Raw genomic sequence first — 69,825 nt, 5'->3', positions numbered from 1 at the left:
TAATATGGTACTGTTGAGCTGATCTGATGATGGAGTCGGAAGATATGAATTGGAACTACATGATGGAACATCGTATCATAGCCGTTTTTGGGTTTCTTAGAAAAGTCTTGTAATGAACTTTGACTACAATTAGGTTTCAAGGTCTGATGATGAAGCCGAAAGATATGAACTGGAACTACATGATGGAACATCGTATCATAGCTGTTTTTGGGTTTCTTAGAAAAGTCTTGTAATGAACTTTGACTACGATTAGGTTTCAAGGTCTGATGATGGAGCCGGAAGATATGAACTGGAACTACATGATGGAACATCGTATCATAGCTGTTTTTGGGCCTCTTAGAAAAGTCTTGTAATGAACTATGACTACGATTAGGTTTCAAGGCCTGATGATGGTGTCGGAAGATAAGAACAGAAAAAAGGGGGGGGGGGGGGCTCGAGGGGGGAAGCATGAAAGAAAGATCAACGTTGTATTTAAAATAAGTTGGGTTAAGGTTTTCTTGTGATCCTTAAGAGTAAAGAAAAGGGGGGCTCGGGGGGCGAAGCCCCCGCATAAAAGAAAGATAAACGTTGTATTTAAAATATTTTGGGTTAAGGTTTTCTTGTGATCCTTAAGAGTAAAGAAAAGGGGGCTCGGGGGGCGAAGCCCCCCGCATGAAAGAAAGATCAACGTAGTATTTAAGATAAGTTGGGTTAGCGTTTTCTTGTGACCTTTAAGAGCAAACAAAGAGGGGATCGGGGGCGAAGCCCCCCGCATAAAAGAAAGATTAACGTAGTATTTAAAATAAGTTGGGTTAGCGTTTTCTTGTCACCTTTAAGAGCAAACAAAGGGGGGCACGGGGGGCGAAGCCCCCCGCATAAAATAAAGATCAACGTTGTATTTAAAATAAGTTGGGTAATGGTTTTCCTGTGACCCTTAAGAGCAAATAAAGGGGGGCTCGGCAAAAAAGAAATACTTAAATTTTGTTTGAATTAGTTGAAATGTGACAATATTTTCTAATCGAGTTAAACAAAATCCCACTAGCTGAGAGCTTCAAAACAATGTATGGCAAAAGTATGTCTCTCTAATGTCTTCAAAAAGTCCGCGATGGCACATGTCTATATTGTCTATCTTTTACGGATAACTTACTAGGTATAAACATTTTTATGATAATACTGTAATAAGAAGGTAGCCGCTAGTTATTATTAAGTAGCAATTAGCAATAAGTACACGTTAAGCCACATATGGCATGTAAAATCCGCCTACTTGAAATAAATTTATGTATAAATGTTAAAAGTATTTCATTATTAATGACTAAAAAGTATAAAATAAATTAATAGTTTAAAAAACACTATAAAACACGCTTTTATAAATGCACGTAAAAGCCAAAAATAAATTATGGATCGTTCAAGTTGTCTCTATTTGTGAGCTGAAGTTTAAAAACTATGTGCTTTTAATTATAATATTTGATTGTAAAAGCGTGGGGCGCTGGAACAGGAAAGACTTTCTTGTAAATGTAAACAAATACTAATCCGAACTTCCTGGCGAATGAAGATGCATAAGAACATAACGTTTACATATGCCGCCTAAGGGTTACCAAAGAGAACCAAAGATATCTCGTCCACGAACAAGAACTCTGTATCCTGTCACTGTAGACACTTTCCCATTTTATACTTTGATTACCGGAAAAAGCGGCGTTCTAAGTGTCGGTGACTGTCGACTCTCCTCGCTACTAGCGCATATTTTGTCTGAGTTCGACAAACTAGTACCTACTTTGAACACTGACTTTTAATTGATTTGACTGTTTAATGTAGAACCTACTAGTCATGCTGCAACTCCAGTTAGCGCGTCAATCTGTGTAACCTCCTTCCCGTAACATAGCATAATTTGATTTATCAGCAAGTTATACAAAAAGTCTTTCCTGTTCCAGCGCCCCACGCTTTTACAACCAAATATTATAATTAAAAGCACATAGTTTTTAAACTTCAGCTCACAAATAGAGACAACTTGAACGATCCATAATTTATTTTTGGCTTTTACGTGCATTTATAAAAGCGTGTTTTATAGTGTTTTTTAAACTATTAATTTTTTATTTTGTGGGTATGATTACGGTACTTGATATTTAAAGATATTTGTCTAATTTGCAAGATTATATGAATCCTTCAACAAGCTGTCTGACTCCTTTGACAATAGTTGATACTTGATATGAATATTACTTGAGAATTCAAGGTAGGCATAGAATGGTATTGATAATTTATCCTGTGCTGGGTTGTATTACATTTGGAGGTACGGTAGTGGCGGTAGTGCCCCCGCCAACACGAGTCAAGCGAAGAGAAAAGCTGTTTTCTTGAAGCATTTTGTCGTTCTTCTGAATCCTCGAATTTTGGGTCTGGTTTAAACCAGATAAATATAATTGTCAGGATATGATATCAATAGCAACTTTATTAAATAGAGAAAGTTTCAATTGCATAGTTTTCATACTTTAGATTTTATTCATATCTTAATATAAATAGCACAGATTTCATCAGTGACTGGCTGAGTGACTTCATCATGTTTGAAGTTGTAGGTTCATAAACAACAAGAATAAAATTCGGAACTTTGGCATATATACAGCTTAAAGGCTTTCAATATGAAAAAGAAAAAGCGTTATTTATTCACGACTGACAAATTTTATGTGTCTTTTTAAACAACAGTGACATGACATAATATCTTTTTACATAAAGTCTACGGTTGGTGTGTTCTGTTAACAATAGGTTTATAAGAAAAAAATCTATTTAAAGTAGAAAACACGCCGAGATGTTAATCTTTCCCCTCCTCCCGCCTCCCCATTTTTATGTCCCCATTTTCAGTTTTTTTATATATTCAGGAAAACCGTAAAAGCTACGGTTATGATGTTTAGGAGAAGTAGGTATATTTCCATAAAATTCTCTACACAGTATTATCTTTGCAGGTAAATAATTGTAACTCGTAATTTTCAAATTATGCTCCTATTTATTATGGGACTAATGATGAAAACGCAAAAAAAAACTATTGTATACATTTCGACAGTTATGATACAGCTCATTTCTATGGAACATCCAATTTTTTTTTCGTGGTTTCAGCATTGGACCCTTAATAAAAGTTGTTCATAATGACATCAAAATTCACTATGCAAAGTTTGAATGGTCCTTTTCATTTCACCCTGTCGATCTGTAGCTAAGTGCGATTACTAAGAAGTTTCGACGATGGCAGTTAAAGAGACCAAATCAAAATCGGTTCATCCGTTCGGGAGCTACGATGCCACAGACAGACAGACACGTCAAACTTATAACACGCCGTCGTTTCTACGACGGGGATTAAATGGCTCACTACACAATCATATAACCTAACCACAAAATAGGAATTTTGAAAAAAAAACCCCCGACATAGTGGATCGATTTTCATGAACCATAGCTATATAGGAACACTCCCGACTAACTCAGCTTTCGAACAAAAAAAAAACTAAATCTAAATAGGTTCATCCGTTCGGGAGCTACGATGCCACAGACAGACAGACACACAGACAGACACGTCAAACTTATAGCACCCCGTTGTTTTTGCGTCGGCTGTTAAAAATGGTCGTTATCCATGCCCGCTGGTATAGCGACAACCCGCACAGGCATCGGAGCGAAGCACCTATCAGGCGGGTTCTCGGTTGCTAAGTGATTTATAATTAAGATTTATTCAAATTTGAATTTTGACATGCTGTTAATAGAGTAAAAATGCTAGATGCATATATATACATCACTATGCATTTAAGGGTTAATTAATATACTAGTGTATTTATGTAAACTAGGCGAAATAAGGGTATTTTATAAGTACAGTGACGAACAAGAATAATTTATATTTAATGTTGAATATTTGCAATATGTTTTGTCCAATTTGGGGAAGGATGGCTCATAAAATAGTACATTACGATACAAGTGCGTAAAAAGGAAGACACGAGTGGCGATGAATAAAACACGATGAAGGAAGTGTTTTAAATCGACACGAGTTACGAATTTCCTTTTAACACGTGTATCGTACAACGTTTTTTAGTACAGATGGCCATCGGAGGGCTCGTTTCAAACTTCCACTTTTTCGCACTTGTATCGTTATGTACTATTTTAATTCCAATGATGAAGTAGGTATCAATTAATTTTACTTTTATTGACAATGAAATTAGGTATAAATTAAGTATAATATTTTTGTTTTTATATTCATTTGCCCGTATGTACTCACTATGTTGTTAAAAATAAAAAGGACCATTCAAACTTTGCATAGTGACTTTTGATGTCATTATGAACAACTTTTATTAAGGGTCCAATGCTGAAACCACGAAAAAAAAATTGGATGTTCCATAGGAATGAGCTGTATCATAACAGTCGAAATGTATACAATAGATTTTTTTTGCGTTTTCATCATTAGTCCCATAATAAATAGGAGCATAATTTGAAAATTACGAGTTACAATTATTTACCTGCAAAGATAATACTGTGTAGAGAATTTTATGGAAATATACCTACTTCTCCTAAACATCATAACCGTAGCTTTTACGGTTTTCCTGAATATATAAAAACTTTTTAACAAAAAATAAAACCGCCTTCAAAAATAAGCGCGTTACAAAACACGGAGAAACTAAAAAGCCAAAAATAATAAACCTTTCAATTCAGATTTCTTATCGTATTGCAATAAGCTAAACATCCAAATTATAAACAAATCAATTATTTTTGTAGTCGGTACCAGACCTGTTCGTCGCCTTGCTATTGCCTGTTTGCCCCACCCAACCATACACAGGCTGGTACCGACTCCAAAAATAATTGATTTGTTTATAATTTGGATGTTTAGCTTATTGCAATATGATAAGAAATCTGAATTGAAAGGTTTATTATTTTTGGCTTTTTAGTTTCTCCGTGTTTTGTAACGCGCTTATTTTTGAAGGCGGTTTTATTTTTTGTTAAAAAGTTTATTTATTTGTTGATTTTTAGTGGTTCCTAGTGATATTATATGTATCAGTCCGAATACATGTACAGTAGTGAAAGAATTATCCTTTAACTCCTAACCATTGAGGAGTTGACCTTCCATCATCAGCTCAGTTGATTTTTAGTGGTTCCTAGTGATATTATATGTATCAGTCCGAATACATGTACAGTAGTGAAAGAATTATCCTTTAACTCCTAACCATTGAGGAGTTGACCTTCCATCATCAGCTCAGCCACATAAAATTATTACCATCAGACGTAAATACTGGTGTACCTTTGAAAAATAGACTAAAAACATTACATGTGCCTATAACATTTGAAGAGTTCCCTCAATTTCTCCAGGATCCCATCATCAGACCCTGACTTGGTGCCAATGGGACCATCTCGGGGTTATACCGGTTCGATCAAAAAAAAAATTTTGAAAATCGGTCCACGATTCTCGGAGATATCGAGTAACATACATACAAAAAAAAAATAAAAAAAAAAAACATTCAGTTGAATTGAGAACCTCCTCCTTTTTTGAAGTCGGTTAAAAAAACTGAAAATGGGAACATAAAAATGGGGAGGCGGGAGGAGGGGAAAGATTAACATCTCGGCGTGTTTTCTACTTTATGTAGAAGTTTTTTCTTATAAACCTATTGTTAACAGAACACAGTAACCATCAGTTTCTTTGACCATAGACTTTATGTAAAAAGATATTATGTCATGTCACTGTTGTTTAAAAAGACACATAATATTTGTCAGTCGTGAATAAATAACGCTTTTTCTTTTTCATATTGAAAGCCTTTAAGCTGTATATGGGTGATTCTAAGTTTTAAGAGGTAATACGTTGTATGGAGAGACGGCGCGAACTTTTTTGTTGTTTTTTACCTATTTGTTTATTTGTATTAGTTAAAACTGCCAATTTGAAGTGTTTACAAAGAGGACCAGTCAATTTATTTGTTTTATCGTGTTTTATCAGCGACCAGGGGAAATACTCAGTCCAGGGGAGATACTGTTGCACAGGGGAGGATACTTTGTGACCAGGGAAGAGACAGTTGTATGAAAAATTTAGTTTTATTTTTTAAGAATTAACTCTATTTATTGTTTTTATTATAATTATTGATTATTTATACTCAGACTTTACATTTCAAAACATTCTTACAGCAAGAAAAGTGATAATTCCTTAATGAGTTGTCTTATTTTTCACTTCTCCATATTATCCATTAAAACAAAAATAATTTTAATGTACAATCAATAGGCAACAAGTAAACAAAAACCTATCCTTTTAATATCAGTATTAAACCTTTTTTTATTAAACAGCTTCACGAAAATTTCATATGAAGTTGAATATGAATGTGTCCTCTTTTTTTCTTAATAGTTGCGTTTTTCTGGAAAGAAAACCTTCTATCGTAAAGCTAAAATAAAAATAGGTACAACGCTAAACAAAGGTTAAGAGAAAAAACATTCAGTCGAATTGAGAACCTCCTCCTTTTTTGAAGTCGGTTAAAAACGGAAATAAAAATAATCAAAACTAGTACAAAAGTATCTCCCCTGGCTTTTTTGATACGCCAGGGGAGATACATTTTCGATGAAAATCAAAAATAGCTGTAAAAGTGTTTCTCGTACGCAATTCATAAATAAACGTAACAATATATTCAACATTTACAGTGGATATTGATATATATATATTAGTATTTAAACAAATGATTGTACGCAAATTAAAAGAAATGCTTACGAACAAAAGTTTTTATTCTGTAAAAGAATACTTAGACGATAAGTTCTAAAATACTGTGAAACTATTTAAAAAAAAATGCCTATACATTATGTTAGAAATAAGTTAGATTAAGAAAAATTGCTATGCCCTTGCAGGGCTCATGTTTGAAACATTATTTGTTATAATTTTTATACCTATTTATACAACATGATTGCAAATAAAGAACTTGAACTTGAAATAAAAGTGACCAGAGGAAAGACTGCATTCACTCAACATTTCTGTACCCAGCGAGTGCCGTGGCCGAAATAATCAACAAAACGGATGCATAGTTGCCTTACGCGCCTCTTGACGGTAACTTCACATAACACCCTGTGTATTAGAGGACAGAACCTCCACAGATTAACAAATTAAACCGACTTTTGAACGAAAACTAAAAAGCCAGGGGACGAGACACGAAACACGTAGGACAAAGTTTGGAGTTCATAATTGTTGTTAAATACAGTAATATAAGAAATTCCACTTAGTTATTTATGTTTGTAAAATTAAGGCTATTAAAATAATAAGTGAATTTTAACAAAGTCATAATTACTTGTTGACAAATAAATTCGGTTGGGGGACAGGCCAGGGGAGAGACATTTTTCCTACATTAGAGCTGATTGTGACTAATTTACATGAATTTCTGTAATAATTTTGAGTGCCCAGGTAGAAAACATTTAGTTTTATAAAATAAATATGTTATTATGAAGTATTATCTTGAAAAAATATATTTTTTTGTCAGTGCCGTCGAAAGTACCTCTTAACTTAGAATCACCCATATATGCCAAAGTTTCGAATTTTATTCTTGTTGTTTATGAACCTACAACTTCAAACATGATGAAGTCACTCAGCCAGTCACTGATGAAATCTGTGCTATTTATATTAAGATATGAATAAAATCTAAAGTATGAAAACTATGCAATTGAAACTTTGTCTATTTAATAAAGTTGCTATTGATATAATATCCTGACAATTATATTTATCTGGTTTAAACCAGACCCAAAATTCGAGGATTCAGAAGAACGACAAAATGCTTCAAGAAAACAGCTTTTCTCTTCGCTTGACTCGTGTTGGCGGGGGCACTACCGCCACTACCGTACCTCCAAATGGAATACAACCCAGCATAGGATAAATTATCAATACCATTCTATGCCTACCTTGAATTCTCAAGTAATATTCATATCAAGTATCAACTATTGTCAAAGGAGTCAGACAGCTTGTTGAAGGATTCATATAATTTTGCAAATTAGACAAATATCTTTAAATATCAAGTACCGTAATCATACCCACAAAATAAAAATAAAAAAAAATTGTCCAGCTTTATCAATGTATGATTATGGACTTTCATCAAAATTTATTGAGAAGTTAAAATACTGAAATATTTTAACTATTGTGGAAAAATGGCGATAGTTGTCAAACAAAATTTCTGTCAGGCTGGCCACATGTTTGGCATAGACACAGAAAAAATATAGACGGAGGGTAGCACGATCTAATTAACCTTATACCAAATTTTGAAAGACAGAAATACCTACCGTACCTGATCTTCAATCAGTACGGTACCTACCGCCGCCTTTTCTTTCGAACAATTCAATATTTTTATGAAAATTTTGCGTAAGTTTGTTCACTAGCTGGACATCAGTCATATATTTTCTAAGTGGAAAAGTTGTGCTGTAATGACGTCACAGACCCGTCATCTAGGGGTTTCTAAAATCTATGATGTTTAGATATCGTAAATGTCACTTGATAACATCATATGAAAATGAAATACTTACGTGTATATATAAATTAACATTTTCTTACCTTTTCACGGGCTTTGATTAGAATTTTCTTTATTTATTTGTTTTCTAGCACGCAATTATTTATTCTGCCTCCTCAAAGCTTTGTTCCCCATTGTTTCAATGACACGTGACCACGCGGAGAAAACTGACACAGGTCCATCCTCTGAAAGCGCCGCCGCGCGACTGAAGAGGCCATAAGTGCCATCGAAAATGTTTTCAATTTCAAAACAATTTTCAAAAAAATTTTTTTTTTGCAAAAACGTTAAATATGTATTTATAAAGTTTATTTTTATATCGAAATATAGGTATTTTTTGAAATATAGGTACGTTTTGTTTTACAATTTGTCGTTTTAATAACCACATTTAAAAACTTTGCTAATGTTATGTGTAAAAATAACGGTTTAATATCCTTATGGAGTTAAAAAAAGAAAAACTTAATTCAACATATTTATTGCATAAGTACAAATAATATATTAGGTAGGTACCAAGTATCACAATCACAATGTTCTATCTAAAATTAACATTATACAAATAAATTCATCGATTATAATAACACTAGTATTGTACATTCTCTTAAAATATATGTAAAGTACCAAAAATAAAGGAATCGAAGAGACAATTTTACTTCTCTGTGTAACTTTAACTTAAAAAATATTTTGTTCTGTAACTAAAACGCTCACATTATAAAATTATAATTAAAATAGCTTCTAAGCTCTTACCATGGCTGAATTTACCCCATTAAACAGGGAACAGAAAAACGAGATAAAATAGTACATTTTAACCCTTAAGTTTTCCCACACTGACTATTTTGAATACACAGTGATGTAAAGTTGCCCCAATGTCGATACCACTAAGTACACTCGAGTATGAAATTAGCTAGAAAATGTAGAAAAACACTGAACTTTAAATGTAAGTACTATTAACAGTTCTAATTGCATTTCAGTCACCTCAAGCTCTGCACATATTTAAGCAAAAGGAAACACTTCCATTTTTTTCGTCATTGCAAAGTTAGTTTCTAACTCTCTCATACAAAAATATCCTGGTCACACGGCACCAAATTGTAACACCTCCATTTATTATTTATTAACATATGAGTAAAGTGGTGGACAATATTATCATGCCTGCTGCTAGTGGCAAAACAGATGACTCTTTACTTATGAGGTGACCGAAGCACAAAAATTATACATTTTCTATAATAAATAGTTTATAAAGCACCATTTGAAAGTTGACCGTCAAAACTTATTACTAGCACAGCCCGGAGATGCTTGTAGAACACAAAAAAAAAACCTGAATGGAAAAAAATAATTCAAAGGGCAAATATAAAAAAAGGGAAACGGTAAGTACAAAGAATCGATTTCAAACTATGTTCAGCTTCAAGGACAGTGTTTTCTCTAAAATATGGAGTAAGTATTTGAAGTCTTATGTTTATAAACTGAACAAAAAGAGTAGAAATTAAAAAGTGGCAACATCGTAGTGTCGTCCTGTTTTCTCACACATATTGGTTTGAAAGGTATGACACTACAATGTTGCCACTCTTTAATTTCTACCCTTTTAGTTAGACTGTATAATAGTTTTTGTCTACTTATGTTAAAGTATCTTGAGGTCCTCTGCTCTAACTAAAATATACGCAAAATGCGGAATCTCATTTCCAAAACTAATCTAACTAGGACTTCAGATATTACCCTACTCTCTTTACAAGAAATAATTACCAGACAAAAAAATCGCTCACTACGTCAGAAACCGGTCGTAATTGACCGCCTACTTATATGGCGGGAACCCGACCCGCGGGTATTCCGGCAACTGAGCAAAGTTTACGTGTGTCCAGTGCCCACCAGGCGAGTTCTTGGTTACAAAAGTGTGAAAATATGTGAGTTGGTTTGCTTTGGCATCGAGTTGAATAGAGAATATCTGAAAGCCAATCTTATTTTATAATTGATAATAAATATTGCTCGATAAACTTTGAACCTAAATTTATTAACAGCCGGACGGACCTGTTTATTTATAATTTAAAATACAAAACTACTTACATCTAAAATGTAGTATATTTCATATACTCATATATGTGCCAAATATTTTTTTCAGCTAACGGCAAATAATAAATACATATTGTCTATGAAATCTATTGAGTAATTCAGCATTATTGACTATATTTTATCTGTATTTTTATAGATTTTATACCAAAGTACTAATCCTATGTATAAAAATATATGTACTGGTATAAAAATATTTTAATAACAGATAAAGTGGCAAAAAGTAACACAATGAGAAATTGCCTTTACATTTTCATTCAAATAAATAAATAAAACGTGTCACGTTTTAAATCACATTTTTAACAAGTCTATTGTAGTTTTATTTTATTTGGCTTTTGACGTTTCGACATCAGGTAAATACGGGTAAGTGTGTCTGGCTACCACATTTGGACCTGCATAAAACGAATGATCAGTGTTTATTGAGAATTCATAGGTTTCTCACTAATTGTGAGTAGCAAGTAGAAAAGTATGAACTCGCAAAAACTCCTGCGACAATGAGTAAAAAGATCAAATGTGAAAATCAGACACATTTCCCCTTATGACACACTTAGCCGTTTGTATTGACCTTACATAAAACAAAATAAAACCAACAATCAAGGAAAACAAAATAAATTCGAGATAGGCTTCTCAAACTTCTGATTTAATATGTAATATTGATCAATTATACTACACGTACAGTGAACTGCAAAAATGCATGGCGAATTTATAAATGAATTTGTTTATAATTTATCCATGTTATTTGGCAGCTCACTGTACACTTTACTGTAATTACACTGTACATTGGAAAAATAATCATTTTCGTACGAGTCAATAATTTATTTAAATTCATAGCGCTCTCACACAAAGCAAATAGCTTACATATATTGAGGCACTTTTGAAGGTTATAATTTTTTTTATTCTAAAGAACAAACTAAAGAAATTTGTTCAGTCACTTGAGCGCATAGTACCACATACTACTTAAAATACACAGTAAAAAACATCGATACGAATGCCAACTTGATGGCTCAAAAGTATTGGATACATCATTTTGGTACTTCGCTCGTATCGTTATTTTCAGATGTGTAATAATGTAAATCACTGATCGTCACTTAGTGACTAGTGTAGTCCCGAGTTTGGTTATCACGCATTGATTGTTACAGGAGCGGTGTTTTTTAACACTACTCGCGTCAAGGTCACACATTGATAGTAACAGGAACGGTGTTCTTTAACACTACTGTTGAGTACTCGACATACGCACGGGAGGAGACGCGCGGGCGGCGGGCGATCGCGACGTCATCGCGGCAGGCCCGCGAGCAGCGCGCAGCACACACACTCACCTTTACCTACCTCACCGGCAACGGACGAATACCGAATTAATTTATAAACTGTTTGGCCGGGATTTTAAGCTGTAATTAAGGCGGAATAAACCAGCCTATTTTGATACAGTCCGCGTTATTATTTATATCCGGCTCGAAGGACCAATGTTAGGGTCCTACTGGGACTTATAAATAATAACGCGGACTGTATCAAAATAGGCTGGTTTATTCCGCCTTAATTACAGCTTAAAATCCCGGCCAAACAGTTTATAAATTAATTCGGTATTCGTCCGTTGCCGGTGAGGTAGGTAAAGGTGAGTGTGTGTGCCGCGCGCTGCTCGCGGGCCTGCCGCGATGACGTCGCGATCGCCCGCCGCCCGCGCGTCTCCTCCCGTGCGTATGTCGAGTACTCAACACTACTCGCGTCAAGGTCACACTTTGATAGTAACAGGAACGGTGTTATTTAACACTACTCGCGTCAAGGTCACACTTGATGATATTTTTAGTAACAGGAACGGTGTTATTTAACATTTCAATACAACTTTAGCATCGAGTTTTTTAGAAACAACAAATTATGCCAAATGAACGTTTACTAAAAAACAGCATTATTTTTAGACGTGACAGTACTGAGGAATTGAAAAACGAGCAAGTGAAAGGATTCTATAGTTGAACCACGAGCGAAGCGAGTGGTTCGAGAATAGAATCCTGAACTTGCGAGTTTTTTAACCCACGAGAAGTAAAATACATTTGCACCCGAGTGTAACACAAAACTTTTCCCCTCACTATAGCGAGGAAACTACAACGCAAAAAATGCGTTTATCACTGCTTCCAGTAGTTCCACAGGTGGTAAATCATCTTTATTACTAGATTCACCTACTTTTATCAATTTTAAAGCCGTTAATTTGACTTTATTCAAGGTCAAATTACTTTACCCACTAGTGGATAAAATGCGTTTTTACCCGCTGGTATTAAAGGACAAAACACGTGTTTCCGAGCTAGTGAGGGGAAAAAAAATTTACCATTCCTATGTTAAAAAAAAATAATTAACCAATTAATCTACACAAAATTGAGAAAGAACAAACTTCAAATGTCCAACACCATACAACACAAATGGCTCACAGCCTTCGTCGTGCTTGTTCCATTATCAGGGGCCCGTTTCTCGAAAGGTACAAGCCTTGTATTACAAGTGTGTTTCCATGACAACCCATACTATTTGACAGTTCGCGCACTTGTAATACAAGGCTTGTACCTTTCGAGAAACGGGCCCCAGATCTGATGTACTACTGGATCCCAAGGCGGTGGTAAAGTAAAGCCATCTTCTCTATTAAAGTTTGGATATTTCTTGATCTCAATGGTCTCTCACATTCTGGCTTGTTATTTAATAAAGTGACATTATAGTTAAATCTACAGTACAATTACACCATTAACACTGACTATAAAATGTAACACAGCATGAATGAGACACACCTTCCTAGTATCACAGCCATACTAAAGAAGAAGCGACTGAGGTGGCTCGTGCATGTGTATCGAATGAAGCGGACTCGTTTGCCACGTTAAAGCCTGCTGGGAGAGGTTGCAGATGCAAAGAGACCAGTCGGACGACCAATGCTGCGCTTTAAAGATTGCGTAAAGCGTGACATGGTCACATTTGATATTCCATGCAACCAGTGGCAACGATTGGCCGAAGACCGACCCACGTGGCGCCGTGTTGTCCATGACGGTCAATCCAAGCACGCCAATGCCTGGTTCTCCTCCTTGAATGATAAACGCATGAGGCGTCACGAGCACGCCTCTAACCCCCGCCCATCTGGGGGAGCATACACCTGCCGTGTGTGCGGACGAGGGATCCTCTCTCGAATTGGGCTATACAGCCACGAACGTAAGTGTCGCAAGGATGCTGCTTGAATCGTCTGTTATAGGTGCAAAGGCCTGTTATTATTAAAATTTAAAAGGTTCTATTCCGCACGAGCTTAAAGAGATTGATTTGGCAGAAAACATGGTTTGCTATGGCCGCGCCTTCTTACAAAATGTCCGATCTGGCGGCGATATCTAAATATCGATATAAGATCGAGATAAGCACCGCGCTCAGTTGATCTGTAAGTTAGCTTACAGATCACCTGAGTAGAGATCTGGTGCTCTTTCCCGCTTGCTTTTATACTGCGTCCTCAGTCCCACTCATAACAAAAATAAAGAGCACAGGGCGTAGCCCTTTGAACTATGTATGTATACTTAAAAACAATAAAAGTTGAACCGACTTGGCCACATAAGTTTGCGAACCGTTTTGGGTTGAATTCTAAACTTTTAAAGTTGGAAATGTAATCGATTTGACCCATTTGTAAGTCGTATTGGCAAGATTCCACTGTAGTATAACACGCATGAAAAGTAAGAAACGAAATTTTGAATAAAATTTGTTATTTTAAGCAAATTACTTGGTTTTCATATTTTCCCAATTTCGATACCGGGATCCCGGGATCCCGGTATTGAAATCGCCAATACCGGAATGAATACCGGTATTGGCTAAGGTCCGGTATTTGGAAGCCCTAGACAGTACTATGCATCGAGTTTGAAACTAACCCAACTTGTGTTAGTACAGGAAATCACTGATCGTCACTTAGTGACTAGTTTAGTCCACAGTTTAACACTACTAATTGCCTTAAGGAATGGGAACTGTGTTCTCCTCTTTTAGTTTCGAGCACTTTGTAGTAACTTGTGTTAGTAAAGGAAATCACTGATCGTCACTTAGTGACTAGTGTAGTACCGAGTTTGACACCTCTACTCGCGTCAATGTCACGATCACGCATTGATTGTAACAGGAACGGCGTTCTTTACCTCTACTACTCGCGCCAAGGTCAGACAATGATAGCAACAGGAACGGCGTTCTTTAGTACTACATCCGCTCGTCTCAAGGTCACGATCACGCATTAATAATAACAGGAACGGTGTTCTTCAACTTCTCGCGTCAAGATCACGCATTGATCGTAACAGGAACGGTGTTCTTTACTACTCGAGTCAAGGTCACGCATTGATGGTGAGAGGAACAGCGTTCTCAACCCTTCTGGCCTCGAGCACTTTATAATAGACGACGGCATCGTGTACGGTTGGGAAGACTTCTATTTGCAGCTGGTTGTTGGTCTCCAGTTTGTTGTAGCGGTGGATCATTTCTAACATGGGCCCTGGAAAATTAAGGTGAGAATTTAAAACCTCCGGGGCAACCTGCCGAATCCTACGCCGAGTCAGACGACGTCGTCGCCTAAATCTAATGTTTAATTTGTGTTATTTTTTGTATTATTTATCGTTTGTGTTTTGTTTTGTATTTTGTAGTTTCACAGTGCCTTAGTGTAAACTGTAATGCTGTGTTACTTTTTGATTAAATAAATAAATAAAATGAGCACGGTAAAAAGAAAATAGTGCTTGGTGTCCCCCCGGGCGGAAGAAGTGAAACTTCGTAACATAACCTCATATTTTATCATATTCTCATATTTTAGCTCTTCTCTATAATATTCTTTTCAACCCCTCTACTCCTTCCTATCTTAAAGAGCGTTTTAATTATCTGTCCTCCGTCAGACCTTCACGGAAATATCAACTTGCTCCTCCTCCTTCCTCTACAAAGTTTTACAATGACTCCTTCACGTTTCGAGCGGTTCGGCTGTGGAACGGCCTGCCGTTAGAGATTAGGTGTGCTAAATCACTTGAAAGCTTCAAAACTCTACTAAAGAATCATTACCTATCTCTGCCTTAATTTGCTGCTGTGTATGTTATGTTATGTATGTATGTATGTGTGTATGCATTTGTGTATGTATTAATACTTATACAACGTGTTTCCGGTATCACTCAAAACCTCAGACACCCCAACTGATTTTTATTTTTTTAAACTCATCTAGAGTATTTATCTTTTAATCTGATGGTTACTTTTTTTAAAATTGAATTTTTAGATTTCTGTACAGCTCTACTTGACTTTTAGCTCTACACTCAATAAAATAATTGCTAACTACCATCATAAACCATAAAACTATTTATTTGTGTACATTACGGCAACGACATAAGGTTTATCAATAGACAGCTAAGATGTCATTGTAAAACTTTAAAGTGCTTTGTCACAGTAAACTTCAAATTGGACAGGTAATCGCACTAAGCAAATTTAAACCTAATATTCAGAATGACAAGGTTGTAATTAGGTAAGAGTTCAATTTGTTATGACTTATGATAAACATTAAGATTAAACTGACAAACAACGTCAAACTCGTAGCGGAAAAAATAATCGCCCAAGTAACCAGCCAGTATTAATACCCCTAAATACTGAAAAAGGTAAACAACCTCTAGCAATGCGATATACACAATGTTGTATTACGAGTACAATTGAATAGGCACGTAAAAAATAACTAATCATACTAATTTAAATAAAAATATTACCCTCATCAAGATATAGCTCAATCGATTCCACTCTCGATTCTGAACAAACGGTTTTCAGGTTTTTAGTGTTAAGTGAAACACGGTGTATGTGTATGTTTGTGTACATGATATTTTATTTTTATTTATTTATTTTTATATTTTATTTTTAATATTGGTGTATATAATTATTTAACTTAGTGTATGTGTAATTTTCCTATTCCTTTAATTATTTCTTGCACTACCATTTTCAAAATGTCTCTTACTTATAACCTCAAAAATATTCTGTCAAGTGACTGTCATGTTTTTGATTCTAGTTACTTCCATCTTTTTACTGTTTTATAGTATTTTATGCAACTGGTGGTTAAAAGAGGTCAAAAAAGGTGAGTGGCGTGGGTAACAATTTGAGGCGAAGCCGAAAATTGTTAATAAAGACGCCACGAGCATTTTTTGACTCAGTTAAACACCGTTGCATACAATACGTTTTCTACGACCAAACACTTATTTTGAAAGAAAATTATAAATCAACAAATACCTACTTTCAGTCATCTTAGTTATCTAGTGGACCGCCTACCATTTTGAATATGCAGTTTGAGTGCAAACATGAAAATAAAACTGTCTATGGTATGGTTCTTTGAAGCCTGGCCACTAAGACGAATCGAGCCGAGTTGAGTGGAGTTCTCATACATTTGAATGCGATTCGACGCGTCGCCAATGAACGCAGTAGAAAACGAAGGAGTCTCGACTCTGCGAATTGGTTTGTTAAGTTGGTAGCAATGTATTTACTGAACTGTAACAGCTATATCCCGCTACTGCTACTAAATGTATTCAGGGTATAGACTAGATAGACTTGTCCTGATATCTTTTATCTAGGGTTTTAAAGTTCTATGCACGACCTTGTAACTCACGAATACAGTACGGGAGTAGAAAAAATATTTTACATTGCTAATTGAATAAATCAAATTATTCAAAAATAAACGTTTTTTTTATACCTATTTGTAATGTTTACCACGAAAAACGATTTCTATTCTAAACTCATGAAATACGGACAAGTTCAAGAATTTCACTGCAAAAAGTGGCATATTCCTGGCATCAGTCTAGCATGTATGAGAGAAATATGACAGGTCGACTGTTCGCGTTTTTGATAGGCGATAACTATGAGGTAACCGGGAGGGGGTGGGCGGTACTTTCAGCAGGGAGCGGGAGTGGCCATACGATAGTACTCTTTATTATACTGTGGTTTAACTGAAAAACAATATGGCCTCTTACCATTAGCTCCCGCGAGCAAAACATGAATGTTGTTAGTTTCCAACTCGTTCGTCACCACCACGAGCATCTTCACCCCCGGCGCGTCCACATACGAGAGTGCCGACGCGTCTATTATAACGCACTGGACCTGCGGACAAACCAGACTAGTAGAATATACTATCCTACTCATAGTGTTGTGTTCCTGCCGGTGAGTAAGGCTGCCAGAGCTCAACGAGGGTGCGGGGTGCTGACGACGGGAGGACTTACGGAACTAATTTGTTCCGTCTATTGTCCTTTGAGTCGTCGGCAACCCAAACCCTCCTTTGAACTTGTACACTCCTTTTTGCTGTGTATTTATACTTAACACAGCAAAGGGGAGTGTACAAGTTTCTAATGGGGTGGCAACGCGCATGTTACACTCTTTGAGTTGCAGGCGTCCATAGGTTACGGTGACCGTTTTCCATCAGGCGGACCGTATGCTTGTTTGCCACCGACGTAGTATAAAAAAAATGCAGTGAAAATTCTAATGAGACTTCCAATTGGCAGCATAACAACACATGTAATCTAAGGGAGATAGTTGATGGGATGGAGACATAGGCTACTTTTTGTATCTTTCTAACTCCACACTTTGACACTGACAAACATGAATTGTATTAATTTGACATGAATTGTATTAAAATAATAATGAGAATATGCAATGTGTAAATAATTTGTAATTTTTTAAATGTCTAATGTAATGAGTATTAATTATTAATTTATTATTTTGCAGCAGTTACTTAAATCCTTATAATTTTTGGTCTGTTAAATAACTTTTTCAGTACAGATGGTCGTTTTTTTACGCACTAGTTCGAGAAGTGGTTCATTATATGCCAGGTCGAAACTTCGGAGGCTCATCTGTACTGAAAAACGTCGTTCGATACACGTGCGAAAAGGAAATTCGTAACTCGTGTCGATTTAAAACACTCTCTTCGGTCGTGTTTTAATTTATCGCCACTCGCTTCGAACTTCCTCTTTTACGCACTTGTATCGAAATGTACTATTAGCATACGCTATTAGATTATCCTGGCAGGGTCGCCATGTGATGTGGAGCGTAAATGATAACTACTTCGTATGGAGTATACGTTTAATGTGTCTTAAATAACAAGTAATGCCAATATATACTAAGCTATGCACATGTGTGGGTATTCAACACTACAATAGCTTATAAGTAAAATTTGCATGCTTATTCAAGTAGAATGTACGCACTTTTTGTATACTTTTAAGAACTCACTGTAATACTACATTTTTGCAAATAAATATTGATTGATTGATTTCCTAAGCAAAGCCGCGGGCAAACAACCTATGCGTAATAAAACTTACTTTTTCCCGAAAGTAGGGTCCCACACATAGCTCTCGCTTTTGGTCATTGCCTCGTTGTTGCTGTACTGGTCATCAGGTAATATCTCGATGGGCTTCATGTATCCGACTTTGCGGAAGAGGGTCTCTCTAAACAGGTTCTTGGTGGCGAAGTTTAGGCCCCCGCAGTAGTGGAATATCTTGATGCCTGGCAGCTCTTCGGCCTGAAATGGAGGGTTAAATAAATAATAAAACAGCTCTAACGATTTCGCTCAAATTATGTGGAATTCGGGGGTGAAAAATCGAGCTAGCTTAGTCTCAGGTCCCGAGAAACGTGAATTTTAAGTTTTTATACGTTTATCTTTCGCATTATTAAAAGCAAAACACATTATATTATTACGGTATATCATCTTAAAAAGCGATATAATGAAATAAGGGCATTTTCAGAATTTGGGACACCTCAATAAGCGTAAGTTAACAAAAATTAACTCGCTGTCAGTTTTCTGACGACAATTAAGCATAAAATCTGCGTAAAAAAATTTTTTTTCCACATTCTGAATGTAAATCTACATTACATCGCTCAAAGTTTATGTAACTAACACAAAAACAATATTTTTACAGGAATTTCATTCTTCATTATCGTCACAATACTGACAGTGAGTTAATTTTTGTTAACAACTTACGCTATAAATTGGGGGGTCCCAAATTCTGAAAATGCCTATAAAACTCCGATCTTAAGATCGTTACTATCGTAATGAAACCTTCATTACTTATCAATGAATACTTTTTCAACGAATATAAATTGTCTATACAATCACTCAATCAAACTTGTCAACGTCAGAATATGTCAAAAAATATAAACAAACCAAAGTAAATTAAAAATTTCGCTATAAAAAAACACAAAATTCACCAACATAATCAACATGTCTATAGTTTAAAATCTGTGCAATAAATTAGTAATTCCTCAAGGCAGGATATTACAAGAAGAATGAAACACTAATATACGCATTGAAGTTCCTATCATTTTAAGTTATAGAAGAATAAAATTAATAAAACAAGAAACTAAAGAAAAATATATATAATACATCTAAAACTAATATAGAAGAAAAAAACTAAGAACAAATAAGTCATGCGTCTATTCCCATATAAAAAATACCCCTACTCTTTGGACTACGAAGTGAGCATATTAGACATGTTCAGATGGACGGTGTGTCTAGTTATATACTGGCTGGTCATGTATGTGGTCGGGTTCCTGATCGGCTGGGCGAGGAGGGAGGAGGGCTTGGACATGGCTAGCAGGGGCATGCTGAGTAATGAGAAATGATGTCCAAACAAACCACTTTGAAAACGTGTTGTATATAGATAGTATTGTGAAACAGCGTCGGAAAAATGGAGTACATACATACATACATACATACAATCACGCCTGTATCCCATAAAGGGGTAGGCAGAACACATGAAACTACTAAAGCTTCAGTGCCACTCTTGGCAAATAAGGGGTTGAAAGAAAACGAAACTGTGACATTGCAGTGACAGGTTGCCAGCCTCTCGCCTACGCCACAATTTAACCCATATCCCATAGTCGCTTTCTACGACACCCACGGGAAGAAAGGGGGTGGTGAAATTCTTAACCCGTCACCACACAGGCAAAATGGAGTAAATAGTAAGAAAATCAATATGTCTACACAATTACACATTCAGAAAAAAATTTCAATATAAGAAACATTTGAAATAGGTACAAGAATAAATATTCAACACATTTTTCATGAAACAGAATATTACACCAAAGTATAATAAAATGTAAGAATATAAAATAGAACCAATATTTCTTTCGCCATGTAAAAAGTAGGCATCCTTACTCCTAGTAGGAGCGTGTTGAGTATAAATGATTATAGTTGGTTTATTTATGTTTTATTTGATACTAGTTCGTTTTAAGAGGTAAGTCCTCCTTACAGAAGACCGCAGCCAAATAGCACTAGACCCTACTCATAGTGTTGTGTTCCTGTCGGTTAGCTAAGCGACGAGCTCAACGAGGGTGCGGTGAGCTGATAAGCGGGAGGACTACAACTAACTTGTTCCGTCTATTGTCCTTTGAGTCGTCAGGCAACTCGAATCCTCCTCATCAACAAATAAATGTACCCCTTTTTGGGTTCTTAACCCATCCATGGGGTGGCAACGGCAGGTGACACTGTTTGAGTTGCAGGCGTCTATAGGTTACGGTGACGTCTATAAACGATTATTGTTGGTTTATTTGTGTTTTATTTGATACTAGTTCGTTTTAAGAGGTACGTTTTCGTAAATTTGCGATATTTAAATGCCTACGATAACTGAAAAGAGAGAGCAAAACTTTACAGGCATTTATAGATGGATAAAGAACTCGCAAGCTATATGGAAGACAATATCTAACTACAAAGTGTTCAGTCGGTCGAAATAGCTTAGAAAGAAAGCATGTACTTGTTCCGTCTATTGTCCTTTGAGTCGTCGGCAACCCGAACCCTCCTTGGAACTTGTACACTCCTTTTTGCTGTGTACTTAACACAGCAAAAGGGAATGTACAAGTTTCTAATGGGGTGGCAACGCGCATGTGACACTGTTTGAGTTGCAGGCGTCCATAGGTTACGGTGACCGCTTTACATCAGGCGGGCCGTATGCTTGTTTGCCACCGACGTAGTATAAAAAAAAAGTACCATTATTAAACAGTTTTTATTAGGCTTTTGTTTATGGTGGTGAAAATTATAATAGAGACGACATATTTCGTGTGTTACTCTGCGGCGGTGTCACCATAATGAAATTCAACTAATTATATGGTAAAATGATGTATGTACTTATATAACATACAATATGGACGTATGATATTATGACTGTACCTATAGCGGGAAACGAAATAATGGGCTTTGATTGTGGCGCCGCTGGGGAGCATGCTCTGCAGCGGCGCCACTCAGTACTCATAGATAGAAATTACATTATCTACTTTATTCTTATGGAAATTGATGTACCAATGCCGTTTATTATGTACCTACGTATTGAAAAAATATTATAACTTAGTAAATTTATGTACTTTCAGTAATTCCGCCTGAACGGCATGTGCGTGTAATCGATTTGCGAAAGCAGAACAAAAATTATGAGTATCCAAATGGTATAAAAATATGAGTATCCAAATGGTACTTACGGCTCGGTATCGCTTGATGTCCAGATACAGGTCTGTTTCTAGAACTCGCCCCAGCAGACACGTGTAGGGTTTCTGCGAGCGGATGAACAGCGCCCCCACACTGGCTAGTAAGCCTGCCACTAACCTAAAATATATTCAGAATATTAGTCATTTATAATTAACATAAAGGTAGAGTTTGTAATAGTTCATGTCGCTCGCGGATAGGTTTTTATAGTCACGAGAGGAGTTGTCTCTCACATTCAGACGCTGTTTAAATCATCTGTCAAGATGTACGAGGCCTTATGATGATAATGAGAGTTTGTAGGAGGTAGGGCATAGCGAATGATATTCCACTTTGTGTGGTAGGGCACATCACAGCGGATATCATTTCGCTCAAATCTAGAGCAGAGCCCAACTGGGGAAGTACCTCCGCCTTACAGAAGATCGTAGCCAAATAGCACTAGACCCTACTCATAGTGTTGTGTTCCTGCCGGTGAGTAAGGCTGCCAGAGCTCAACGAGGGTGCGGTGTGCTGGTGACGGAAGGACTACGGAACTAATTTGTTCCGTCTATTGTCCTTTGAGTCGTCGCAAACAAACCCTCCTTAGAACTTGTACACTTTTTTAGCAGAAAGGAAAAAGGAACAAAAAGGAGTGTACAAGTTTCTAATTGGCAACACTGACACTCCTTGAGTTGCAGGCGTCCATAGGTGACAGTGACCGCTTTCCGTCAGGCGGACCGTATGCTTGTTTTATTTAAAAAAAAGGTTTTTACTGGTATACTATCAATAATTGAAAAGTTACCCGTAATCAATGTTGATGAGTGTGGTCATAAGGAAGGTGATGAGCCAGACTGCCGCGTCCAACTTACTCAGGTAACAGAACCTGAAAAACAACATTTCTCCTGCATCTTTATTCGTGGAGTATCCAAGTACCAGAGTGCTTATAGCACAGCCTTTATAGTACATACTTTAACGGAACGGAACAATATTTGTCGATTAACCAACCAAAAACAAAAACCGGGTCTCTTACTGAGCAACCTATCTTCAAGCCTCTAATTTGATCGTGTAATATTTTCATTTACCCTCAACTGGCACAAGGAGCCTTTTGTATAGATTTAGTTTACATTTATTTAAATGCCTCAAGATACAGACTATAATGAATTAGCGCGAAATTTTCAAAATTTTATCAGTCACATAGGTTCAAAACGAGGTTAAGTACTAATATCCTGGTCACGGCATCAAAATTGTAACAACCCTCTACTAATTTACTATGTCTTTGAACATTTGATCACATTTCTATTAGAATATTTCACCTTTTTGTCTTATTTTACTGAGAAATACAGACGGTCAACCAAATCCTGGCATAAAAAGGCGTGCAAAAATACAATTCAAAATCGAAAGGAAGTAAACCTTATAATCTTAATTTTTGAAATGACTCGTTGATGATACCACTAACGGCAAGGTTTAAAAAGGTACGCTCTTTATGAAGACAATTGGCCGGTGAGCCGTGAGAAATTTGCCGCCTTTTTAGTGCCAAGATTTGGTTTACCGGCTAAATTCAAATTTTCTGGCCCTACGACCTACCTGCTATGCAGTATTAGCTTACCTCTTAAGGTCTAAAACTTGCATTAACAGTCCCTTCAAAGACACAACAATGATGGAGGCGAGTACACAGCGGGGTAGGTTCTCGAAGAACGGTCCCAGGAAGAGCAGGACGCACAATATCAGCAGCGCGCTCACTACTTGGGTTAGATTGGTTTTGGCGCCGGCCTATAACAAGAAATGACAATGAAAATCATCCTCCTTGCGTTATCCCGGCATTTGCTACGGTTCATGCGAGCCTAGGGTCCGCTTTGACAACTAATCCCAAGATTTGGCACAGGCACTCATTTTTACGAAAGCGACTGCCATCTGACCTTCCAACCCGAAAGGGTAACTAGGCCTTTTGGAATCAGTCCGGTTTCCTCACGATGTTTTCCTTCACGAAAAGCGACTGGCAAATATCAAATGACATTTTCACACAAAAAAAAGTTTAAAATCGTTTATTCAAGTAGAATAAGTTCAGAAAAATTCATTAGTACGAGCCGGGGTTCCCGAACCCGCGACCTCCGGATCGAAAGTCGCACGCTCTTACCGCTAAATGTCATATTATACAAAGAAAATATGACCACGGCCTCAAGTGTCCCAAGCTGGAATCAAACCAGCGTCCTCCATTTACCGGACGGATGCCTAAACCGAACGGCCATCGCGTCACGGTGGCAAGAGTCGAAAATTTCAAATATATGACAATTTACGAAGGCTTGAAACTGTTATTAGCGCGCCCAGTGAACTGTTTCAAAAATAGACTGGACAATTATATTAGAACTTTGAAGAGTGCAAAATAAACACAAGTGCAGTGATATACACGCATCATCCTGCTAGTGTATCAAATGAGGTAGAAGGTTTGTGGCGCCCCCTGCCAGTATGGTATTCGACCTGCTAGCTAAATCTACTCAGGTGATTTCAAGCGAGCAAATGCAAATTTAGTTTGTTCTTAGAATAGTTGTCATACACTTATTTCCGGACACAATTATAACATATTTACACCTCCGGCAGGACTCGAACCTGCGATCTAATGGAATGAGACGAACCATGGAGGTATACCAGTGGTCTTTTACAATAGTGACAATTGTCGCTCGACAGTGTCACTTGGCCGTTCATTGCCTGTTCAATGAAATATTGACGCTGAAAAACAATGTTACTTCAGTTCAGTTTTTAGTTCTCATAGCATCTGTCCATTGGGACAATTTTGCCAGTGTGAAGGTTGTGGGACTTATCAACCCAGAAATAGGCACAGAATTGTCAATGTCACTGTCACACCTCAGACACTGGCGATCAAATATATGAAAGAGGCGCGTTCCTAGCACACAGTCTAAGCTCGTGTAGGCGAACGCGTACAATGCTTGTATGAGTGAGAGATGACAGGTCGACTGTTCACGTTTTTGACAGGCAGTAACTATGAGGTAACTGAGAGGGGGTGGGCGGCACTTTCAGCGGGGAGCGGGAGTGGCCATACTGTACGATAGTACTCTTTATTATACTGTGTCACTGTGACGTGTGTGAATTTTCTCTGCCTTCCACAGTTCACGGGTTCTAATCTGATAAAATTAATTATTTACCTGATATTGGATGTAGGACCTTGAGAGACTCGCGCAGATCGGCGCGCAGTGGAAGAATGAACCCATTATATTGCTGGCTCCCTGAAAGGAATACACACTTTAGCAATAAAGAACCCGCCTCGTGGGCACTCGGAAACTTTGCTCAGATGCTGGAGAACCCGTTAGGCGGGTTGTCGCCATTCAAGAGGGCGGTTATAGATTACGAACGGTTTCTGAAAATAAGATAGAAAATACAATATTTTGGTATGAAATATTTATTAGCAGCTAATTATTATTTTTATTTCTTTTAGTTACTAAAAGAAATAACAATGTACAATCGACAAAAAAAGGTACAATTGTGCTAAGTAAGGATAAAAGTAAAAGATTATCAGGTAATTTCTTAATTTTCTTCGATTCTTATTGTACGATTCAGGAACAGAAATGGAGGTCTTACTACCGCAAGGATCAAAATCGGCGCCCTTGACTTGACATTCGTGGTATGTCATTTTCATACACTTACTTACTCCGGCGGTACGAACGGGGTGGGAAACCTGGGAGAGGGTCCCCACAATGTTTATTTATTTGTCTTCGCTGACTCGGCCAATATGGGCAGGATCGTGCGGCCAAGAGCTTAAGAGTGTCGATCTACTGAGAAACGGCCGGCCGAGAGGCCCAGGTACTGATGGATTGGTTTGGCGGTACAAACGGCGTGTCTATCTATCTGTCTGCCTGTCTATCTGTCCGTCTTTCTGTCTATCTATCTGTCTGTCTGTCTGTCTATCTATCTATCTTTCAGTATGTCTGTCTGTCTGTCTATCCGTCCGTCTATCTGTCTGTCTAACCATTCGTCCGCCTGTCTGTCTGTCTGTGTGTACTCACCAGCGCCAGCAACTCCTGGTTGGAGTCCACGTCGTACTTGTCCCTGGCCGCGAATATAAGCGCCATGGACATGGATATGGTGTAGGTGACCATGGTTATAGTGATGGAGTCCACTGCCACTGTCGGCATGAGCTCTAGCGGCGGTACGAACGGCGTCGGGAACCTGGGTAGAATAAAATAAAATGTGAGAACCTTCGCCCCTTTTTTCATTGTAGACTGATCAGCGATTGACCCTAGTCACACCTGATGGAAAGTGAAGACACAGTCTAAGATGGAGCTCGCCGATTCAGTAATAGCCTTCACTCTTGCTTTAAAGAGACCGAGGTCGTATTTATCTGGGAACACAGATGGTGGGAGCGCATTCCATTCCTTTGCAGTCCGCATCAGAGGATGAGGCAAATCGTTTTGTGCGGACAAATGGAATACTGACCGCATACGGGTGCATTCGTCCTCCCCGCCTAGACGTCCGAAGATGGAAAGGAGAAGGAGGGATTAGGTCGTGGAGTTCTTGAGCGTGGAGATATTTTTCAGCAAAAATTTAAGTGTTATCATTGTTATTAATAACAATGTTATATCGTCGTCGTCGATGATTCCGTCAACGTCAAGGTTCCTTAGGAAGGCATGCGTTTTATGAACACAATTGGCCGGTGAGCCGTACATTTTTCAAAGGACCATGCGGGATCCGTAGTCAACTAGGAACCCTTATGGTTTCGCCATGTCTGTCTGTCCGTCCGTCCGTCCGTTCGCGGATAATCTCAGTGACCGTTAGCACTAGAAAGCTGAAATTTGGTACCAATATGTATATCAATCACGCCGACAGTAGTAAAATAAAAAGTGAAAAAGAAAATGTTGTTAGGGTACCCCTCCGTACATATAAAGTGGGGACTTTTTTTCATTCCAAACCCAACGTGTGATATATTGTTGGACAGGTATTTAAAAATGAATAAGGGTTTACTAAAAACGTTTTTTGATAATATTAATATTTTCAAAAATAATCGCTCCTAAAGGAAATAAAAGTGTGTGTCCCGCCCCTCTAACTTTTGAACCATATGTTTAAAAATATGAAAAAAATCACAAAAGTAGAACTTTATAAAGACTTTCTAGGAAAATTGTTTTCAACTTGATAGGTTTAGTAGTTTTTGAGAAAAATACGGAAAACTACGGAACCCTGAGCGTAGCCCGACATTTTCATCCCTTATACATGTTTGCTACCTACTACGTATTTGATATATGACCGTATGTGTTCTGAACAATAAAAAAAAAAGATTTTGTTGACCGTCCATAAAGTAGTAAGTGTTCACTTACCCTGTAGGTATCCTCCCGACGAGTTTAATCCCGAAGGTCTCCTTCAAGTGCCCGTATTTGGTGACCAGAGTCCCGATAACTATGGCCAGCAGCTCAATAGGGACTGGCACTCGGCAGCGTTTGGATACCCAAGGCTGCAAATATAAATGAGCATTTTTTTGCATTTTTTTTTATTTTTTTAGGGAATTTTAGGTCAATAAAATTGTACTCAGAATCACGAGTAGGCTTTCAATCTCACTGGGAGACAAAAAGTGTCACAGAATTTCCATACATTTTTGTTACTTTCTTCTTTCGCTACCCCACACAACACACACACACTTAACGGTAACAAAATAAGAAAAAATCGTATGGGATCATTTTTTTAACAACTAGGATTGAAAAAGCTAGTGATTCTGAGAAGAAATAGCATTTTTTTTTTCAAATATCACATTTCTTAAAAGTGGCGAAAAAAAAGAAACTCTCAAATAGAATATGTTTATTATGAGAATTTTGCAAAATGTTGTGTTCTCATACAGACAATAACATCACACAAAAAGAAGGGCGCAAAAAAATCGGACACAATCCTATTTAACACTTTTACAGCATTTGCCACGGCTCATGGGCGACTGGGGTGCGCTTTGACAACTATCCCAAGATTTGGCGAGGGCACTAGTTTTAAAAAGCGACTGCCATCTGACCTTCCAACTCGAAGGGCTAAACTAAGGTCTTATTGGAATTAGTTCAGTTTCCTCACGATGATTTCGTTCACCGAAAAGCGACTGGCAAATATCAAATGACATTTAGTTCAGAAAAACTCATTGTGTACAAGCCGGGGTTTGAACCTATGAACTCCGAAATCCGCACGCTTTTACCGCTAGGCCACACGCGCTTTGTATCACTCTTACAGTCTAGTTAAGTGTACAAGTTACTAATGGGTCGGCAACGCGCACGTGACACTCCTTGAGTTGCAGGTGTCCATAGGTGACGGTGACAGCTTTCCATCAGGCGGACCGTTTGTTTGTTTGCCACCGACGCAGTATAAAAAAAAAGGTGTACTCGGGTAATTCCGAACGTCAAAAACCGTCGGTAAATTCCGAAAAGGGAAATTATTACTATGGAATCAAGGGTGATTATCATTTGGAATTACCCGAGTAGGTACACTCAGCGCTGTCCTCCGGGTCGGCATTATGCTGAGACGGGACCATTTCGTGATAAACTTGTCCATCCCTTATACTTTTGTAGTTCTTAGCCATTTTATGCATAATGTGTAGTTTATTACGAATAAATGTTTTGATTGATTGATTGATTTAGTTGAAAAAAGTTTTTTTAGAAAAGGTTACCTTCAGAAGTTCGTTGTTCAAGGTGATGATGAGACACACGCAGAAGGACATGGTAAGCGCCGCCAGGTTTGTGGTGGGGAGCGCTTTCGACACCTCGATCACTGTCTTTAACAAACAATACACATAATATAACAATACAATACAAATACTCCTTTCCCCTCACTAGCTCGGAAACACGTGTTTTGTCCTTTAATACCAGCGGGTAAAAACGCATTTTATCCACTAGTGGGTAAAGTAATTTGACCTTGAATAAAGTCAAATAAATTGCTTTAAAATTGATAAAAGTAGGTGAATCTGGTAATAAAGATGATTTACCACCTGCGGAACTACTGGAAGCAGTGATAAACGCATTTTTTGCCTTGTAGTTTCCTCGCTGTAGTGAGGGGAAAAGTTTTGTGTTACACTTGGGCGCAAATGTATTTTACTTCTCGTGTGTTAAAAAACTCGCAAGTTCAACTATAGAATCCTTTCACTTGCTCGTTTTTCAATTCCACACTCGGCGTTAAAATACAACTTTGCCCCCTTGTATAACAAATAACTATTATTGCACACCTTGATAAAATACAACAATACAAACAAGGAAGCAACACGAACAAAGGTAAACAACAGGCGGTCTTATCGCTAAAGAGCGACAAGACACATATATTAGTACAATCCATACTAATATTATAAATGGGAAAGTGTGTGTGTCTGTTTGTTTGTCTGTCTTTCACGGCAAAACGGAGCGACGGATTGACGTGATTTTTTAGGTGGAGATAGTTGAAGGGATGGAGAGTGACATAGGCTACTTTTTGTCTCTTTCTAACGCGAGCGAAGCCGCGGGCAAAAGCTAGTATCGTATAAATAAAAATCGTGCGTATAGCCAGCAGCACAATAGCACATCTGGTCTGGCTCAGTCGGTAGTGACCCTGCCTGCTGAGCGGCGGTCCTGGGTTCGAATCCCGGTAAGGGCATTTACTTGTGTGACGAGCACAGATATTTGTTCCTGAGTCATGGATGTTTTCTATGTATATAAGTATGTATTTATCTATTTTTGTTCCTGCCGGTGAGTAAGGCTGCCAGAGCTCAACGAGGGTGCGGTGTGCTGATGACGGGAGGACTTACGGAACTAACTTGTTCCGTCTATTGTCCTTTGAGTCGTCGGCAACCCGAACCCTCCTTGGAACTTGTACACTCCTTTTTGCTGTGTACTTAACACAGCAAAAGGGAGTGTACAAGTTTCTAATGGGGTGGCAACGCGCATGTGACACTGTTTGAGTTGCAGGCGTCCATAGGTTACGGTGACCGCTTTACATCAGGCGGACCGTATACTTGTTTGCCACCGACGTAGTATAAAAAAATAAAAAAATATTTAAGTATGTATATCGTCGCTTAGCACCCATAGTACTAGCTTTGCGTAGTTTGGGGCTAAGTTGATCTGTGTATTTATTTATTTAAAAATTTATGAAAGAGACGCGTTCCTAACACACATTCTAAGGTCGTGTAGGTGAACGCGAACCATGTCTGTAAAGAGAGAGTTATGACAGGTCGACTGTTCGCATTATTCATTTCATTTCAAAATATTTCATTCATTCATTTGACATGCAGTTACTGTGAGGTAACCGAGAGCGGGTGGGCGGCACTTTCAGCGGGGAGCGGGAGTGGCCATACTTCGACAGTGACAGCAGTTTGTTTACGTTTATTCCGTTCAATTCGTAATGGGATTATATGAAAGTTTAATAGTTGGGATTAAATTATAAGCTTACTTACAAGTACAACTTTATGGTTCCCCGACAGTTTAGGTATCCTGATCCCGAAGAGATCCTTCAGCTGGGAAGAGATCACGATGAACGCGGCGCCGGTTGTGAACCCCGATACCAGCGGCTCGGAGAGTAGAGTTGATACCATGCCGAGCCGGAATATCCACATGCATGTCTGGATATTAAAAATGGGGTAGGTTAGATATACACCGTGTTTTTTGTGTGTTTTCCGTTAAATTCGACACCTCGTTAGGCTCATTATCAGGGACCATCTTGTATATCACTTTTAATTCAATTCGCAGAAATAAAATTTTCATCGTTTTCATACATAATAAATGAATTAATTAGTGTGAGAGACCCATAAGAATAACATTCAAGTTAGTGGCGAGTCATTGACGGCACATGTCAAAACAAATAACATTACGAAGTGTTAAAGGCTGTCACAAGCGTGTTAAGTAATTGTTTTTATTTTTTTAATAACTCGATAACCGTAAGAGTTAAGACACTAGTTTCTTAGAGAAATTAATTGTATTTGATCTAAAAAAACTTCCTCTAAAGTTAACGGAATTCAATAAAAACCCGGTGTATACCTGATGACCTTACAAAAAAAATTACCTAACCACAAAATTTTAATTGTCAAAAAAAAAAAAACCAAACATATGTAGTAAACAGATTTTCACCAAATTTTGAAGTCTGAAAGGCACATTTACCACGATATCAGAGCACGATAGTTCGATTCCAGCCGTAGTCTCCTATAGTATACATAGTAGGCATAATATTAGTAGTAGTCTTAGTAAGTATTAGACATTTACATATTATGTTGGTTGATTATTCTTTGATTAATAACAAAATTAAAATTTTGAAAAAGCTTCCGACATAGTGGACCGATTTTCATAAAACATGGCTAAGAACACTCCCGACTAATTCAGCTTTGAAACAAAAAAAAATTAAATCGGTTCATCTGTTCGGGAGCTACTATGCCACACACAGACAAACAGAGAGCTAGAAACGTCAAACTTATAACACCCCGTCGTTTTTGCGTCGAAGTTAAAAAACTGGAATAAAAGTATAGTACTAACCTGCATAATGCCGACAGTTAAACATAATATACTGAGCACTTGTTCTGGCGTGTACTCCATAGATCCGTTTGCTGGACCTGCAATATTTACATAATGTATTGTAATAGTCATGTTTTAACTATAAATGGCGAAATGACTTAAGAGGCAACAGGAGCGAAAATGCTTCAATGGAAAGGAGCCTTTTAATTTTTTGGATTTTTCTAATTTTTGATTAGATTTATAGAAAAAAAATGTGCGTTAAGGACAACTCAGGTGAGAGATATCGCGATTTTTTTTTAAATCGAGGTGCCGCTTTCGTCTGTTTTTTCTCCTCGAAAACTTGTTTTGGAGTTTGACAGTTTAGATTGTCTGAATATTAGGCCATTGTGGTCCATTTCAATGGGCTCTAATGCCATTCAAAATAAAAATAGAAAAAAAGCAAAACACAGACAACAATAGTCTGTGTTGAAATAATCTTTGTTCTAGCTTGTAAAACTGGGGAGGAAATAGTCGAGAGCATTTGTATAGAGAAGGGATCACCCTGTTGCGTCTTAAGGAATTCTTTGTCAGTCAACAATAGAGAAAAATATGCACGACTAACAAAAAAATACTCACTGGTAACAACGTCCGCAGCTATATGAGATACATTCGTTATATTGCTAATATTATCTATATCTGGCATCTTTGCGTACGTATGTACAACCTGGAAGAAAAAAAATACATTATGAAATTAACACAAACGCCAGAAAAAAAAAATATAAATACATATAAAAAGATGTAACTTAAAGCAAAAAAAAAAGAAATGGAACATTTTTTTTTTCATGGCAACACTTACTGTTCTCATACAGAAGTTACTCAATAGTGTTTTCAGTCAAAGAAAATAGTAAATCCGATGTACTTTGGAATCTTAGGATATGTTTAGGAAAATTAACGATAGAGGGCGTGAAAAACAATTATTTGCCGTAGTGCAAGTTGTTCGCTAGATGTCACTGTTACTTCCGCAAACTGAGTAATGACTTGTTTTCGTAAAATGTATAAGTATTTTTTGATGTCCTAAATTTTCGCTAGAAGTCGCTGTACCAACCGCGAACTAGCGAACGGCCTTCTATGGCTAATTACATGTAACATTAAATTGTATTAATGTGAACCTGTTGGTCGAATACACTGACACTTCCCTAGTTTTAAGACCTATTATGTATTTACGTGTATTCTTGCAAAATAAAAAGTTTGAAGTTTGAAGTTTGAACTTCTTTGGTAAATGAGATAGTGTTCAAATATTGATTAATGTGACTGTTTGATGAATAAACTATATTTAGAAATCCCGCCATAAACATGTGGCGTTCCATGTTTAAAGGGTCCACATGCTTTATGTTCGAAAAGGAACCTTTAGGCATGGAAAATCACATGAAAAGTTGTCGTAACTTAATAATAGATGGCACTGCATTCGAAAATCTTGACTGATAACTCTATAACATACTATTCAATATACTCTATGGTTGCCACAGACAAAACTGTTTACATAGACGGTGGTGCCCCTATTAATTTCTTCTCTATTTTGCCAGGCTGTATAAGGAGAAAAAGTTACAAGACGATTACGTGATATGCACTGTAGGTCATGCGCGGATCCAGGGGGAAGGGGGGTCATGGGGGTCATGACCTCCCCTGGAGCCTAGGTTGGCCATACAAATAGACCACGTGACCCCCCCCTGAGGCCTAGGCTTTTACCACGTGACCCCCCCCTGGGCACGAAGCTGGATCCGCGCTTGCTGTAAGTTACAAAATCTCTATCTGTAAGGTTTAGATTTCAGTAATTAATCATACTTTCAAATGTTTTGAAAGGAAGTGGCCCGCCGAGTTTCTTGCCGGCCCCATAGTGGATACCCCCCTCCAACTGGGGGACTGAAATCTTCTCGAGGCTGAGGCGTAGGGTTAGAGCCGGCGTAGCTTTATTTGACGTTGATATGCGCATTGCAATATACTTGGAAAAATAAATATTTCATTTCATTTCGTTACAAGATTTTTCTCTCAACGGGGAGCGTTACGCTTACATGGCGACCCCGCCATAAGTTTAGTTTAGTAAGACAGGCTATTGCGAATGTCCTAACTAAATTTGCAGTGAAATCGTTTTTTCCCTTCGGGGGTATAGATTAGAACAGTTTCGTATATTTAGATCCCCAAGCCTATCGATGCAGAATTGGCTCTAGCTGACCAAAAATCACTCGTTAGTATGAACATGCGTACTGATGCGCTCAGCAATGCCGACGCGTCTTCATACTCATCAAGTCATCATCCTCCTTGCGTTATCCCGGCATTTCCCACGGCTCATGGGAGCCTGGGGTCCGCTTTGACAACTAATCCCAAGATTTGGCGTAGCCACTAGTTTTACGAAAGCGACTGCCATCTGACCTTCCAACCCGAACGGTAACTAGGCCGAATTGGAATTAGCCCGGTTTCCTCACGATGTTTTCCTTCACCGAAAAGCGACTGGCAAATATCAGATGACATTTCGTACATAAGTTCCGAATAACTTATTGGTACGAGCCGGGGTTCGAAGTCGCACGCTCTTACCGCTAACCCTTTTTTTTAACGTCTTCATACTAATGAATGAACGATTTTTGGTCAGCGAAAGACGATTCAGCGTCGATAGGTTGGGATAACCCTTCCTTAAGGCCTCTTCTTTTTTACATACCTTCCCTGACATAAGACAGGCCACGGCGAACGTCCCTAGTGAGATGTGTGGTGAGGTCCCAAATAGACGTAGATTAGAACCGGGAAGAACGCCATGTACAGACCCGCTACTGGGGCCACCTCGGCTAACATCGCGTATGCCATTCCTGGAAGAATAAAAAATCTAAATCTTTTTCTACCCCTCAGTACCTATCAACTTTCTAAATTAGTGAACAATATCCATTTGTCAAATTTTCGGCACTGTTTGTCTTTTCTGTATTCCATCTACTTTAGGTACCTTTTGATATTTCACTGTTTGTTGCCATAATAAAAAAAAAATATTTTAAATTTTAAACGGAACTTAATGGCGTATTACTATGTTTTAAACGCTAACCTCCGACGTTTCAAGGACGGCATTGTCCCCGTGGCCTCGGAAAAGACCGGACAGATTAAGGTATACTCTGGATTAAGCCCCGTTTGCAATTTAAAATATGTGGAAAAATAGTGAAAGTTTAAATATTTTAATTTTAATGACTGTACAAAGGAAGCAATGGACATCATTAACGAATCTTGACTTAGCTGATGGCTCAAAGCAAGAGACAATGGTATGTCATCATTTTTTTTATGAGTCAGCATGGCAGCTCCGAACAATCATTAACCTCTAGCGATATAATAATGACTGCCAGTATTTAAATGAAGAATTGAAAGGCTTTTGATTCAAATCGTAAATAACTTTTGTTAAAAACAATTACTTTTGTTTTTCAAAAGCAAGTCCTTTAAATATGTTTAAATAATGGTACCAATATAGGACGATGGGAGTGATGGGACAGTAAAGTTTAATAGTTATTTGTTATACAAGGGGGCAAAGTTGTATTTTAACGCCAAGTGTGGAATTTTTTAACACACGAGAAGTAAAATAAATTTGCACCCGAGTGTAACACAAAACTTTTCCCCTCACTATAGCGAGGAAACTACAACGCCAAAAATGCGTTTATCACTGCTTCCAGTAGTTCCACAGGTGGTAAATCATATTTATTACTAGATTCACCTACTTTTATCAATTTTAAAGCAGTTAATTTGACTTTATTCAAGGTCAAATTACGTTACCCACTAGTAGATAAAATGCTTTTTTACCCGCTGGTTTTAAAGGACACGTGTTTCCGAGCTAGTGAGGGGAAAAAGGCTTTTGACTTTGCACTGTCAAACATTAGGATGGCTAAGACAGTCAAAACACACTACGTACGTGTAACTCGAGTAAATAAAAAACAAAAATATCTATTTGTACATACAAATAAGTAGATGTTTTTTGACAGATTTTCACAGATGGTTTGTATCGCTTAGATTTATTTGCTAGAACACGTAGAAAGTAATATTTTTATTACAAACCAGACTGAGAACACACTACGTACGAGTAACTCGAGTAAATAAAAAACAAAAATATCTATTTGTACATAAATACAAATTAGTAGATGTTTTTTGAGAGATTTTCACAGATGGCTTGTATCGCTTAGATTTATTTGCTAGAACACGTAGAAAGTAATATTTTTATTACAAACATATCACTCAAAATTATAATTTACGAATATGATGCGTAAATAATGTGCCACATATGAGTAATGCCAAAGACCCGAAGCGTCCAGATTGTAATCGTTTTAATACCAATACGGTATGTACGGTACAAGTGGACTGTCTAACGAAGGCCGAGCTCCGCATAGTGCCAGAGATCCGAAGCATCCAGATAGCAATTGCTTGAATATCTGTAATTCGAAGGCCGAGCTCCGCGTAATGCCAAAGATCCGAAGCATCCAGATAGCAATTGCTTGAATATCTGTAATTCGAAGACCGAGCTCCGCATAGTGCCAAAGATCCGAAGCATCCAGATAGCAATTGCTTGAATATCTGTAATTCGAAGACCGAGCTCCGCGTAGTGCCAAAGACCCGAAGCGTCTCGATGGTAATTGCTTGAATATCTGTAATTCGAAGACCGAGCTCCGCGTAGTGCCAAAGACCCGAAGCGTCTCGATGGTAATTGCTTGAATATCTGTAATTCGAAGACCGAGCTCCGCGTAGTGTCAAAGACCCGAAGCGTCTCGATGGTTAATCGTTTTAATATCTGTAATTCGAAGACCGAGCTCCGCATACAAAGATCCGAAGCATCCAGATTGTAATCGCTTAAATACCAATACAGGATGTAGTACCAGTTGGTTGTTTAAATTCGAAGGCCGAGCTCCGCGTAGTGCCAAAGACCGAAGCATCCAGATAGCAATTGTTTGAATATCTGTAATTTGAAGGCCGAGCTCCACATACGGCCGAAAGCCCGGAGCACAACCTTTGGTCTTTAACTCTTTACAGTTGATAACTTACCCTGAGGTATATGCATGACAGCAGTAGTCGCTCCAGCGGTCAAGTCCCCAACGAAGTACTCCTTGATTTTGTATTGCGGGAGCCATTCCAGGATCGGAAGACCGCCGGAGATACATTTTGCAATGCCGCAGTCTCGGAGGCATTTCCTTACGTGGTATTTCCCTGGAAATGAGAAGAATGGTTTTACATTTTGTTGTCAAAGCCTGTTTGTATATTTTGCTTTGAAAAGCGATATATCGGGTTTTTAACTACACAAGTTACACAAGGCATATTCAGCAGTTTAAAAAAAATGTTAAAAATATTACCAAAAATGACGCGAAAGGGTTACCCGGCCCGTCACCGGTCCTTTAAGACACTGTGTGATATGACTGATATAGCCAGAACTATAGTAAAAATGCATTTTATCTATTTAAGTATATATTTATCTAATTAAGTATGTATAACGTCGCTTAGCAGCCATAATACAAGCTTTGCTTAGTTTGGGGCTAAGTTGATCTGTGTAAGGTGTCCACAATATATATAATTATATGTATATATAATATTTTTGATGAAAATCTGGCCCGCTTCTAAAATTCTTTCAAATTTTGGGCACTGGTCCCACCGCGAGCTAGTAAGCTATGAGCTATCGGCTATAAAAACGAACAAAAGATAAGCACTCCCGTGCAAATAAAAGAGACACGGCGATATTGATAGCTCACCGCTGGGCGAGTAACTATAAACATCGCCGTGTCTCTTTTATTTAAACGGGAGTGATTATCTTTTGTTCGTTTTTATAGCGATTCATAGTTTACTAGCTTCTGTAGGACCAGTGCCTTACCTGAAAAACGCTGTTCGCAACACTATACCTACGCTTTATCTAATTAATATTAATAAGTTACCTACTACGTAAAACTCTGAACAATAAGGTACGTGCCACGCGACTACACAGGACATTTGTTACCTCGAGGCAACCAGCTAGCGGGTAGGTACTTAAAGCGCAACCGCGAGCGAGTGACGTTACACTGAGAGAAAAAACAACCAATTTTCATGTCCGTTCAACAAGTTTTTGGTTAAAATAGTGTAACGGACCACACAGTCCTCAGTTCAAATCATAAGATATACCTATAATAATTGCACTTGAGAAACAAATGCATATAGAGATAAAACTTAAAAATTGCAAATAAATAAAACGAAAACAAGTTACATACGAAATAGAATTCCAACAAATTAAAAATAGAAATTCTCGGAATTTGAACGGGCACAATGGGCACAACCGGCACAATAGGCGTTTCCGGCGAAACTGGCACAATCGGCGTAATAGGCACTATTTGCCATTTTAAGAAGACCACACGTTAGGGAAATGGCGGAATTCCTCTTGAATTTAACGAGTCTATGTGATTTTCGGTAAAGTAAGAAAAATTTACGAAATATTCTATCAACTGAAATATTGTTATTGTATATATTAAAAGGATTAAATTATGGTCAAATAAATGGGAAGAAATACCTATAGTAGTTATGCTAAAAGATTATTATTTTTTAATTGTTATCCATTTTTTAAATTACAAACGTAGATAGACTTAATACTAAGTTGAAAGGAGTCGATTTATATCAAATTGCATTGCCACAAATATTTATGTACGGACATTATTTTATTTTATTCTGATTCAGGACAACACACAATTTGGTCACCCTAATGGTAGGCGGAGCTAAGGAATATGTGTATAAAACGGCGCGGGCAGAACGGCGGGGGAGCACTCGTTTAGAGAACATTGAAGGGAACACATCAAAGATAATAAGGAGATGGGGTCATTAGTTTTCGGGAGCGTTGAAGAGAACATATTGTTAATATAAGTAGGGGAAAGTGGACTTAGGTCATTAGTTTAGGGAACGTCGAGGGGATCATTCGGCGAGGGAACGTTGAGGTGTTCACATCTGAGGTTTAGGTAGAGTCATTTGACTAGGAATCGTTGAAGGAACACATCAGGAGTCTAAGTAAGAAGCGGACTTGAGGTACAAGATTGAGAGGTTGGAGACTGGCGAGAAGGTATTTTGGTAAAATAGACTTGAAGACTACAAGTAAGTGTCCAAATTGTTTATTTTGAATGTGTTTATATTTGTAATTTTAGATTAGTGCTATTATCTGAAGGTGATAATTTTAATAGTGGTACTTATTCATTTCATATGAACAAGATATTCATGAATGTTATATTTATGTGGAAATTATTTAAAGTCGTTCAAATTTCGATTTATTTATTACATACAATTAACACTAACGGTTAATTTGGAATATTATTAATTAAAATTAGGATCTGAGTATCTCTAATACAACTACTACATGTAACAAAATTGATACATAAAATATTACACATATTTACTTTATGTACATACACATTCTATTAGCTAGAATCTCTTTGGGTGTTTAGAAGGATTTCCATACTATTGTCTCATTCCTAAGTAAGATAATTTTGCTATTTCAATGAAAGTAGGATTAATAACTTTATTTATTGTTCTTAACATGTAAACTTTATTAGAGTTAAAGGATAACTTGTGGGAATTAATACTAATACTAAATACTAGGGAGGCATAGGACATCTATGGATGTTAGGATCCTGTCGCTATCAAGGAGAATCATTGATATAAAAATAAGATTGTTCACTAAAGTTGAATCATTGACACTGGCCTCGAGATTGGCAGACTTTGGAATCATCATTCCATTTTCATAATATGGTTAACGAAAACGTTGTCTGGGAAGTCAAACAATTCTAGCATTGACTAGTGAAACACGATGTCAAGCAATGGACCACTATACTCGGAACGTGGGAAATTGCACGCATATAGAATTTATACTTTGGGATCCTGGACAACTTTCGATGGCTAAGGCCGAACCAAAATATATATATGGGATGGCGTGTGAGTCTAGGGATTTGTCGTTCGAAAGGCTAGTTCAATGAAGTATTTGTCTTAGTATCAAAAGAAGGTCAATGAATAGGCCCAATAATGGGTATCAAAATAGATATTCTGTTTCCTTGATAGACCAGGGGTAGGCAGAGCAGTTTCCATCCTGACGGTAGAGGACTTGGTTGCAGAAACATCCCAAAACATATAAAATTATACCGGGATTAAAGGGTCCTTGACTAATTATTTGATATCTACTACTATGGTAGTACATTTTTAAGTAGTGCAAAGACACTTTACATCAGCTTACTTTTGTTCTAAGGATCCCATTTGTTCAATGTTTGATAAAACATAAATTGAACCAGCAACCTGGTTTGTCCATATGCTCGAGCGAGGTCCTTATAATAGGCTATATTATATTATACACCTATTATTCCTACGTATAAGGGACTCGTGGGTCGGAAACAATTAACCCCATTTTAAATAATGTCTTGTATATATTTTTAATATTTTTCCTGTATTTATATTCCTTACACAATTTTACCCTTCTCACACACTCTTATCTCAACGCACTAAATTCTTTCACAAATGTCGTTCACTCTGCTTATTATACCTCAAGTGAATATATTACTGCCTTATTTTATAACAACTTTAATTTAACCCTAATAGCAAGTTCCTAAAGGTAAAAAGAATCTGGATTATTACGCACAACTACGGGGTCCTTCCACTTACTAGACGATCACAGTATTTGTTTTAATGGCCAATTTTTAATAGTGTATTGTTTTAATTAGGGCTAACAATTTGGACTTAAGTTAGGTAGTGTTAGGTTAATAAAGGGTGAATTAATTAAAGGGGTAGCGGGGTGTTATAATAGCGCCTACGTGCTCTTTGGTTCAAACAACAAGTTAGATTTTGTTAAGTGTAACTAGTACATTCTACAAGTTTCATTTTATTTGAATCAACAAGTCGATTTTATAAAAGCAACATGACTCGTATTGTTTTAAACATATATTTGGCTGATTCAATCAAATATCTTTTAACAAGTTTGACCTTGTTGTTCGAACAAATTCGACTTGTATCATCAACATTGTGATTTATTCCGTTTACTAAAATACTTTTGTTTCAAACGGATAAACCCGCAACAAGTCGAACTTGTTAAATTCACAATGCAAATTTCTCTCAGTGTAGGCCTGGCAGTATGTGCCAGTGAAGAGTAGATGTGAAACTTACAAGGTCGGACGGGCTCGTGGTAGTCAGCGTCTTCGTTCAACGCGTCCTGTTGGTAGACGCGTCGCACGACGTTGAACTGTTGGCTAGGACGCGCGCGTGCCCTGGATAACAAAAAAAAAAACATATATTTCAATACACACGAAACTGTTAGAAATTCAAGTAGCCGAATGGCATTTCTGCGACGCGAAACGAAATCGAAATGCCGCAGAAAGGTAGTCATGGCTCTGTCGCGCCAATACGCAAGAGCGATAGAGATAGATAGCTACGAAAGAGATATTATCGTGAGCGTTTCGTGAGCGTTTGTGCATTAGGCTACGCTCACAGAATTGACAGAATGTGTACGAAAGGGACACACGAAATGAAGGAGGGGAATTTATATTTGGCGCCCTTTTCTAGAGGTATATTTTGTCTGACAGGATCTATATGTCTATTCCGAAATTTGCACATCTATTTAACCCTCTGAACACCTAAAAACCTAGTGACCCTGGCTGCTAAGTCCCGGTCCTGGGTTCAAATACCGCATTTATTTATGTGATGAACACAGATATTTGTTCCTGAATCATGGATGTTTCCTATGTATTCAATATTTGTATATTATATGGATATATCGTAGTCTGAGTACCCACAACACAAGCCTTCTTGAGCTTACCGTGGAATTCAGTCTGTGTAAGATAGTCCTATAATAGGCTACTTGCCTCCTAGTCAAATCAGCTTCTTTTTAAGAATTGTCAAAACGAATTTCAACGTCTTGCTAATGTGGAATTAATATGAAATCGAATTGAGTGACGTCACGTCCCGGTCAACTCAGTTACTTTACTTACTTTATATATTTCTACCTGACTTATTCAATAGAAATTGGATTTAAAAATAACTTCTATCCATGTTTTTCTTATATTTGTCTGATAGTTTAGCTTTGAAGTTATAAAAAATATTTTGTTTCAAGTAAGGTAACGGCCCCAATCATGAACAGTTTAAGAAAAAATTTCGCCTGTTTTTGATATTTCACTCATAAATGTAAAAAATCTACCGCTAAGCGTGTTAAATCTTGAATGTCCTATCCTTCTTTTACATTTCAAGCGTATTGCAGAATGGATACTCCTATTAGTTTCTTCATACTTAACAAATTAAAACTAGGTGTTTTTTCTCCAATTATGGACGGCAGTTCTCCAGTAATGGATCCCCCATTATGGACAGTGTAATAAGTTTAAAATTTTACTTTTAAAGCCAACTGATACTCAATGAGTCAATTTTATATAAGGTCCTAATTTATTAGATGCAGATATTTTTACAGCTGATAGTACTCGGTCTCTGGAGTATATTAAACCGTGAAACATTATAGCTTTTACGATGTTTTTTTTGGAGAAAACGGAAAAACTAATTTGCTACGTAAAAACACCCTGTTTATGTGATTATTAAATGAAAACTCATTGAACAGATTCTAGTACCTCTTTTACGTACCACTTAACTGTAACTGGCCACTTCACGTCGATAAATTAAATACTTGATTGTCAATGTCATGTTATTTTCCGTTGGATTGTGTCGTTTGAAAATAAATTTTATTTTAAAATGCCTTACCTTTACACAAATGATGACATGACAGACAGTGTTATTGTGACATGTGATAATGCACATGATGATTTTTTTTAGACGAAATTATAATTAATTTTTTTGTTAGGAAAATGAAATCAAAAAAGTTACATGAAAAGATTTCTTAATTTATATTTAAAGTTAATTATTTTAATGTAAAGTATCATGTGTTAAAATATCTGCAACTAATAAATTAGGACCTTATATACCATAAATACAATTAGTTTGAGTTATTTTAACATAGGATTGTTTCTTGTAAATTTTGGTTTTGTAAATTGTTCAGTAATGGACACTCGCAAAATAACGCCATTTCTTTATATCTTTGGAGCAACAAACTAGTATGTTTTATACCTTATCTCATGTTTAATGCAGTAAGTAAAACGCATTCAAGTTTACACCGAGTATTATTTTTTTATTATTTTATGCATGAACTCAACTCTCTTAGCAACATTACTAAGAATTCGTCTTGATATTTTTTTCAGTAAACTGATGAATTTTATCTTGTCGCCAAATCCTTCAGAAATAGCCGAATTAATTGAAACTTCAAAATGAAACAGCTCTACAACTCTAGTTTATGGTACATAGCCGTCAGTTTTTAGAAACTAATTCTAGATACTTATTTTTAAGGATTTGTGTTTTTTTGTCCATAATGGCATCACCGTCCTTTATGGGGTATTTCACCTTACAGTCAAGTTCCCTATATTTAGTGTAGAAGTGACTTGCCAATCATTGTCGCAATCCTGCAAGAGCGGCTCTCTCTCCTCACGATTTAGGTCCGACTCGAACAATACAAACGTTTTTCTCATACGCATTGTTCACAAACACGATTAAAATCACACAAGTATTGAAAAAAATACATCAATAATATTTTTTTCAGGAGATTTGTACACCTACAAATCTTATTTAACTTTGTCACGCAATTTTTAAAACTAAATCCAATTCTCAACACTTAGGGCCCATTTCTCGAAGCTACAAGTTACAATTTACAAGTGGTTGTCTATGTCTAATATGACAAGTTGGAAAGAGACTTCCGCTTGTAACTTGTAACTTTAATTTTTGATAAATGGGCCCTAGGTAGTACCTAAATGTAACACTTAAAACTTCACGTTAATATTTTCGAGTATACACACATACACGGCACACTTATATTTAGTTCTAGTTCTTGTTCATTTGTATACTAATATTAAATTTAGAGATTTTAGAGAGAAAAACTTAGAAGTTAAATAACTATTTCGCTATTATAGCATAGCTACTTATTACTTTAAATTTCACGTCAAAATTTCACAAAAACCGAGCACATTTTTAGGGTTCTTTATTTATTTATTTTAGTATTTCCCTAGTTTATTTATTTTAGTTGCCCGATTTGTAAGAAAGTCAATATATAACTGGGGCAGATTTGGTGAGGTGGTCAGTAAGACGGGCGATAACGCAACTTCGCGGATGGACGAACATTGGTCCAGCGATTACTGTGATAAAGGCCAAATTGCGTTTCAATTGAGGAAATAATACTAAATCATTATTATTTTCGCATTTTGTACATGCTATTTTATAGGTATTTAAATGAAACCTTTTAATACCCATGTGAACTATTGGTGTTTTAAATATTAAAGGAAAATAGTAAGTAATAGTGTAAATAATTCTGTTACAAACTTAGATTATTTTTAGAAAATAATTTATTGTTTAATGTTTAATTAATAATCGATCTGTATCGAATACATAATAAATTACAATAATAATTTAGTTTGAGAAGTTAATGGATTTTTATTATATCCACCTAGGGATCATCCACATATTACGTCACACCAAATTTCAGGTTTTTGGACCCCTCCCCCCCTCCTATGTCACGCTTTTTTGTATCCCTTTAACAGGGATTGTCACATTTAGTATGACCCCCCCCCCTCCCCCTTACACTGTGACGTAATATATGGATGACGCCCTATTGGTCGTTGGCCGAAAAATCTATTTAAAGAAAACTATTATCAGTATAGGTATTTTATTGAGTTTTAGAATTTGCTAATGAATGCTAGTTTTGCAAAATGTTTAATTATGATTAGTATGAAAAAAAAACGAGCAAGTTTAAAAAAATGCTAAATAACATATGTAATAATTTATTTTTGTAATAAAAATCACTGTCATAAAGAGATTTTTGCGGTAACTTAGTTTGTTTATCAACACTTTTAATTTCACTGACTAGTATTGGAAGTCTGTTTCGTATAAACTAGCAAAAACCAATGCCTAACTTGCTAGAACGGACAAAGTGGCGAAAAATAATTTTTCTTGCAATGAAATATTGTCTTTAGTTCCTTAAAATGGACAAAGTTTTTGGCGAAAACTCGAGAGGACTAATTTTTCAGGCCTAGGCCTGCAAAGTAACTTTTTTTTATAAAGTATTGTCCTTTAGAGCATTTTTTTTTATTTCATTGTATGTTTGAAAAAGCACTATACAAAAAACTTCCCGTTATTATCACCTCGCTCGCACCGGACCCACTTGGCCGGAAATTATTTTCCCGGCCTCTGATACTAATACGAAAAGGGACCGGACTTAAATATTTTTTTTTTTTTTACATGAGATTTGCCAAAATGTTTTAAAATGTCCTTCGCTATATACAAATATGGCGGCTTATGTATATCTAAAAACTACGCATATGCCAAAGAATTATTAGCCTAAGTATGGTATTAGGTAAGTCTAGCTGTTATCGGTTTCACTTTGGCGATTGCCAAAAAATATAAACAATTCACTAGCTTGAGAGCAACTCGAACTCGAACGGCTATTGGCTACAAGTGCCTCACGGATATTAAAAAAAATACTGTTATTTCCTTAAAGGGTTGCAGATCCCTGTGTTTATCAAGAAATGCTCCATTTACCCAGTCATGTGATTTCGTATCTACGAACAAAGTCGTTAGCAATACAACTAATAATGAATGTTGTTGACGGGAGCTAACCTTTGCGACTATTGAGATTACGGGGGTATTGACAGCACGTTTCACACAATATTACACAACAGAATAGGTTGCTCGTGTTAGGGGTTAAGAATTTCACCCCTTTCCTCCCGTGGGTGTTCAATGAGGACGCACATTGACAAATTTATCCCGCCAGGCGGCGCCTGTGCAAGTGCCAAGGCATGTTACTGTCATTTATATGCGTGAGACAGAAAAAATATAACATCTTCTCGCTCTCACGTATGAAATCCTTTATCTGTGCAATGGACTATTACTATTAGGGTGGCGCCATCTGTCATAACCTTTCAATGTGCCTCCCCATTGTGATGTGGGCTGGCAACCTGTCACTGCAATAGTGCAATGGTGCGATTTCGTTTCCTTTTGTCCCGTAAATTGCTAAAAGTGGCACTGAAACTTCAGTAGTTGCATGTGCTCTGCCTACCCCTTTTGGTATTACAGGCGTGAGTTGTGAGTTTATATAAGTGGAAACGGTATGGTTTTATTTTATTGCACCTTATTTACATTTCACCCAATTATTAAAATTACTAATTTCAAAATTCAATTTGGTAAAATTGTAAGAATGTCAGATTTCTTATTTTATTTCGCTAAATCGTTAATAAGTGTACGTACTTTTCTCGTATTTATCAAAATACAAAATCATTTATTCAGCAAATACGCCACAGGGACACTTTTAAACGTAATACTGAAGATATTAATTCAAAGCAAAGTACATAACCCTAAACCTAACTATAGGTATAACTCTATATAAGTATATAACTCCGTAACCCTAGCCTTGAAGCGTGCAAGTAAATACAGAACGCAGACAGAACGTTTTAAATATCCCGCCATTCAGCTACAAACGTCAAAAACTCGCGTCGTTTTCACTCGAACCACAGAATATATAATAGTCTCGAACTGTCAAGTATCAACTCAATTCACCGATCGTGATCTCGTAGTACCGCATCGCGACTCAGTCGGTAATACCAACTGTCAACGGAGCAGCTAGTGACGAGCGCAGATTTATCGATAAAACTTGTAACGATAAAATAATAAATTAGATAAGAACAGTTGTTATTCTACTCATGAGAGTACCTCATTTAGAGGACATTCGAAGTATTAAAACTGGATTGGTCATAGGCATTATCTGTTGTAGCAACTATCTGTTTAATGAAGAATTAATTGATGTATTTACTAATTAATATCCAGAGCAGTGATTATTTATAAATGTGTAGATTTAGTTGTAATTAGACATTTAGATAGATATGTATATCTAATTAAAGTAATTAATTATTATGGCTTTATACATGAATAATGAATATTTTCAATTGAAATAAAACTCTTCAGTCGGATTTTATTGCGTATATAATAAATTTACAATACACCCCGACGTTTCGAACACTTTACAGCGTCTGTGGTCAGCGAGTTTATAGTTATCGCGCTATCGCGCTAACCGAAGACGTAACTAATATTTCCATTTTTTTTATATTGAGAATTGTTGTCAATCTAATGTATGTTGACATGTAAAAGACCCTCGTGGTCTATTTGCTGAATAATAGTACATTACGATACAAGTGTGTAAAAAAGGAAATTTTCACACGTGTATTGTAGGACGTTTTTCATTAGAGATGGCCCTCCGAAGTTTCGATCTGACAGATAAGGGACTACTAGAGCGTAAAAAAAGCACCATCTGTACTGAAATTGTACATTACGAATATTACGATACAAGTGCGTAAAAAAAGAAGTTCGAAACGAGTGGCGATAAATTAGAACACGACCGGAGTGTTTTAAATCGACACCATCTTTCCTTTTAGTACTGTAAACGTTTTTCAGTGATGACTTCCGAAGTTTCGTATATACTTAATGAACAAAAATGATTTGTATTAGCAAGAAAGTCCTCTCTATCTGCGTTTTCAACATAAATCTCATATTTGAACTTTGTTGAACTTTAAGTACACGAATACGAACCCTTTTGAAGTGGATAGTCACGTATTATAACATGGAACAATAGGGATTGTTCCAAGTTCAATGGCTAAAGGCTATTATCATCATTTATGCAGTTAAATAATGAGGCGCCTCGCCAGTGTGATAACCGCTTAAGTAATCAAATAAATCGGCCATACTAGAAACCTGCTTTAAATATTTAAGAACATTACCCTAATATATAACGCACACGTGAGTAAATATTTTAGAACTAAATATTCTAGGGCTCTTTAATCAAGTTAATGTAAATAGATTATAGTATTTTATGCAACAGGCGTTTAAAGGAGGTCAAAAAAGACGAGTGGCGTGGGTAACAATTTGAGGCGAAGCCGAAAATTGTTATTAAGACGCCACGAGTATTTTTTGACTCAGTTAAACACCGTTGCATACAATATTTTTTCTACGACCATGCACATACTTTTGAATAGTTTTCTAGAATAACTTTCGTGAAATTCGCACTGTTTCCTACAAGTATTTTGACTTGTCCTCTGCAATGTTTCTGCACTCACCCTGTCGCTCGCACTCCCCCGCGCCGCCGCCCGCCCCCGGCCGGCGCCCCGCGGCCCGCTATATCCCTTAACGGCTACCTAACAATGCTGTAAGAGCTATATCGTATGCGTGGGTACGCGGGGCGCCGGCCGGGGGCGGGCATCTTTTATGTAGGGTTTTAACGATCTATGCACGACACGGTAAATGACGAATAACAACACGGGAGTAGAAAAAATAATTTATGTAATTTGACAACCGGTCTGGTCTAGCACGTAGTGATAGTGACCTTACCAGGCCCCGTAGCCGAATGGCATTTTTGCGACGCGAAACGAAATCGAAACGCTGCGAAAGGTAGTCTGTCGCGCCAATACGTATGAGCGATAGAGATAGATAGCTACGAAAGAGAAATTATCGTGAGCGTTTCGTGAGCGTTTGTGCATTCGGCTACGCACAATGATGATTGCCTTAAAGATACAGACTAGCTACGATACGCTTACGAAGCATAAGAGATAGTGACGTAGGCTAGATACCCTGCTCATTTATTAAAGTTAATGAACAAAGAATAGCACGTGCTTGCGGGAAGAATCACGTGAACGGACAGCCGATCACAACATCACAACGTGCGTTTATCTCATAGATAAACGGGTATCGGGCGGTGCACTTGACGTGACTTGACATTAAAGATTTATCGGGCATCTCAGACATGTTAGACAAGTTTCCGACTTTAGAAGGGCATAAGCCTACACTATAACATTGCTTTAAATCAAACATGGCTAATAACAATCCCGATTAATTCAGATTTAAAAAACGAAAACTAAATCGGTTCATCCGTTCGTAAGCTACGATGCCTGCCACAGACAGACACACAGACAGACGCGTCAAACTTATAACACCTCGTAATTTTTGCGTCGGGGGTTAATGGAATGGAAAAAAACTGAAATGGTTTGGTTACTTGAGGATCAACGTCCTCATTTGATTTTTGTCCGTAGGCTACCCCAACCCCTTACATTTAGCCTATTTCCCTGAAAAAAGGGTCTAGCTAGCAAATTTGTGCAGTTCGTTGGTTAAAATTTATTTTGAACAAGACTTCTATAGAAGAGCTTAGAATAAGATTAAAAGTGGAAAAATACTGCCTTAGCTGAGATTTGAACTCCAGACCCAGAGGATATTATTTTTTTCAAGCTTTAATAGATTTTAAAGATAATAATGGTGAATGCGACCGAGTATTCCCTTTTAATAAGAACATATATGTTTATACTTACCATCCTTTTTTTTCGGGATTCAACTCCTCTTTTTCTTCATCTATGCTAGGGCGCTTGCCGTTCCTCATATTGGCTTGTTTTATTCAAAAATAACTTTTCTTCTATATAAACACATCAGTCTCACTATATATTGACTAGCACACACTGGGCATTGTTAGTTCTGTGTTATACGTATTTATTTGAGGCGAATTCTGATTTAAATAAAAAATGACATTATTAATGAAGGCTGATGAGAAAAGTGTAGAAGAGCAATTCCCGAAAAGTTTGTACATTTGGATCACGTCTTTGACTTTGATAAAAATTGATATTTCCTTTTTTGTTACCATATACATTTTCGGCAACAAAAAAGGAAAGTTTCATACAAACTACGTAGGAAATTTTGGGAAACCTAGTGGATCTTGCTCAGCATCATGGACTGTACCAGCCTACCAATTTTTATCAAAATTAAAGACGTGATCCAAATGTACAAACTTTTCGGGAATTGCTGAGAATATAAAAAAAGCGATGAAATAAAATACGACAGTTGAAAAGTAGATACACAGAACCTAATAATAGACAAAAGAGTGACTTTTATTTTGTATATTCAGATTTCAGAAGTATAATGACGTGAGCATATTTGACACTACAAAATAATTATAGTTACATTATATAGCGATTAGGTTCGCCATTACACATACTTATGGCGTATTTGTGGCTAACTACCGTGAACGAGAACTCTGCAGACAAATACATTGTTTAAAATTGCAAACGGGACTTAATCGCGTATTTACTATGTTTTAAACACTATGTTTTAAACACTAACCTCCGACGTTTCAAGGACGGCATTGTCCCCGTGGTCTCGGAGCAGAAATATGTGTAAAAATCGTGAAAGTTTGAATCAGTGTAAATACATTGTTGTCTTAAAACTACGTTTCACAAAATATAAATTGTTAAAAAAAATCACAACTTTTTGCATCATAACATAAAATAAGTTAGGTAATTTTTCGGCTTTTTCGGTTCCCAAGATACAGGCTGTGCCTAGTTTGGGGCCGGACGGATGTAGCCTTGATTGAAAATTTGTAATTTATGTTAAATTCTACTTGAAAAATGTACCAATGTAAATATCTCTTGGCAAATAAACGATTGTATATTGTATTGTAATTAAAAAAATGATAAAATAAAATCGCCACCGAGACTGCGACTGCACTTGCCTTGCTTGCACTACAGAGTAATTAAACTATTTTTACCTTCAAAAGGTAATCTAACAGTTTCCATTAATTAAAAAAGAGGCAGATTTATTGATAATTAATAAAGATCTTCAATCATGATTACTATTTATCGTAAATTAATGCGACAATATAACGAGCCTGATGGGCTCCGAATTGCAACGGGAGGGACTCAAAGTGGATCAAGTGAGTAGTTTGGATTAGTCTTAATTTTATTTGTAATTATTAATTTATTTAGTTATTAGAATTTTTATGTTTCATTGTACTAAGACTTGATTGTGATTGTTTTATCTTTATACTTATGGACTTTTTTTATTTATCGCTGTTATAGTTATAACTGGAACAAATTTCTTCAGTATTATATGTTCCATTATTCGCCAAAACAAAACATCAAATTTTCTTGAAATACAATATAATATGATGTATCGGTATGTGTTTTTGTTTTACTTGTTAATAATGCGTCCATCTATCTGTAATATATGAATTTAATATGTGGAATGGTTGAGTAATCAGCAAACAGTGAACCCAGGATATGTAACGATATTGCAATAGAATATGTGTCATATCTGCTATTATACAGTCAAGTGTAAAAATATGGGTGTATACATCTTACTCAAAAATATGGCCCATAGCATCTTATTCCGGTGTAATAAGAGCGTAGTACCATATTTATGAGACATATTTTTGCACTTGACTGTACTATGTACATAGCAATTTCAACGCTAACATTCGACAGATAGACTTATATTGACCGGGATATAGACCGTGATTACCTTTTTGATTTTTGTCGAGCTCCCGATATTTCGACGCAGTTGCATGCATCATGATCACGGAAAACTGACGAAGGCGGGTGGATGGCGATGGGGTGGGTGGCGGGTGGTCAATATAAGTCTAATGAAAATAACCGTGAATCATTCAAAACTCTTATTCGACAGATAGATCTGATTTAGTGAAATCTTGAACACAATCACTCCTATGACGGTGTGACGCCGCCTTTACTTTTACAGTTTTGACACTTTATTGACGTCAATGCAACTTTTGACATTGATAGCAAAATACTCGTATTCGTTTAGTCAACGTAGCTATCGGGTAAGAATACTCAACTACATCATTGTATTATAAACTCCAAAGAAAACAGCTGTTTGTTTGATAAAAGATAAGAATAATAAAGAAATTGCTAAACCTTCGAGTTGAATGATCTGGCACAAGCCGTATAAAATAAAATTATACCTTGCCAAGTATTGTTGATAGGCTTTTAATGTCCAAGCCTTTTGAGAAAAAGAAAGACAAAATTACGAAACTTTTGAATTCGAAGGTTTTTTATTTAGGTCATACAAGAAATCTCTTTCAATTTATTGCACATACAGTAATTCTCGGAATTTCCTTCCTTATATAACTCAATGTGAAATTATGAAATTCATTGGTATTCAATGTTGTCTTGTGGGCGTACGTAATAATAATAACAATGCCATTTTCATTACATTCGTCACTAATATGACCTAATATATATTGTTGTTTAAGAGCATTTTGTTGAAACCGGTTTTTATATCTTATTACATGATAAATTTTCGGCAAGTGGGGTAAGCCCGCATGAAATTGGAGGATTTTTTGTCATTTAAATTATATGTATGATAAGGTAAAAGTTTTGTTATAATTTTATTATAAAGGAACTGGGTCGCCAACGACGATTATGATGCAAGTTGCATTCTTTGGAATTCCCGATTTTTTTTTATGATAGCGAATTAGCGAAACTGAGGAGTGAAAATAATCGCTGTCTCACTTGTGTTAGCATTTAAAAATTCAATGAAATGAACTCAGCTTCGTATTACGATACAGCGATTGTAAGTATAAATATCATTAAAAAGTAGATATTTTAATTAATAAAATACCATTTCTTTGACAATGCTGTAAAAACAAAAGTCATATGGCGAATTTGATTACATGTCCACATACATTACACATGCTTGAGATAAATATTGACCATCTGTATTGTGGGTATTTCCACCTTGCAAGTGAGGTCACCTCGGCCATAAGGATAAAAATTTTAAAAATATTACATCGCCTTTCAATTAAAGAATTTCTTTCTACACTCAGCCTTCATTGAACAGGTTTAAATTTTAGGGCGCGGATTTGTAAGACCTAATACATTCACTTCACTAATTCGATGTTAAAATGTTATATTAATTAGAATGTCCAATATTGTAGTACTAACAGTATAAAGTGATAAAACTTTAATATTCTTATTGTAGCACCATACGAACTTTCACAGTTTTAACACAGACTATGTAGTATTATTAAATATTGACACACGTTAAATTTTAGTATTTAAATCTCGTTAATTATTTAAACCCAACACAAATCTCTAAAACAATAACAACTCAGTAATATAATAAATACTATCACACCTTTACGAACTTAAACTATTCACGTGATAAAAAAAGCGCGCGAAAAATGTATATATAATCAAGTAGTGACGTCCCACGTCCCACTTTATCGAGAGTTCTTCGTGTACTGTCAATGTGATGTTACGTTTCTGCAATATTCAAATCAGCAAGTATCGATAACACGGACAGATTTGCGTCATGATAAAGAAATGTATCTATGTATTATAATACTACTTTTTCACGGAAATCATGTGGTGAAGTTTTAAGGTTCAGTTGTTGTTAAAAATAAGGGGTGTGTAAAATTTGGCGTAAAAAAATATTAGTCTTGTGTTTTTTTCCAAGTCTAACGATCATCTTACAATTGGATAAAGTCCAAATATAATGTAACTTAAAAAAAAAAAGAAACCTAATATAACCTACAAAAAAAATTATATTTATTTTGGAAGAGTTTAACTAAGCTAACGTAAGTATATTGCGAGTATAATTATGCCCGTTTTTTTATAATATAGGCAGCAACCGAGCAGACGAGCCGCCTGATGGGAAGAAGTCATCGCAGCCCATGGACATAAGCAACATCACCCCCCTAACTGATGACCATGAAAAGATAGCGCTTAATGACAGTTTGTATTATTGATAGTAATTACTACTTATAATTAGTAAATTGTTGAACAATAAAGGCAGCATATTGTTCGAATTCGGTTGTTGGAAGTCATGTAAAATTGAATACTTAATCAGTAATATTTCTTCGAAAATGTCTACATACAAAATTATGAAATAGTTATAAATATATTATGTTGTTTTAATGAATGGAATGGTGTGCTTGAAAATCCACCATTGAATCTGGGCCTTGTTAGGGAGATTAGTGTGGAAGAAGTGAAAATGGCTGTAAGAAATATGAAGAATGGAAAAGCCGTGGGCCCGGATGGAATACCAGTTGAAGTATGGAAGTTGTTGAGTGCGGATGGATGGAAATGGCTGAGTGTATTCTTCGGTAAGTTGTTGCATGAGGAACGCATACCTGGCGAGTGGTGCAGTAGTACGCTGGTACCAATATTTAAAAACAAAGGAGACGTCCAAAATTGCAATAATTATCGAGGAATAAAGCTCATGTCACATACCATGAAGGTCTGGGAGAGGATAATAGAGAGAAGAATGAGAGAAGAGTGTGAAATAACGCAAAATCAATTCGGATTTATGCCCGGTCGAGGTACGACAGATGCCATTTTCGCCTTACGCCAACTGTGATAAAAGTACAGGCGCGCGCATAAAAATCTGCACATGGTTTTTGTCGACCTGGAAAAGGCTTACGATCGGGTTCCCCGTGAGGTTTTGTGGTGGGCCTTGAAAGAGAAAGGTATGCCTGGGAAGTATGTAGAGCTAATCCGTGCTATGTACAGATCGTCTTGTACGCGTGTTCGATCCGCTGCTGGAACTACTGACAGCATCGGTGTGGCTGTGGGTTTGCACCAGGGCTCGGCATTGAGCCCATACCTCTTCGTGCTTATAATGGATGCTCTGACGTCGGACATGCAGGAAGAGGCACCCTGGTGCATGCTCTTTGCCGACGACATCGTTCTTGTCGAAGAAGAGGGACTCGAGGTACAAGGCAGGTTAGCGAAGTGGCAACAGAGGCTGGAAAATGTTGGCTTGAAGATCAGTAGATCCAAAACAGAGTATCTTTACTGTGACTTCGGCGGTCTTTCCGCCCCTGTTGCCATGACACTAGATGGCGAAATATTGCCTACCTGCTCGGATTTCAAGTACCTGGGTTCCCTCATTCAGGGAGATGGCGAGATCGACAGAGCAGTTCAGCACAGGATTAACGCAGGATGGATGAAATGGCGACAGGTTACAGGCACAACATGTGATCCCCGAATGCCTCTCAGGCTGAAGGGGAAAATTTATAAATCAGTTATCCGACCTGTCGTCCTGTATGGAAGTGACTGCTGGGCCACCAAGACGAATGATGAGAGAAGACTGCATGTGAATGAAATGAGAATGTTGCGATGGATGTGTGGTGTGACAAGACTGGATAGGATTCGGAATGAGTATATAAGAGGAAGCCTGAAAGTAGCGCCAGTGACAGAGAAATTGAGAGGAAGTAGATTAGCATGGTATGGACCACAGAACTTAATTTAGATAGAAGAAACAAATTCATATATTTGTATAGGGGCCGAGCGTGTCAAATTTTGTACTGAAGTTGATTCTTGCCTGTAATTTTAAATATGTCTCAGGCTCTTGATTGTTCATAATTTTTGTGTTGTTGTAATTGAATATCACGTAACGAGGCATTTTTTATGTTTTGGTTGACTTCAACTTACAAAAATTGACGCCCGAAAGCTGCAAGCTGCGAGTAAAGACGGACAACTCAGTGGATTTCACTGAGTTCATTTGACACGCTAAGTAGATACGTTTGCTTGATCTATGGTATATATGACATCTGTGGCATGGACATGTAATGCGGAGGGATGAAAGCAATGTTATAAAACGAGTGGTAAATATGAAAGTGGATGGATACAATGGTAGTGGAAGGCCTAAGAAAAGATGGATGGAATGTGTGAACGATATGAGAGTGAAAGGTATTAGTATGGAAATGACGGCTGATAGAGAGAAATGGAGGAAGATGATCTGCTGCGCCGACCCCAAATAATGGGAAAAGGGCAAGGGAATGATGATATTATGTTGTTTTAAAACAAGGAACCTCATTTTTTTTTTTTTTTTAAATATAATTAAATTGAAGGGCGATTAAAGATATTATGACATATGATAGACTTATCAAATACTGGTAAGATCTCTTTTTAGATTAACAATTTCAATCTGAGCAGAAGATTATGATAAAGGCTATCTGTAAATAAATTGTCTTCCAGACGGGAAAAGTGGAAAACCAATATGCTCCTAGCAACATTTATTTCAGTAATGTCGCTAAATAAGTCACACAAAGGTCTTTGAAAATATTGATATATTTATGTCGAACAAAGAGAACGGTGTCTGGAGGCGTATCGTCAATTTTTTTTGTCACAGTACGTACACAGTAGGTACTCTCTCTTGATACAGGATTTTTAGTACATACTTGAGTTTTGACAATTCGATCCCTTTCCTTTGACTGATAATTGTTAAAATTGGTGAATATGATCAGTGAACGTATATTTTTCTTTCTAACGCCGTGGCTTGCGTGGGCGACGGTCGCGCGATGGTCGCGCGACGGCGATGAGACGCATACGAAATCAAACCTTATCGATATGGAAGTATGAGACGCGACGGCGACGGTCACCCACGCAAGACACGGCGTAAGGTATTTATTTTCTTGGACTTTATCTTATACGGAGTTATACACATCCTAGTCATCCTAGCGCGATATAGTACTAAGATCAGTTACAATGTATGTCTACAAGGAAAAAATGACACCAATTAGCACGCTTACTAGGACATTTCTGCAATAGAACTGTCTGACCTTGCCGCTTCAAATACACACAAAGTAGCATAATTATCAGATTTATTTGTTGCCTTAACACTATTCAAAAGAAGACTACATCCTATTTACAACAATTTGAAAGACTGATAAAAATAGACGTATGGATGGGATTATTTAGTCTTTGCAGTTTTTGTATTTATTAAATATTAAACGACACTTTTATCTTACTTCAACGCATCTAGTAACATTCTAGACATAAGATAGTATGATGAAATGCCGCATCATAAAATATATCACTAATATAATTTATATGACATCTGATCAGTGGAAAATCATTTTATATGTAGAGAGCGGATTTCAGGTAGCAATTTCAATATTAATATGGATATGACTTGCATAATTTATTATTTTTTCTACACACAAAAAATGTATCAGAACAAAAGTAAAACCCTTTTTAAATGCTTTTTAAATATCGGGCAAATATTTTTTTTTATTTAAGTTCTTCTTCTTTAATATTCCTTCGGCGCATTGCACAGTAAAAACTTCTATTACGACTCAAAGAATAGAAAAATGAAAATAATTGGCTACTTATGAACATACATATATACAGGGGATAGATATGCAAAACACAAAAAAATCAATTGGGTCCAAATTAGTTTTTCCAGATTTAAGACCTCAAAAACTGAAAAATATAATTATTGAACACTTGAACAGGCCACATTTTTTTAGGCTGCTACCAGCCTTTTCTTGGTATAAATTTCAATATTAGATATTATTTTGAAATAGTTATTCTAAAACAAAGTTATCGTTGTTATGAATGTTGAGTCGAACTATACGTTTTATCTCAGTATTTTTAAAGATCCGTCCGAGAGGTCAATGTCAATGGCAAGTATTACATTATATGTTAGTTTACTGCACTAGTGCGATAATTAACACATGCCGAAGATTTAAAGGACCATAATGTTTATGTACTGTAAAACGTTGTACCATATACATACATGTGCAATTGTGCATATAGAAAATTTGCAATGTGTACCTATCGATATAAAATTTGCTTGTATCGATAAAACGTATTTATCAACACCCGTTGCAAAAATCATACTTTACTCACTTGTATCGCAAAAACTGTATTTGTTTTAATAGACAGCTACCGTCGCAGATAATATTAGGCTCAATGGCAGCGACATTGCCCTTGCGAACTAATTATAGAGTATTGGAAAGCGGTAGTTATTTTGCGTTAGGAAGTATAATTTTACTGTATTATTTATCATGTCAAGGTAGAGTAGACGTTATAGGATTAAAATATATTCACAAAATAGCATAGATCTGCGCGTTGTGGATCATGAACTATAATCGGACTAGTCTCAACTTTTTTTAAATTAATTTTATATACATATCTTTTAGGAGGCCTAATGATCTGATTGAGTGTGGTAACGGTTAGGATATATATTAGATATGTTGATTAAGAGCGTGTGTCATGTTTTAAAATTACTTTAATTGAGCGGAGAATGTGACATTAAAGTGTGTTACTAAAAATACACGAGTTAAACTGTACGATTAGCTTAAAATCGTATAAATACCGACTAACTATAGTTTAAATAACGATTTTCATGAACATTAGTAAGTATCAGAGGACTACTATATATATATTTTTTTTCAAGTTCGTATATTCTCGTTACAGACTTGATACCAGGAAATTAGAACATTGGTTGACACAAGCGTTTCCGTAAAATTATCACATCGAGGCGCGCAGAACGTATACATATCTTGTACGTCTATATAGTTAGTACAGTCAAGTGTAAAAATATGGGTGCGTACAACTTATCAAAAATATGCCCCATAGCACTTTATGTCGGCGGAATAAAGTCTCGGTACATATTTTTGAGCGGATAAAATCGATACGTATTTTTGCACTTGACTGTACATATATCATCTAGCAATTGAATGGTAGAGATAGAGATTATGATTGTTTAAGACTCTGTATCATAATAGCAATTACTTACACAACAGTTACTCACCTAATTACTTGGCTAGCAGAAAACCCCAAAATTTGTTTTGGCCTCCAACACAAGAGCACGCCACCGCTCAAGAACGATATTACGATACACAATAGGTGTTATAGGTGTAACTTAATCTACCTACTTATTTATCTACGTATTTTTGCACTTGACTGTACATATATCATCTAGCAATTGAATGGTAGAGATAGAGATTATGATTGTTTAAGACTCTGTATCATAATAGCAATTACTTACACAACAGTTACTCACCTAATTACTTGGCTAGCAGAAAACCCCAAAATTTGTTTTGGCCTCCAACACAAGAGCACGCCACCGCTCAAGAACGATATTACGATACACAATAGGTGTTATAGGTGTAACATATTTGAATTGGTTTGATATCTGGGCGAATCAACTTTTTGACCGACTCAAATCTGTCCGCACATTCTTAACATAGTTGTGAAATTTCACCCTTAAATAATGAATTTTATTGGTATTATTCACTTTACCCTGTATATTAAAACATAACCCTAACTGTTAAATCCAATAAACTGAAACTTTGTTCATTAGAAGTTCGATTTCTTAATGAAATTTTGACTAGTCAAAAAGTTGTTCAATCTCTCAACAATATTTATGGCAAATATTTAATCTACCTACTTATTTATAACAAATTTCATAATGCAATTACTAGGTCAAGCTTTTACAAACGCATGGTTCTCGTTTTAAGGTGCCCTGATCCAGAGGTCCAGACTAAAAGAAACGATCGTCAAGTCAAAAAAGCATATCATAATATTATTTTAGTTGTTTGTTATGTTCTTGATCTATTTACTTCTTTAGAGCCATAGCAGACCTACCCTTTTGTGACGACGCAGAAGCAAATATTGCTTATGAATTAAAATAAACAGGAGATGATTTCATTTGATAGTCCAAAATAAACAAATGATGTGTAAACAAACACGGATAATAAGATGAAGGATAGGCTGACTACCTATTTAAGGAAATATTGCTGGGATGCTGTCCTTTTCTGGCACTAAAAATACTGTAAATACTCTGTGTAATAAATTCAATTGAAAAGGTATCGCAATAATCGCATATCAGTTTACTCTGGGACAATATACCATATTTCACTGTAATCAGATATTCATATATACCGGTCTGCAACTGATGCTTATTTTGTTATGAATGTAAGGGTTTGATACTTATGTGGAGAAGGCAATTTTTATAAGAGATTATGATTGTCCCTTTTTTTATGACAAACTTGATATGAGGCAAACGTGCAGACAGCTCGCCAGATGGTAAGCGGTCACCACCGCCTATCTACACCCAAAACACCAGGCCCCGTAGCCGAATGGCATTTCTGCGATGCGAAACCCGGAATAAATGTAGTCTGACTCTGTCGCACCAATACACAGGAGCGATAGAGATACGTTGCATTTCTACGGCGTTCCGCATCGCAGAAATGTCATTCGGCTACGGGGGCAGAAGGGTTGGAGGTGCGTTGCTGGTGATTATGGGAAGTAGTTTTCTTTCCTATAATATTGATTGTACAACATTTGTATTAATTTAGACTGGGTATTTATTTAAGTCCAAAGTCCCTAAATACATGAATAGTAACGATTCTGCTTACAAATACATTTAATCGTACAGCCAACAATGTTTAAGTGATGTTTCATTTTATGAGTATTTAACGTATTACTGTAGGATTTATACATATGATTTTAATAGGCTTAAAACTGTCTGGCTTTCGCAAACAGATATACTGTTGAGTGTACGATAATGGGTCTAAGTAATCTAACTCTTGTTTATAATAGTGTAGTATGTTTAGTCCTATTTTTATGCGATGTATTTTTATCATCCACACTTCATATGTTGAGAAATACGTAAGCAAGTAAATACGGTGAAGGTTTTCAGATAAACTCGAGACTAAATATGGGTATGTCGTGTATACGAGTATTTTACACGAATTACATATAAACTATAATCGACCTATTTGCATTTTTTTTTTTATCGGAAAAACTAAAAATTAAGACCTAAGCTTTCGCGTAGATCAGTCATAGATATTATACAAGGCAATGAAAACTAGACTGCATAACAATTAACAAGGCAAAATTAAACTGAATTTAGCAGTTTTAAAAATATTTGCATGGCTGTAATTCTTAATTCTTAACTTGGTGGAGAAATACCTTTATCAATATTACGTCATTTAAAGGCCTTCGTTGAAAAAGAACAAAAAATGCAGGCAGGTTATTCGCGGTCATTGCGCAAATATTTGAGATTTGAATCAGTAACCACACATCGGATTTCTTATTGAAATAATAAGGATGATACGAGTTTTTTTGTAGAGTCTCGGAAAGCTGGACCTTAGTCTTAACAGTCCTTCTGATGTTTCGGGCGGCCATGGTTATCGTGATATTCGTGATCGCTTCTCACCAGGCGAACTGTCTGCTCGGTTGCCTACTATTTCATTTAAAAAAGCAGATGTTTACAAATTGCTGCCATTGACGGAACGCGGAAGTAAAGGATAGATCACGAATCTAATCTATGGAATGGAACTCCAGTTTCGCAACGTTTGTCTTTGAATAATTATAGGTATTTTACAGTTAAATAAGGTTTTTTTACGATTACTTGATAATAAATAGAAAACATTTTTATTTTAACCAAAAATACCATAACCGACCCAATAGGTTATAAGTGTTATAACTGTTTCAAGATTGTACCGGTTATTACATTCCTTTTACTTGACACGCGGATTCGCTTTTGTGTAATTTCAAAGTATTTGAAGAAAATATTTTTCTTACCTATTTTGTATGTCTAAACCTGAAAGATTCATTTTTGTTGCATGACTAATGAGTATGCCTGCCATAAATATTTGTAATCGATTATATAGAAATGGAAATGGATGAAATACGAAAACAATCCAAAAAACATTACTTTGACAGTTACACCTAACAGAGACGTATGATAGTTATACGAAACATTATTGGCTACGCCAAGTATCGCTAAGGACTGATGGAAGATCAATAATGTTGTTAATTAGTAAAGTGTATGGCGAGACATGACTGAAACGTGCAAATGCATGAAATATGCAAATTATCATGATTTTCACACGTTGTTATTAAATGGATCTCTTGCAGTTGATAGGTATATTAGACACATAAATCACATAATGTATTAACGACATACGCAAAAACGAATGTACGTGCACGATATATCGCCGGTTATTTTTGGCCATTTATTTATATTCACGCGAATTATCGTTTAATTAGTCAATAGTGACAATATGTGTAATACCTACTTATAATGGTATATTTTAAATAATATTGTTTTAGCCAAAGTACTATAAGTATAGTATGAATCATAAATCTACTATTGGTTGCTTATCAAATTAATACGGAAGTTGTTATTTTATCGATAACTATTTAAGAAATATCGACAACACTTATTGCAGCACTAGATCCTGCTTAATTGTAAGTTACTGAAGAGATAAATGTTAAAAGTTAACAAATGTTCGTTTCAAATCATCCACAAAACCTTTCTCGAGGTAAAATAAATAGACATTCATAAAATACGGAGAAGAAAGCATGCTTGTAATAAGTTAGGATAATGTTTATGTAAATATATTGTAAAATTTTATAGTTCATGCCATTATAATATATAGATTACATAAACTAGTTAATAATCAAGAAGGTACTTGCAAAAAAATACGGAAGACTCACCATGTAAATAAAAATATCGTAAAACGCAAAATATAGCAAACTTAATAAATAAATGGCAGATGAATGACCATGATTGTATACGCACAGAACTAATTTTAGAGATCACTTATTTTCACTGGCACTAAAAGTATTTATTACGAACCCATTAGTAATCTAATTATATTTTGCAAATTAATAACATAACCTAAGTCATTGTCACACAAGCACCTCTGTCAAGGGCGCATAAACAGCTGTTTTTGACTTTGCAAAACACGAAACATCGCTGCGCTACTACGGTTTCGTACATGTGCACTACACAAAAAAGTCAAAAATTTCTATCATACTGAATAATAATGGAATTATTAACTAAATTCTTGAATAATTAATTGCATCAGTAAATATTTACTTGTAATTTATGTTCAAAATAAATACTCTGAAATTTTTGGTGTACTTTTCAATAACACTAATGTATTTTTGTGATATGGCAATATCAAGGCAAATTGTCACATGGGCTGTTGGTCGCTAATTTCACTTATTTACTGATAATACGTTTCTTGAATATGTATCCTATCTTAAGCGTAGTAAAGCTTATTTTATATTTAGTACTCGTAACTACTAAAGTTAAAATAGTTTTATTTTAGACACGAAGTTTCACTGATTGAAAATGACAGGCTTTCAGTCCCGATTTATCAAAATTCAAAAATATTAGTCTCATAATTACGAAATATGTAATATATTTCACACAAACCCGCATTAGAATAATTACATACTTAAACCCAACCATTTAATTACATAAAACTCTGAAAGCAAGTCATCTAAAAGCCAAATATGGATTGAAAATTGTTACCTAACATCTGTTGGTGTAAATGGTCACAATAATAAATAAATTAGTGTATGAAACAGCCTTGAAAGTAAAGTTGTCAATGAATTGAACCAGTACACGTCGCCTCGTGGGTTCGACAGGAGTTGATTTGATCCTGGTTCCTGATATAATACCATTTAAGTATGGGTAACGATAAGGATTTCTTTCGCGATACTAAAGTGCGGTATTTAGGTAAGTTTCCATTTTTTATGCTTTTATACTTTAGATATAAATAGTTTTTTAATTACACTGATGATAGTAATGATTATTGACATTATTGTATACTGGGAGATTTTTTTTTATTATGTTCATCACTTATTTTTACAGTAGGTAATAATATTTGTTTAAAAGTAGTTTCAAGTTGTGAAGTGTACATTGGATATTAAACGCTCAATACCTAAACCTTAATTATGTCCAACCACAGTCACATTCCTCCAAGTTTTTGTGATGTTCTGTCTGTAACATATTTTATGTATAACATAATATATCTTTAATCATTCTAACTGTAATATATGTTTATGACTAATTTTATCACTTTTATCACTAGGTATCATACATCTGATATATCACTAAATTCATATTTTTCTTATATTTAATTAGTATTTATTTAAAACTATGATTTTTCAATATGCATACTTAAAAACTAGCTTTAGCACAGATATATTGACATAAAATGAATAAATAAATCTTATAGGACAATTCATTGCACAAATTAAGCTCAAGAAGGCTTACGTGTGGGAACTCATGCAACAATACCTATACAAGTAGGTATTAACCCGTTGTCTGTTTCTGTCAAAAAATTGTCATAAAATAATTAACTTTGACATACATTTTTAAAGTCCAATGCCGTATGTTAGGATCCTTATCAAACACAGACGAAGGCTTAAATAAATAAATTGATTCTTTAGCGGTTGATGGTTCATTTTACATTTGACAGCTCTTAGCATAACGATGGTGAACTGCCATGAACTCCTAACTAAGTACAAAAACCTAAGTAGTTGGGAGTTCATGGTACTTCACCGTCGATAAGTATGTGTCAACCAAATGTACTTGAACCTCAAATTGCTAAAGAATCAATTTCTTCAACTGTACATAAATTCAGAGATTTACTTAAATACATCACTCTCCGGAAGTGAGCATTTCTTTTTTTTTCGCCACTATTATGAACTGTGATGTTATTGAAAAAAAAATGGTATTTCTACTCAGAATCACTAGCTTTTTCAATCCTAGTAGTTAAAAAAATTGTCCTATACGATTTTTTCTTATTTTGTTACCATTTTCCGTACATGTTGTGTGGGGTAACAAAAATGTATGGAAATTCTGGGACACTTTTTGTCTCCCAGTGAGATTGAAAGTACCCGTGAAATTCCCTAAAAAAATCAGAATAAAAAAAAAATGGCAAAAAAATAAGAAATGCTCAAGTAACAGATATCAGGGGCCCATTTCTCGAAAGGACCCCCTTGCCTTGTATTACAAGTGTGTTTCCATGACAACCCATACGATTTGACAGTTCGCGCACTTGTAATACAAGGCTTGTACCTTTCGATAAACGGGCCCCAGCGACTCACAACTCATCCCTCGTGATGTAATAGTCGCTGAACAAGTCCATGTCGCAGGTTACGCCAACGAGGTGGGTGAGGCGTTCCGGCCGATGGTGTCCCGGAACCTGGTGAATCTCAGCTACAAGGTGGCCGGGGCTTATGTGCTTGCTGACACTGCGGACAAGAGTTTGAAAATGTTATGGGTAATAGGCGAGACAACTAAAAAAAACGAATTAGTCCATCAGTTAGATTATCAAAGAATTTTAGACACGTATTTTTTCTTTTTTCTCGTAAACGAAAAAAACCGGCCAAGAGCGTGTCGGGCCACGCTCAGTGTAGGGTTCCGTAGTTTTCCGTATTTTTCTCAAAAACTACTGAACCTATCAAGTTCAAAACAATTTTCCTAGAAAGTCTTTATAAAGTTCTACTTTTGTGATTTTTTTCATATTTTTTAAACATATGGTTCAAAAGTTAGAGGGGGGGGGGACACAATTTTTTTTCCTTTAGGAGCGATTATTTCCGAAATTATTATTATTATCAAAAAACGATTTTAGTAAACCCTTATTCATTTTCAAATCCTATCTAACAATATATCACACGTCGGGGTTGGAATGAAAAAAAAAATCAGTCCCCACTTACATGTAGGGGGTACTCTAACAAAACATTTTTTTTTACACTTTTTATTTTTGCACTTTGTCGGCGTGATTGATATACATATTGGTACCAAATTTCAGTTTTCTAGTGCTAACGGTTACTGAGATTATCCGCGGACGGACGGACGGACAGACAGACATGGCGAAACTATAAGGGTTCCTAGTTGACTACGGAACCCTAAAAACGGACGGTACAGTCCGTTGAAGTTTCGCGTGACGTCACGCCTAGGTACAATTTTTACTTACAAGTGACGTCACAAGCCCCCACTCTGGAACTTTGGTGCTATATCTTTGTATTTTTTTCATTAATTAGAAAAAGCGAAAAATATGTGTTCAGTATTTTTGGACGACCTAACTGACGGACTCAACAGAATGCCATTATTTTATGTAGTCGTCATCTAACTATAATTTTGGTGCTCAGGCCCCGTAACCATTTCTGCGACACAAAACGCCACCGAAACGTCGCAGAAATGTCTAGCTCTGTCGCGCCAATACGCAAGAGCGATAGAGATAGATAGCTATGAAAGAGATATTATCGTGAGCGTTTCGTGATCTTTTGTGCATTCGGCTACGCACACAGTAAGAGCAAGGAATGAATTACTTTTTTTTTATAGCCTATAATATCATGTGTCTCACTGCAGGGCAAAGGCCTCCCCTGTTGTTCGCCACTCGTTACTGCTCTGATACTTAGTCTAACCTAAAATAATGTTTTTTTTTTTTATATTTTCAAGTGAATAAAAATTTATAAGGCAGTTTACCTTACCTAGAACTATAAAATAAATGTGTTCTCACCAGGGTTGCAAAAAAACGGTTCTTTTTCTGGCTTGAAAAAAAACATGAAAAAAAACCGTGAAAAAAAAGGAGTTTTTTCTGGAGTATGTTTTTTTTCTAAAGGACGAAATTTCAAATATTTCAAAACAGTTAATACTTTTATACGATTTTTTAGACTTTATGTTAACTATTAAACGAATTTAAGTTTTTTAGTAGTTGAAGATGTTCGGTTTGGCATGGAATCTTCACTTGTTACTATCATGGTCCTAATTGACTTTACGAACGCATTTAACGCAGTAAATCATGAACTCCTCCTTGCTGCCCTTAGTCGCTTAAATGTCTCGTTGTCAGTAGCGGATTGGTTTGCATCCTACCTGCAGGGGCGTAGCCAGGCTGTCCGAGCTGACCGGTCGCTCTCCGACTGGTGTGACCTTACTACGGGCGTCCCTCAGGGCGGTATACTCTCTCCTCTTTTGTTTTCCGTTTTTATTAACATGATTACTTCCAAACTTCAGTGTTCATACCATTTATATGCCGATGACCTACAACTATACACACAAACGCGGCTTGATGATGCCGACGAGGCTATCGCGAAATTGAATGAGGATCTCAATCGCATCTCATCTTGGTCTAAAGACTTCGGAATAGCTGTGAATCCTTCCAAGTGTCAGGCTATCATCATCGGGAACCCGCGACTGGTCTTAAATACCAATTTTGAGCTCGTTGCACCGATTCTCTACGAAGACAGTGTAATTCCATTTTCGACTAAGGCTAAAAATCTGGGGTTGATATTTGACTGTGGCCTGACTTGGGAGCCCCAAGTGTCTGATATGTGTCGAAGAATCACGTACACCTTGCGATCACTGTATAGGTTTAAGAATTTTCTGCCTGTGTCAACTAAAATTCTCCTTATTCAAGCTCTCGTTTTACCCATCTTTGACTACTGTGATGTGTGCTGTACGAATGTGTCGCAAGGTCTTCTGGACAAGCTGGACCGTGCTCTGAACAATTGCATTAGGTTCATTTTCGGCCTGCGCAAGTACGACCATGTGTCCGCCTTTCGCCGACAACTCAACTGGCTCCGCATTCGTGAGCGCAGAAGTCTTAGGTCCTTATGCACACTGTTCTCCATTTTATACGACCCAGCGGCACCCGATTACTTGCGGTCTAAATTCAAATTTGTTACTGCTCGGCCAGGTGGCGAACTTCGCACTGCTCGTAAGCTTGTTCTAGCTGTCCCACATCATCGTTCCAATGCCATGTCCAATTCTTTCACAGTGCAAGCCGTACGCCTCTGGAATGATTTGCCTCTTGACATACGACAAGCCGAAACTAAATTTACATTCAAGCGCAAGCTGCGAAAACATCTTTTTGAGAAGTATCAAGACTAAGTATATTTAGAGCAGGTATATATATATATATTTAAATGTATATGTATGTATATATGTTATATTTATGTAAATCTATAATATGTAATTTATATGTATTTATTATAGTTATTAGTGTCTTAAATAGGTAAATATATTTACATAAGTCCCTATTTTTTTCTATAACGTAGTCCAATAAAATCAAGTCTTTAGTGTTCTTTACATATCCCGCACCTTTTTTTGGTCTTCTCTGTTTGGCCTAAAGGTTGACTGGTAGAGAATGCCATGTAGCATTAAGTTCGCCTTTTGTAACTGTATATTTTTACTGTGCAATAAAGTTTAAATAAATAAATTTAATTTAAATAACTTTAATTTCTGGTTTTATAAAACTAACTTTTACACAATCTGTAATTAGTAGTTGTCGCTATTTACTGTTGGCGACACCACCGCCTAAACGTTTGCATACTGAATGTTTATCGAATTAAAATATACTTTATTGTTATTGAAACGTTACAAATCACGAAAAACCGTTATTGTCGTATTATTTGATAATCTGAAAAAAAAACCATATTTAGAAAAAAAAACCATGGTGCTTGGTTTTTTTTCATAATTCTGAAAAAAAAAACATTTGTTTTTTTTTTCTATTTGCAACCCTAGTTCTCACACCACAACTACAGGAAAAATATAAAATTGTAAAGTTATAAACAAAAAAAAAAAATTCTTTGTTTGTACGGAACGGAACCCTTGGCACTAGAGTCAGATTCACAATAGTCCAGTATTTTTTAAAATACTAGATTTGGTGGCAAACATACATACGGTCCACCTGATGGAAAGCGGTCACCGTAACCTATGGACGCTTGTAACTCAAGCCCATTAGAAACTTGTCACTACTTTGTTCCTGTATACCTACTTGTATCTAAAGAGGGTTAAGGGTTTTTTTAAAGTTTTTATTGGGTTTTTTTAAACATTGTATCCATTTAATTCTAATATTATATAATGCTCAATGGTCCTTAATGTAATTCAAAAATGTATTACCATATTTAGACAAATCAAACTACGAATACTAATATAATAATTTTAATTTTAATATACCATATAATAATTATGTACCTAAATCAATTGTGACGTGTAATATGTAACAATATTATAAATAAATGAGTAGGTATGAGTATGAGTATTCTATTTTATCCTAATTTGAGAAATAATTAGTGCATTAATGTTCATAGGCTAATTATAATTAATATTTTTCAGAAAGACGGCAAAATCTCGAGCATGATTCTTGGCACCGGTGACGCCCTGATCTGGCAGACCCTGGCCTCCATTGTCATCCCTGGAATCACTATCAACAGGTATGAGCCGCCATCATTTGATTTTGAAAATTGTGTTGAATTAAAACGGGACTTAAACGTGAGAAAACTTCCCGTCCCATACCATCGGATGACGTGAGTTGTATGTAGGCAGAGTGGCAACCCTAGCGTAAAAGTGACTGATGACAATCAAGTGCGGGTAGTTCGAAAAACTCGTACAGCTAGAAGATATTGATACAACTCCCAGCCAGTCTACCCGTGACCACGGACGTAATGTCATGTCCGAAACGTCGGGTTAAATATAAAACGTAAGTTTTACGCGATTAAGTCCCGTTTTAATTTAATAATATGAGTGAAGGTCGTGTTAGTTTAAATCAATATAATTGTGTTGAACTTGTGGTAAGCTTAGGTACTTATCTATCTAGGCTGATCCGTTATGAAATGTATTGTACCAAAGTTTTTACTGAAACAAAGATCATAAGTGATAGCACCGAGGAGAACTTATCCTGTTAAAAATCTCTTCCATTAAATCTTTGAGAAGAATTATGAATTTATTATGACCGAGGATATTAAGCCTTTATAAGGCGTAGGGAATATACACAGCAAAAGGGAGTGTATAAGTTTCTAATGGGGTGGCAACGCGCATGTGACCCTCTTTGAGTTGCAGGCGTCCATAGGTTTCGGTGACCGCTTTCCATCAGGCGGACCGTATGCTTGTTTACCACCGACGTAGTATAAAAAGAAATCCCACCTAATTTTGAACTCTTTCACAAAGATAAGGTTCAATTGGAATTAAAAAAAAAAGGATTTGGTAAACATTTAGAGTTACCGTAGCCAATGGATGCCAGAAACACCGGAATTTTTACGTGCGCTATACCGACCGACCCTTGCTAATGCTTACCCTTGTTGCGCTCTGGCAACCTTACGCAACTGTACAAATACTTGAGGCGAGTCTACTTTTTATTTGGCTGCTATTACAGAATAATTATGAGTAGATTTAAAGCAAATCGTGTTGCCTCTTTGTACAGTCAAGATATTAAATATGGATACGGACAAAGTACCAATAATATGTAAACCTTATCACTCTGTCCGCATCTAAATTGAATACCTCAAGGTATTCTGTACTTAGGTACTGCTAAACCTAAAACCTTCGTAACCCTATCAACGTCAAGTCGTGTTGTGCACATTCTACTTATTGCCAAGTAGCAATCCTGAGGCAAGTTAGATTAGGGTGCAAGTTCGCCCTAAGTTATCGCCCTCACTAGTGTTAAAAAAGTTGTTTTCCTTTCAGAATCGTATTCTACACAGGCCGAGCGTTGAAAGGCAAACCAGTGCCCCCCACGGTCCAGCGGTTCGCCCCAGTAGTAGTCGGTCTGGCCTGCATCCCTATCATAGTCACCCCCATAGACCGCGCAGTCCATATGCTCATGAATGTCTCGTACCGACTCGTCTTTGGACACCATCATTAAGCTAGCTAATCTGCAGAGGGCTGGCCTTAAGAGGTGGTCCAGTGGTAGTCGGTCTGGGCTGCATCTCTGTTATAGTCACTCCCATAGACCGCGCAGTCCATATGCTCATGAATGTCTCGTACCGACTCGTTTTTGGACACCATCATTAAGCTAGCTAATCTGCAGAGGGCAGGATTTAAAAGGTGGCCCAGTGGTAGTCGGTCTGGGCTGCATATCTGTTATAGTCACTCCCATAGATCGCAGTTCATTATGTTGATAAACGTCACGTATCGACTCGTCTTTTGATACCATCATTAAACTAAATAGGTAAGCATTTACAAATAGCGGGCCTTAAGAGATGGCCCAGTGGTAGTCGGTCTGGGCTGCATCTCTGTTATAGTCACCCCCATAGACCGCGCAGTCCATATGCTTATGAACGTC

The 69,825-nt window shown here is 36.5% G+C and overlaps 2 protein-coding genes across 2 annotated transcripts; one reads left to right on the top strand and one right to left on the bottom strand.

Moving 5' to 3' along the window:
- Nucleotides 1–14,484: 14,484 nt before the first annotated feature.
- Nucleotides 14,485–52,457, bottom strand: LOC125236787 (sulfate anion transporter 1). Its single transcript, XM_048143713.1, is given in 19 exon segments — nucleotides 14,485–14,964; nucleotides 17,447–17,573; nucleotides 18,781–18,984; nucleotides 21,930–22,053; nucleotides 22,712–22,792; nucleotides 23,516–23,679; nucleotides 25,068–25,148; nucleotides 25,926–26,088; nucleotides 27,231–27,364; nucleotides 28,550–28,654; nucleotides 30,299–30,463; nucleotides 31,368–31,444; nucleotides 31,962–32,049; nucleotides 34,036–34,100; nucleotides 34,103–34,180; nucleotides 36,378–36,539; nucleotides 40,482–40,582; nucleotides 48,740–48,930; nucleotides 52,350–52,457. Coding segments are annotated over 18 exon segments (2,145 nt in total). The 5' UTR covers nucleotides 48,808–48,930; nucleotides 52,350–52,457; the 3' UTR covers nucleotides 14,485–14,806.
- A 9,569-nt stretch (nucleotides 52,458–62,026) lies between these two features.
- On the top strand, nucleotides 62,027–69,618 carry LOC125236394 (mitochondrial fission process protein 1). Its single transcript, XM_048143178.1, has 4 exons — nucleotides 62,027–62,489; nucleotides 63,914–64,041; nucleotides 67,881–67,978; nucleotides 69,228–69,618. The coding sequence occupies exons 1-4, from the start codon at nucleotides 62,441–62,443 to the stop codon at nucleotides 69,403–69,405; spliced, it is 453 nt and encodes a 150-aa protein (XP_047999135.1). The 5' UTR covers nucleotides 62,027–62,440; the 3' UTR covers nucleotides 69,406–69,618.
- The last annotated feature ends 207 nt before the right edge of the window (nucleotides 69,619–69,825 follow it).

Source organism: Leguminivora glycinivorella, chromosome 19, assembly GCF_023078275.1.
Source record: "Leguminivora glycinivorella isolate SPB_JAAS2020 chromosome 19, LegGlyc_1.1, whole genome shotgun sequence".
NCBI classification, from domain to species: domain Eukaryota; kingdom Metazoa; phylum Arthropoda; class Insecta; order Lepidoptera; family Tortricidae; genus Leguminivora; species Leguminivora glycinivorella.
The sequence above is the reverse complement of the archived record's forward strand: the minus strand, read 5'-3'. Positions and strand labels throughout refer to the sequence as shown.

Coding starts and splice junctions, on each gene's coding strand:
- LOC125236394 (XM_048143178.1), top strand. CDS start 62,441: ATGGGTAACGATAAGGATTTCTTTCGCGATACTAAAGTGCGGTATTTA. Junction 62,490..63,913: donor TACTAAAGTGCGGTATTTAG/GTAAGTTTCCAT, acceptor TCCATGTCGCAG/GTTACGCCAACGAGGTGGGT. Junction 67,979..69,227: donor CCTGGAATCACTATCAACAG/GTATGAGCCGCC, acceptor TTTTCCTTTCAG/AATCGTATTCTACACAGGCC.